The 72089-nt window shown below is 41.4% G+C and overlaps 3 protein-coding genes and 1 long non-coding RNA gene across 4 annotated transcripts; 3 read left to right on the top strand and 1 right to left on the bottom strand.

The window, feature by feature from the left end:
• Window positions 1-12674: 12674 nt before the first annotated feature.
• On the top strand, window positions 12675-29464 carry LOC129494059 (uncharacterized). Its single transcript, XR_008661291.1, has 3 exons — window positions 12675-12719; window positions 21950-22138; window positions 29391-29464. It is a non-coding gene; the product is annotated as an uncharacterized LOC129494059 (long non-coding RNA).
• A 17293-nt stretch (window positions 29465-46757) lies between these two features.
• LOC129494186 (olfactory receptor 9Q1-like) lies at window positions 46758-47690 on the top strand. The gene has a single exon (XM_055300939.1). It carries the CDS (start codon window positions 46758-46760, stop codon window positions 47688-47690), a length of 933 nt encoding a protein of 310 aa, XP_055156914.1.
• A 9628-nt stretch (window positions 47691-57318) lies between these two features.
• LOC129494411 (olfactory receptor 9Q2-like) lies at window positions 57319-58263 on the top strand. Its single transcript, XM_055301306.1, has one exon. It carries the CDS (start codon window positions 57319-57321, stop codon window positions 58261-58263), a length of 945 nt encoding a protein of 314 aa, XP_055157281.1.
• A 9072-nt stretch (window positions 58264-67335) lies between these two features.
• On the bottom strand, window positions 67336-68313 carry LOC129494068 (olfactory receptor 1S1-like). Its single transcript, XM_055300775.1, has one exon. The coding sequence runs from the start codon at window positions 68311-68313 to the stop codon at window positions 67336-67338; it is 978 nt and encodes a 325-aa protein (XP_055156750.1).
• Between the last annotated feature and the right edge of the window lie 3776 nt (window positions 68314-72089).

The following is a 72089-nucleotide window of genomic DNA, read 5'->3' as shown; positions in this document are numbered from 1 at the left end:
TTGTGATGCCCCTTGGCTCTGGTTTTCTTTTGCAATATTCGGGGTCTTTTCTGATTCCACACAAATCTTAAGATGATTTGTTCCAGCTCTCTGAAGAAAGTACATGGTATTTTGATAGAGATTGCATTGAATGTGTAGATTGCCCCGGGTAGCATTAATATTTTCACAATGTTAATTCTTCCAATCCATGAGCATGGAATATTTTTCCATCTCTTTGTGTCTTCCTCAATTTCTTTCAGAAGTGCTCTGTAGTTTTTAGGGTATAGATCCTTTACCTCTCTGGTTAGGTGTATTCCTAGGTATCTTATGCTTTTTGGTACAATTGTAAATGGGATTGATTCCTTAATTTCTCTTTCTTCAGTCTCATTGTTAGTGTAAAGAAATGCCACTGACTTCTGGGCATTGATTTTGTATCCTTAGGCACTTGTTTTTGGAATAAGTTTTCAGCTGTAATACTTTGGTCTTAATCTATGAAAAATGATACAGAATAGATGAAGAAAGTAGACCTTCAGACTTTGAATGGATCTGTTTAACTATAGTGATATAGAGACAAAGTGATATATTCATCTCAACACTTAGTATCTCAAAAAATGGTGTCATTAAGATGCCAGTGTAGGAGACCCCACAAATACCCATAATTATGCAACTATATATGAATAAAACAGCCCTGGGAGAGCTCATCAATCCACTTGAGAAATTTCAACAACACAGTGGAACAAAAAAAAATTGGAGAATAATCCTACAAATAGGGAAGGAAAAACAGTTTCTTTTTGCCTGCATTAATTCCATTCCCCATGCTGGCGCTGCTTAGTGCCAAGAGGGAACTCCCCACCTAGAAACAGTTTCCTTCATCAAGAAATGGGAGATTGCAGTGAATGACCAGGGTTCTCACCTTTCAGGGCAATGTACAGAGGACTCACTTAGTTTTCCCCACCAAGACATGGCTACAAACAAAGAGGAAGAGCAGGAGCTGCCAGTATCAGCTGCACAGTGAAAGTGACCATGGTTCCCAGTGACCTGCTCTGCAAAGGAACACAGAAGTTTTCACCACTGAAGAAACCAACAGCCAGCATAGTTGTGGACCCCATCCAGATTTCACTGGTTTTCACCCCATGGATTTCTGTGTGTGCAGATGCCAGCCACCTGAGTCCCTCCCACTTCTTTACCACTGTCCCTTCTGTACCAGTGGCCAGTCCAGGTCTCTGTGGCTGTGTGAGTGCAAAATTCCAGCTTAGACTCCCACAACTGAACTTCACTGCCTTGTGTGCACTCAGGGCTAGGCTTTCCACCTGTGCACTGACATGCTTAGAACCTGACTCTTGTCAGCAGCATTCACTATTGTGCATATGTCTACGGAAAGCCCTGTAGCCCTGAGGGCGCATGATGACAGCCAGGGCCTTTTGACACCAGCAGCAAAGGCAACAAACAAAAATCAACAAGTGAGCCTACATCAGACTAAAAAGCTTCTGCACAACAAAAGAAACGATCAGTAAAATGAAAAGGCAACCTATGAGTGGGAGAAAATATGGGCGAACTATGTGTCTGATAACGGATTAGTATCTAAAATATATAAAGAACTCATACAACTCAACAGCAATAAAACAAACAAATTAAAAATGCGTAGAGGACCTGAATAGGTATTTTCCCAAAGAAAACATACAAATGGATAACAGGTACATGAAAACGGATACATAGTGATACTCAGCATTGCTAATCATAGGGAAATGCAAATAAAAACCATCATGAGTCACTGCTTCACATTTGTTAGAATGGCTACTCTCAAAAAGGCAAGAACTAACAAACATTGGTAAGGCTGTGGAGAAAAGAGAATTCTTGTGCACTGTTGGTGGGAATATAAATAGGTGTAACCACAATGGAAAACAGTAGGGAGGTTCCCAAAAGATTAGAAATAGGACTATCATGTGAACGAGCAATCCCACTTCTAAGTATTTTATTCAAATAAAATGAAATTGGGATATTTAAGAGATATCTACATTCCTATGTTTCTTGCAAAATTATTCATGATATCCAAAACATGGAAGCAACCTAAGTGTCTATGGATAAAGAAAATGTGGCGCACCCACATGGGAATATTATTCAGTCATAAAAAGGGAAAAATCTCACTTTTTGTAACAAAGTGAGATGGATGGACCTAGAGGGTTTTAGGCTAAGTGAAAGAAGTCATACAAGGAAAGACAAATACTGTATGACCTCACTTTTATGGGGAATCTAAAAAGTCAAACTCATGGAAACAGAGAGTAGATTGATGGTTACCAGAGCCTGAGGATTGGGGAAATAGGGAGATGTTGGTCAAAGTGTACAAACTTCCCAACATAAGATGAATAAGCTTTGGGTTTGATGAACAGCATGGTGACTATAGTTAACAGTACTGTATCATATGCATGAAAATTGCCATGAGAGTAAATCTTAAATGTTTGTACCAAAACAACAACAACAACAACAACAGCAAAGACAAAATGGTGGTTATGTGAAGTGAAGAATGTGTTAACTAACTTCATTGTGGTAAACATTTCACAGCACATATGTGTGTGAAATCATCACATTGCACATCTTAAACTTACCCAACATTATATGCCAATTATTTCTCCATAAAACCTAGGGGAGAGACAATACCAATATTTTAATTGTGATTTCCATTTTTCACATCTATTAATTTGAAATGTAGATCCAAAGCCAAATAAACTAGGTTAGCACATAAGGGTGTGAGTATAGGGTAGAATTGTGGAGTATAACCAATCCAGCACATAATCCTGATCCTTTGGTTTGAGTGTACATTTATATGTTTACTTTTGTGTATGGGTGTGGATGTCGTCACTTCAGATAAGATCACCAACTACCACAAAAAAAAGATTTTTTTTTGGCATGAAGATCAGTAGGACAGATAAAATACTTTTCAGATTTTTTTCTCTGTCCCCATGCTCACATCCTATTGGTTTAACCTTCAAGAAAGGGAAAATACTTTCAACACAGCCATATGCAAGTGACCACAAGAACAGAGTGGCTTGAGCCCCAACATCGCCACTCCCCATGGGTCTCTCATTCTTTTTAGCAACAAGAGGGGTAGAGGGCAAAAAAAGGATGAAGCATTTTGGCTAAAAGGTTTTACTGGTAATAGAGTTCAAAGAAGGTAAAACAGCTCTAGGCTCTGAATCTCATTTTTCCTGATGCTGAATTCAAACCTCAAAGAATATTTTCTCCTGAACCTTACTTAGATACAGGATGAGGAGGATAAATCACCCGAGAAATTGGGGAAAGCTGATAGAAGTTGAAAGGAAAGTAGCCTGCCTGCTTCCCTGTGGTGCATCTGCCAGGTGGTTTGTGGAGACCAAGATGGTTCATGGACACTGTACAATTCATCTGTTTAATCCTGTTGGGAAAGACGGTCTCAGCTGTTTGCACTCATCTCTTCTTCAAAAACCATGAACTACACTGGAAATTGTGGAAAAGAACATTGTGTCTTTTTCTTTTTCTCAACATAACTTTATCCTTATTTAAAGCATAATAGTGCAAAGACAAAAAAAAAAAAAGACATCAACAGAAATAACAAAAGTGCATTTTCCCCCCTCTAATGGGGTGAATATTTGAACTCTTCCTAATTTGAATCTTTTTTTTTCCACTTTTTAAAAAAGATTTTATTTATTTATTCATGAGAGACACACAGAGAGAGGCAGAGGCACAGGCAGAGGGAGAAGCAGGCTCCATGCAGGGAGTCTGATGTGGGATTCGATCCTGGGACTCTAGGATCATGCCCTGGGCCAAAGGCAGGCACTCAACCACTGAGCCATTCAGGCATCCCTGTAATTTGAATCTTTTAGGAAATTTGGTTTTTTGGATTTTAAAACTCCCAAAAAGGGTATTATAAAAATAACCTGTTTAAATCTGTTTTTTTAAAAAGATTTTGTTTTTGTTTGTTTGTTTGTTTATTTATTTGAGAGAGAGAGACAGAGAAGAGGGAAGGGCAGAGGGAGAGGAAAAGAGAACTTTAAGCAGACTCTGCTCAGTATGGTCAATCCCACGACCTTGAGATCATGACCTGAGTTGAAATCAAGAGCCAGTCACTTAACTGACTAAGTTATCCAGGTGCCCCCACTTGTTGCTTTATATTTTTACTATAGGCATAATCTAAAATATTTTTCATTAATTCAATAAATTATTTATTGGGAGACTATTGTATGCCGGGCACTGCTCTAGTGGTTTGGAAGCTCTATCCATGAAGGAGATAGGCAAAATGTTTTCCCTTCTGTGGAGCTTACATACTAATTGAGGAGATAGACAATAAATTTCAAACATGAGAAGTAAGTAAATAATATAGTAAGTAAAATGGTATGTTAAAATGTACTGAGTGCTATGGAAAACACTGGAGACATGGATTTTTATAACATAATTCCCTGTGTCAGAGATACTGGACAGAAAGCTGAGAGGTGATTGTTTCCTTTCTAGTATGAATATAATTTCAAATATATCCACCAAAAATAGCTTCCCATTTCTCCTATTTCCCAGCTCCTCTGGAAATTGCTATTGTAATCTCTGCTGCTATGAGTTTGACAGTGTTAGATACCTCATCATATACATGGAATTATGCAGTATTTGTCCTTCCACAACTGGCTTATTTCACTCAGCATAATATCCTCTAGTTTTACCCATGTTGTTGCAGGTGGCAGGACTTCGTTTTTTTTTTAAGGCTGAATAATATTCTATTGTATGTAGATACCACATTTTTTCTATCCATTTATCTATGGATAGACATTTAAATTGTTTCCATATCTTGGCTCTTGTGAACAATGCTGTTATGAATATTGATGTATGAACATTCGTTTAAGCCCCTGTTTCAACTCTTTTGGGTAAACATCTAGGAGTGGAATTGCTGGATCATATGGCAAATATATGTTTACTTTTTGAGAAATCACTTCTTGCTTTTCACAGTAGCTGCACTGTCTACATCCTCACCAATAATGCAGAAGGGTTTCATTTTTTCCACATCTATGCCAACACTTGTTATTGTCACTTCTGTTTTTATGTTTTTATGTCCATCCTAATGGGTATGAAGTGGTATTTCATCATGGTTTTGATTTGGATGACTCTAATGATTTTTTTAAATATTTATTTATTTATTTATTTATTTATTTATTTATTTATTTATTTGAGACACAGAGCGAGAGAGAGAGAGAGAGAGAGAGAGAGAGAGAGAGAGAGAGAGGCAGAGACACAGGGAGAGGGAGAAGCAGGCCCCATGCAGGGACCCCGATGTGGGACTTGATCCCGGGTCTCCAGGATCACACCCCGGCCTGCAGGCGGCACTAAACTGCTGCGCCACCAGGCTGACTCTTATGATTAATGATGTTGAATATCTTTTAGGCCATTTGTGTATTTTCTTTGGAGAAATGTTCATTCAAGTCCTTTGCTCATTTTAAAATTGCACATGTTCTTTATATATTCTGGACACTAATATCTTATCAGATATATGATTTGCAAATATTTTTGCTCATCCTAAGGATTGCTTCTTCACTCTTGATTGTGTCCTTTCATATCTGAAAATTTTTAATGTGATGAAGTCCCATTTGCCTGTTTTTTTTTCTTTGTCACTTGTCTTCTTGGTGTCACATCTAAGAAATCATTGCCAAATCCAACGTCATGAAGACCCCCTAAGTTTTCTTCTCTTAGTTTGTAGTTTTAGCTCTTATGCTTACATCTGTGATTCATCTTGAGTTAATTTTTTGTATATGGTGTAAGATAAGGGTCTAACTTCATTCTTTTGCATGTGAATATCCAGTTTCCCCAGCACCATTTACTAAAAAGAGGCACTCAACTATCATTTGCTGAAATCCTTAATATAATGAGAGAAGATATGGTATAAAAATTCATAGGATTGACAGAAAAGGGTTTTCAATTCATCTTCAGATCCACCCTTCTGCCTTCTTATATATTGTTGGCTCCTCCTGGCAAATTAAGCCAGGAATGGTTAATTGATCCCTGGTTAAACAGCATCTGTGTTTTAAAGTTGCCACAGAGAGGGTGGTGTTGCATTATTCACTTTCACAGTTTATCTGGGGGAGGAGATGCTCCTCAAGGAAGGAAAGAAGGTCCAAACCTGCAGGAGAGTGAAGGACAATTTGGAAAACTGTTTTCAGCATGAGTATTGCTTTCACAATACAAATGGCATAAGGTATGTCTCTCCTGTTTATGGTTTGTGGGGCTGCACAGACATTAGAGTGCAAGCATTGCATAAGGGGTGTGAATGACACATGCTAGGGGAACAGAGATCTAGGGGTATTATTATCTCATGAAAACCATGCAGACACAACCAGTCTCTGCTGAGAACAGATGCTTCTAGATGATGAGGTCAGTGAATTAAATTTAGTTTTCCTTTATTCCTTTCTTTCTTTTTAAAAGATTTTATTTATTTATTCATGATAGACACACAGAAAGGCAGAGACATAGCCAGAGAAGCAGGCTCCCTGTGGGAAACCTGATAAGGCACTTGATGCCGGGACCCATCACGACCCGAACTAAAGGCAGACACTCAACCACTGAGCCACCCAGGTGCCCCTAGTTTCCATTTCTTTACATTGTGTGGAACTGCCTCTAGCATCACCTCCACTGTCCTGGTTCTGATGTTACTCAGTTTCACCAGGATCTTCAGGTCTTTATGTGTTTCTTCCAGTTCGAATCATCATCTACTATAGGTGAGGGAGTTGGAGTAGGAAGACACTCCTGGACAGTTCAGATTTTCTATTTATCAGGATCCTTGGCAGGGACACTGTGGAGTTAACCAGGCCATTGTCAAATTTCCTAGGAGAGCTAAGACAACGGGGATGGGCTGTGTGAAAACCCTGTAGGCCAGGAGCACAGGGTTCTGAGTCCCCCAAATTACAGACTGAGTAGAATCCACAGGGTTGGTATGAGGGTCCCAGAAGGTGCAGATGTAAGCTAGGTCAGGAAGCCATGATGTGACGGGGGATAGGTTGGATGAAAGAATAAAGAATAAGAACAATTAAAATAACAGAATCAGAACACTTAAAATGAGCTAATGACTGAGTTTCCTATAGAAGGGCCATTTCAATGCGCAGTGAACAAGCACGCCAGCTTCCCTTCACGTTGACAGCTCCAGGGAGTATCACTCCTAAAATATCATGGCCAATATTTACTTAGAAAATATCTCATTATTTTAATTTGTATTTCTTTCATTATTCATGAGGCTCAGAATTGTCTCATTTGTTTGACTCATTGGTATTTCTTTTGTAAATTTTTTATGTGCTTTCTCAATTGATTTGTAAGAGTAATTTGCATATTGGGGAAATCAGTCCTTTGTTTGTCATTGGTGTTGCAATTATTTTCCCAAGTCTGTCTTTTGAGTATGTTTATGGTGCTTTTAGGTTCCAAAAATGTTAAAATTTGATGTAGTTGGATCTATCCATTTTTCCTTTGTAGCCTGGAGGTTTCCTGTTGTGATTAGAAAAGCCTCTTTAAGATAATCACATTATTCACCCATGTTTTTCCCTAGATTTGTTAAAATTTCATTTTATTTTTATGACTCTGTTCTTGGAATCATCTGGAATTTCTTTTGCCTACCTCAAAGTGTAAGTTTATGTGTCTTTGGGAGATTTCAGAGTAATGCTGTCTCCCCACTGGAGTGTGAGCTTCAGGAAGGCAGGCACTGAACTTTCGCTGCTTGCCAATGTGATACCAGCGCCTGGCACAGTGCCTGGCACCTGGTAAGTGTTTTAGTAAACACTTCTTTAATTAGTGCATGGATGGAATTCTCAAAGATAAAGTGTTGAAGCTGAATCTATCAAGAGGGAAAACCTTCATTTTTGGATTTTATACTTTCAAGGGAACAAAAACAGAGTAGATCGTGTCCAGAAAATAAAAATCTAGTTGGCAAACAAGCTAGACCAGGAACTGGGGAGTAGTTCAGGGCTACTCTGGAGAAAACTCAGTGGAGAACTCTTCCTTTGTTTAGTGTTGAGGAGATGGGCTAGGGTCAGAGGTGGGTGCTTTGACTTCCAGAGTTTGAGGAGAGGCTCTGGAGTGACCAGTTCAGGGAAGAAGTGGGTTGTGATTGCAGGTGGTGAGCATCTTTTTCCCTCGGGGTGCTCAACCATACACTTATGGGATTCTTGGGGATTGTTGTAGAAGATTCAGCTGTCAAGAGCTAAGCAACAGAGAGCTATGGGCTGAAGAGAATTAGAGTGGGGACTTGTGAATGGGAGGGGCCCTGTCCTGTCAAAGGAGCAACCTCCTCTCAGCTCTAACCAAGCATTACTTGTGTTGCAACATTTTTTTTTCCAAGAAATTTGCAATTGAATGGTTTAAATGGGAAATTCCTTCATTTTTGAAATCCTTCATGTAGCAAACAAAGCCCATCTGTTGGCTTTCTCTTATGGCCCACCAATTCGCCACTCCTGTCCTAGAGAAAAGGGGGATTATATACAGTTAGTAGCACAGCTTCTGCACTAGAAGGCCCTTTCAAAACTTTTCTAACCTTGGTTGACTTCCTGAGCTATAAAAATGTGAAGGATTATTAATAGTGCCACTATATCGCTAGAATATGACTCAGCATTTGAGAAGAGCAGATAGGATGAAGGAAGGATTAGGATTTGATGGAAAGAAGGGGGTCTCTGGAATTAATCTGTTATGTACAACCTCTCATCATTTCATGGCAATAAATATTAATTGCTGGTAATAATAGAGGATGAGGAAGTTACATAAGCAAGTCTGAAGAGGACCAAAAGAGCCAGAATTATTGGAAGTGACAAGGCAGTGGAGAAAGAGGAAGAGAGACAGACAGAGGCAGAGATAGAGAGACAGAGAGACAGAAAGACAGAGAGCATGGAGGAGGGAAAGCAGCTTGGGACAAAAACTCCCATGTGCACAAAGGGAAAGTAAGATCTGGTCTCCATACTCAGCCCAGGGGCCTGAACACCGAAGGTCTTCTGCAGGCTGTATCAATCACTAATAAGGTAGAGTGTTTTGGCTTTGTGATAAAAATCAATGCTATGGATTTTTTTGTTGTTGTTCTGTGATGACACTGAGAGAGTCTAAAAGGAATGGGAATGGATACTACCTCCCAATCCAATACGATTACAATGCACCTTTTTATCCATTATTGTGATATTCAGAAAATGCACGTCCAGGGAGAACTGGCACCTGTGGCTGGTGAGAGGATTTCCTCACTGGAACTCCTAACCCTCCTTCCTGGAGCCTGTGAAAAAAGCATTCTGGCAGAGAAGGGAGACCTTCCACACACCCTCCGTGTGGTGTGAAGTCTACTACATCCTGATGTGACCCTCGGCTACGTCAGGGACCGTCTCCTACCCTCCCAGCCCTGATGGGCCCAGCCACATGGCCCATGTAAACACTGGCCAGGGGGTTAAGGGCCTAGGAGCTGTCCTCAGGGAAGGAGAGATGGGACTCTTATAGGTAAATTCCCAGACCTCTTGTTCCTGGGGTAGGCCAGCTCTGAGGTGTGCTCCATGCTACCTCCCAGAGGTCCCAGCAGGTCTGAGCCTCAGGGAACTGTGTCAGGAAGCTGCTCATGGACATGGCCTCTCCTCCCCACTTCTCTACCTATACTTCCTAAATCACCTCCCACATAAACCACTGGCCTGAAAACCTCTGTCTCAGGGTCTGGTTTAGGGGAAACACAATCTACCACAGGCAGCGAGGAACTTGTTGTCTGGGTGAATCCAATGGCATTATAATTCTGGTGTAAATTGTTGAATTCTGTCCGCTGCCAAACTCATCTGCTGAAATCCAAACTCCCAGGATCTCAGAGTGTGACTTTATTTGAAGACAGGTCTTTACAGAAGAAATCAAGTTAAAATGAGGTCCTTAGAGGGAGCTCTAGCCCAATATGGCTGATGTCCTTGTGAAAAGGGGAAATCTGGCCCCAAAGACACACATAAAGGAGGGAAGGTGATTAGAAGAGAGATAGAGAGAACATGACTGTCCAGGAGCCTGGGGCAGAGACCTGGGACAGCCCCTTCCTCGCAGGTCTCAGAAGGAACCAACCCACTGACGCCTTGTTTTTGGACTCCTTGCCTCCCGAGCTGTGAGGCAATAACCTCCTGTTGTTTAAGCCATTCAGTTTGGGGTACTTGGTTACAGAAGCCCTAGCAAACGGATGCACATTGACTTCTCTCGAGACCAGTTATTGGCCCAAGGGTCATCCTGAGCATTCTACATGCATCATCCCATGGAATCTCCACAGCAGCCCTTTGAGGTAAAGACTGATATTATTTCTCATTTATGGATGAGGAGGTGGCAGCCCAGGGATGTTAAGAAAGTTGCCCAAAGCCACACAGATAGCCAGTAGTGAGGCTAGAATTGAACATTGACAGTCTGTTTTCTGATCCACATTTTTACCTGTGATGAGGCTCACTTCCCACCACACTGAATTCTTCTATTAGGTGAACTGTTACGTGCCTGTTTTAAATTGCTTAGATGATGGTGATTTTCAGGTCTTGTATTAGTCAGTGTTCCCCAAAGAAACACAAACAATAGAATCTCTATCCATCATGATTTGTCTGTCATATCTATCATCTCTATCGTCTCTATCATCTATCTATCATCTATCTATCTATCATCTATCTATATCTATATCTATATCTATCTATCTATCTATCATCTATCTATCTGCCTTTTTTTTTTTTTTAAGGAATTGGCTCACATGATTGTGGGGAGTGTGTCTGAGTCTCCAAAGCAGGCCTGGAGGCTGGAGACCCAGGGAAGAACTGATGTGTCCTCAGTCTAAAGGAAGTCTGGGGGAGAGCTTCTCTTTTGCGAAAACTATTTTTTCTCTTCAGGCCTTCAACTGATTAGACAAGGTCCTCCCCCCGTTATGGAGGGTCATCTGCTGTACTCAATGTCTACTGATTTAAATGTTAATCACACTTAAAAATAAAACACCTTCACAGCAATTTTTAGGCTGGTGTTTGAGTAAGCTGCTGGTGCCATAGCCGAGCCAGTTAACAATTAAAACTGACCATTATAGGTCCTTTGAAGATGGTGTGACACAGCAACCACTCTCAGGGTCATGCAAGTGCAGGGTCAGTGCCTGAACGTGAGAATGAGCCTTCCTTAAATTTTGTGCTCTGGGCACCTCACTGGCCTCACCTGGGCCCTGGCCCTGCTGTCCATGAAGGAGTAAAGATTGTGTCTTAAAGCTGGGCCTTTTTTTTTTTTTTTTTACAATAGTGTGGTTGGGGAGTCAGACAGACCAGGGTTTGAACCTTGCCTTCATCATTCCAAGCCTGTTTCCTCAGCTGTGGAATGGGGATAATAACAACACTTGCTTTCCAGGGATACAGTGAGAACACTGTATTGACTTGGGCATAAGGAGGGAAAAGAACAGCATTTGTTATGGCAAGATCTTTTTATTATAACAGAGGAATTATTTTTTAAGCATTTGTTATAATTTGAGGACATGAAACAGACAAGTTTTACCTTTATTTTTGCATCATTGGATGCCTAGTCTTGAGGAGCAAGCCCTAGAAATTCTTCTGTATGTCACCTCTCCCCTTTCCTGCTGTCAGCTATGCCCGACATTCGTCTTAGCTACAGGATCAACTTTAGTTTCAACCCAGACTCCTTAGTTTCTCTTCTCTCTGCCCAGAACTTAGGAACTATTTTTCTTATAACTCTCCAACCATACTGACTGTAAAAACAGTTTCTCAAGGTGCTTATAATTATTTTACATTTCTCAGCTATTTATGTGTAGTTAAGTGCCCCAGAACAAACAGAAGGGAGAACTACTGGGTCTCTTAACTACATATAAATAGCAGAGAAATGTAAAATAATTATAAGCCTTGAGAAGCTATTTTTATGATCAGTATGGTTGGAGGACAGCTGTACTATCTCCAAATATTTGTCCCATTTGCTATGTCTTGGTGCCTGGAATTCTCACAGAACCACTTAGTCCTTTGAGCAAAGCCACAAGGACCTTGGCTGACATTCACTTGTTTTCGAGAGAGAATAAAACTCTGAGCCAGTGATGTCTTTACAGGCAAGAGTAATACCTTTACATAGTCCCTAAGGAGAACAGAAAGCCTTTATCAACCCAAACAAGGACAGGGAGGTTTCGATAAAAGGTGGTGGTGACAGCTGGGGAACATCATTACATGGATCTCAAGATATTTCCAGAAGGGAAGACCAGCGATTGTGGAGGCAGGGTGGGGCGGTGCAGTGGGCAACTGCTGGATACTTTGAGAGAGTCACATCTGGGTTTTCAGACTCAGGATGTGGGGAAATGGCAAAAAGGCACAGGGGTCTATCTGCTGGGTCCCAAAGCAACCACACTCTCATACCCTCTGGGGCCTTGTCCAAGCTGGTCTGGGTTTGGGAATGTCATTACTTTGGCTTTCTATTCAGTGCACTCCCCTTATCAATCATGTCTAGCCCAGCTGTCACTTGCTCTAGGGAAGCTTTCCCAGCACTTTCTCTCTCGGCCTGTTATCCACCCCTGCCACTTCTTTTCCTCCAACTCAGGAAATTCCATTCAGTCTTCCCAGTGCATGGGCTCCTTGCCCTTCCCTCCTTGAACCACCGCAGTCTCCACCAAGGCTCAGCAGGACCTCTTCCTTCTTTCTCTGTTCCCAGTGGGTCTCCATTCATTCCACCATTTTGGCCCATAGTATTTTTCAAAACGTGCCTGTCTTCTTGGCTGGACTGATCCTCTTTTAACACAATCTCTGCATGTAGTAAGTACTCGATTAACATATTTATTAATTGGAGTTAACTTTGCTTTCTCCACACTTCTGTAGGAACTTCCACCAGCCTCTGTGCCCTTGTGACATCCTGGTCTCTTTCCTGATGGTGGTATTTGATCAGTAGTTCAAAACTCTTATGATTCAATTGATTAACCCTTTTTTTTTTAAAAAAGATTTATTACTAGGTGTTATACACAACTGTTGAATTATTGAACACTACATCTGAAATGAATGATGTACTATGTGTTGGTTAAATGAATTTAAATTTTAAAAAGATTTATTTATTTATTTAAGAGAGACAGCGTGTGTACGTGCATGTATAATGTGGGGGGAGAGGCAGAGGGAGAGAGAATCTCCATTAGGTTCCCCGCTGAGTGTGGAGCCTGATTCTGGGCTTGATCTCATAACCCTGAGATCATGACCTGAGTAGAAATCAACTGACTGAGCCACTCAGCCCCTGAATTAAACATTTGTTACAGTTCTACTGGGTGTCAGAAGTGGTCAGTTAGGAGTAAAGGCAGAAGCCTTTGACATTCATTTAGTGATGGTTTCTTGAGGGAGAGGCTTTTGTTCTCAGTATACAATATGTTATCAATATATAACACTCATCTGTAATCTCCAGTGGTTCTTCCTTTTAGAAAGGTTTCTTGAACCAAGACTTTGTTAACTTGATTATGTGATGTGTATTATATGTGTATAATATGATGTGTATAACATGATGTGTATTATATGTTATACACAAACACGTGTATGCAGGCATAATTGTGCAATCAAGAACATAAATGAAGGTGGGGATGATGTTTATTCAAGGGTAAAAAAAGTTCTCTAAGAGGTCCCTCTATTTAAGCTTCTTAATTTCAAGCCCTGCTAAGGGTAAGTCTCTCCAAATCCTCGGGATTATTCAAATTTTACTATATTATGATTTCAATTTTTCCATGCAGGTAGGGTCTGCCTATGGGTATCGACTGCTGCAATGCACTGAATTTTTTCCACTCCTTCCCCATTTGTATGTTAAAGCCCTAAATCCCAGTGTGGTAGTATTTGAAGTAAGAAAGTAACTGAAGTAAGAAAGTAAGAAAGATTAATTGAAATCATAAGGATGGGGCCCTAATCTGATAGGCTCAGTGTCCTTGTAACAAGAGACCCCAGAGAGCTTGCTGTCTGTACCATGTGAGGACACAGTAAGAAGGTGGCCATCTGCAAATCAGGAAGAGAGCACTCATCAGAATCTGACCACACAGACGCTCTGATCTTGGGCTTTCAGCTTCTAGAAAAGTGAGAAAATGAATCCATACAGTTTAAGCCATCCAGTCTGTGGTATTTTGTTATGGCAGCCTCAGCAGACTGATCTAGACACAGAGCTTGAGGCAAAGAAAACTTCTGAGTATTCACAAAAATGGTTAACATTTGGCTTCTGTAAATAGAACCGGAATTCTTTACTGGAAAAACAGAACGAGTGATCTTAAATTTCATTTTGATGCCAGTGGCACCGCTGCATAAAGAGGAATTCCCTGCAGGGCGTGCTCAGGTTTGGCAAAGTGAAGTTCTGGAGGAAATACACAGGGATGTCTGTTCATTTAGACTGACTGTTTCAAAACAACATTGCCCCTACTGCCAAGGGAAAAAAAATGATATTGGCATTATAGACGGCTGCAAATTAATAGCCTCATCAAGAAGATAGATTTAAGAAAAGCCTTTGATTAGTTTTTAGCCTGATTAGTGTATTAGCCTGTTTTCTTTATAAGGAATTGTGATTATTGAAAAAGATTCCAATTTATTCTTTTTTAAAAAAGATTTTATTTATTTATTCATGAGACACACAGAGAGAGATGCAGAGACAAAGGCAGAGGGGGAAGCAGGCTCCCTGCAGTGAGCCTGATGTGGGACTCGATTCCAGGACCCTGGAGTAAAGACCTGAGCTGAAAGCAGATGCTCAACCACTGAGCCACCCAGGTGCTCCTGCACTTTATTCTTAAAATAAGCATTTACCATCACCCTATTCTGTATTCACTATTTTGGAAACTTCACAGAATAGTCATGATCATGGCCTTGAGTCCTGCACAGAGGGGAGGAGATGGAGACCCATGAGGTAGGGTCTGGAGATCCGTTGTGATCAGCTGTGACATTGGGCAGAGCAGTCTTAACATTCAATCGTTAAAACATTCTTCAGAATGACTTTGTTAGCAATTAGTTCAAGTATAAAGCTGTAATTTAGTCTTTTCTTTGATTCAAATTGGTCTTCTTGGTGAGTGACATCTTGTGATACTAACAAAAAATACGTCTAGTGTCTCTGCTATATTAAAGGTATGTTACTAATGGCCATGTGGCTTAAATATGTATTTTAGTTTAAATTGTAAATAAAGAACTTAACAAATGTAATAATGTCGTGATAGCAAATATTTTGGAGACAGGGAAAATTCTGAGATTTCCACTGTGTCAATCCATAGTCCCTCTGTCTGCCTCTCTCTTTGTATGTCTGTCTTTCTGTCTTTCCCTTATTCTGTATGTATCTATCTATATTTTTTTGTATATTTTTTTAATTGGAGTTCGATTTGCCAACATATAGCATAACACCCAGGGCTCATCCCGTCAAGTGCCCCCCTCAATGCCCGTCCCGCAGTCACGCCATCCCCCGCCCACCTCCCCTTCCACTACCCCTTGTTCATTTCCCAGAGTTAGGAGTCTCTCATGTTCTGTCACCCTCTCTGATATTTCCCACTCATTGCCTCCCCTTTCCCCTTTATTCCTTTTCACTATTTTTTATATTCCCCGTATGAGTGAAACTATACTTGATGAAGTCCCAATTGTTCATTTTTGCTTTTGTTTCCCTTGCCTTCATGGATGTATCTTGCTAGAAGTTGCTGTGGCCAAATTAAAAAAGGGTGTTGCCTGTGTTCTCCTCTAGGATTTTGATGGATTCTTGTCTCACATTTAGATCTTTCATCCATTTTGAGTTTATCTTTGTGTCTGGTGTAAGAGAATGGTCTAGTTTCATTTTTCTGCATGTGGCTGTCCAATTTTCCCAGCACCATTTATTGAAGAGACTGTCCTTTTTCCAGTGGATAGTCTTTCCTGCTTTGTCGAATATTAGTTGACCATAGAGTTGAGGGCCCATTTCTGTGTTCTCTATTCTGTTCCATTGATCTATGTGTCTGTTTTTGTGCCAGTACCACACTGTCTTGATGACCACAGCTTTGTAGTATAACCTGAAATCTGGCATTGTTATGACCCTGGCTATGGTATTCTTTTTCAATATTCTGCTGGCTCGGGATCCCTGGGTGGTGCAGCGGTTTGGCGCCTGCCTTTGGCCCAGGGCGCGATCCTGGAGATCCGGGATCGAATCCCACGTCGGGCTCCCGGTGCATGGAGCCTGCTTCTCCCTCTGCCTGTGTCTCTGCCTCTCTCTCTCTCTCTCTCTCTGTGACTATCATAAATAAATAAAAAAAAATAAAAAAAAATATTCTGCTGGCTCTTCAGCATCTTTTGTGATTCCACACAAATCTTAAGATGATTTGTTCCAGCTCTCTGAAGAAAGTTCATGGTATTTTGATAGAGATTGCATTGAATGTGTAAATTGCCCTGGGTAGCACTGGCATTTTCACAATATTAATTCTTCCAATCCATGAGCATGGAATATTTTTCCATCTCTTTGTGTTTTTCTCAATTTCTTTCAGAAGTGCTCTGTAGTTTTTAGGGTATAGATCCTTTACCTCTTTGGTTAGGTTTATTCCTAGGTATCTTATGCTTTTGGGTGCAATTGTAAATGGGATTGACTCCTTAATTTCTCTTTCTTCAGTCTCATTGTCAGGGTATAGAAATGCCAGATTTCTGGGCATTGATTTTGTATCCTGCCACACTGCCGAATTGCTGTATGAGTTGTAGCAACCTTGGGGTGGAGGCTTTTGGGTTTTCTAAGTACAGTATCATGTCATCTACAAAGAGGGAGAGTTTGACTTCTTCTTTGCCAATTTGAATGCCTTTTATTTCTTTTTGCTGTCTGATTGCTGAGGCTAGGACTTCTAGTATTATGTTGAGTAGCAGTGGTGAGAGTGGACATCCCTGTCATGTTCCTGATCTTAGGGGAAAGGCACTCAATATTTCCCCATTGAGAATGATATTTGCTGTGGGCTTTTCGTAGATGGCTTTTAAGATGTCGAAGAATGTTCCCTCTATCCCTACACTCTAAAGAGTTTTGATCAGGAACGGATGATGTATTTTGTCAAATGCTTTCTCTGCATCTATCGAGAGGATCATATGGTTCTTATTTTTTCTCTTGTTGATATGATCAATCACGTTGATTGTTTTGAGTGTTGAACTAACCTTGTATACCAGGGATAAATCCCACTTGATCATGGTGAATAATCTTCTTAATGTACTGTTGGATCCTACTGGCTAGTATCTTGTTGAGAATTTTTGCATCCATGTTCATCAGGGATATTGGTTTATAATTCTCCTTTTTGGTGCGGTCTTTGTCTGGTTTTGGAATTAAGGTGATGCTGGCCTCATAAAATGAGTTTGGAAGTATTCCATCCCTTTCTATCTTTTGGAACAGCTTTAGTAGAATAGGTATGGTTTCTTCAATAAATGTTTGATGGAATTCCCCAGGGTAGCCATCTGGCCCTGGACTTTTGTGTCTTGGGAGGTTTTTGATGACTGCTTCAATTTCCTCCCTGGTTATTGGCCTGTTCAGGTTTTATATTTCCTCTTGTTTCAGTTTTGGTAATTTGTGGTTTTTTGGAAATGCATCCATTTCTTCTAGATTGACTAATTTATTGGTGTATAACTGCTCATAATACATTTTTAAGATCATTTGTATTCCCTTGGTATTGGTTGTGATCTCTCCTCTTTCATTCATGATTCTATTAATTTGAGTCCTTTGTCTTTTCTTTTTTATAAGGCTGGCTAATGTTTTATCTATATTATTAATTCTTTCAAAGAACCAACTCCTGTTTTTTTTTTTATCTGTTCTACAGTTCTTTTCGTCTCTATTTCATTGAGTTCTGCTCAAATCTTTATTAACTCTCTTCTGCTGGGTGTAAGTTTTATTTGCTGTTCTTTATCCAGTTCCTTAAGGTTCGAGGTTAGCTTGTGTATTTGAGTTTTTTCCAATTTTTTGAGGGATGCTTATATTGTGATGTATTTCCTCTTAGGACTGCTTTTGCTGTATCCCAAAGATTTTGAATGATTGTATTTCATTTTCATTAGTTTACATGAATCTTTTTAATTCTTCTCTAATTTTCTGGTTGACCCATTCATCTCTTAGCAAGATGCTCTTTAACCTCCACGTGTTTGAATTTCTTCCAAATTTCTTGTGATTGAGTTCAAGTTTCAAAGCATTGTGGTCTGAAAATATGCAGGGGACAATCCCAATGTTTTGGTATCAGTTGAGACCTGATTTGTGACCCAGTATGTGGTCTATTCTGGAGAAAGTTCCATGTGCACTTGAGAAGAATACGTATTCAGCTGCGTTCAGATGCAAAGTTCTGTAAAATCTGTGAAATCTATCTGATCCAGTGTATCATTTAAAGCTCTTGTTTCTTTGGTGATGTTGTGCCTGGAATATCTGTCATTTCCAGAAAGTGCTGTGTTGAAGTTCTCCTACTATTAGTGTATTATCTAAGTATGTATTTACTTTGGTTATTAATCGATTGATATACTTGGCAGCTCCCACATTAGGGGCATAAATATTCATGATTGTTAGGTCCTCTTGTTGGGATAGATCCTTTAAGTATGATATAGTGTCCCTCTTCATTTCTTACTACAGTCTTTGGGATAAATTTTAATTTATCTGGTATGAGGATTGCTACCCCAGCTTTCTTTTGAGGACCATTGGAATGGTACGTGGTTCTCCAACCTTTCTTTTTCAGGCTGGAAGTGTCCTTAGGTCTCAAATGAGTCTCTTGTAAACAACAAATAGATGGGTCTTGCTTATTTATTTATTTATTTATTTATTTATTTATTTATTTATATTTATTTATTTATTATTGGAGTTCAATTTGCCAACATATAGCATAACACCCAGTGCTCATCCCATCAAGTGCCCCCCTCAGTGCCTGTCACCCAGTCACCCCCACCTCCTGCCCACCTCCCTTTCTATCACCCCTTGTTCATTCTTGCTTTTTTATCCAGTCTGAAACCCTGCATCTTTTGATGGGGTCATTTAGCCCATTCACGTTCAGTGTTACTATTGAAAGATATGAATTTAGTGCCATTGTAATACCTATTCAGTCCCTGTTTTTGTGGATTATTTCTTTGGGCTTTGTCTTTCTTTTACAGGATCTCCCTTAATACTTCTTGCAGAGCTGGTTTGGAGGTCACATATTCTTTCAGTTTCTGCCTATCTTGGAAGCTCTTTATCTCTCCTTCTTTTCTGAATGAGAGCCTTGCTGGATAAAGTATTCTTGGCTGCATGTTCTTCTCATTGAGTCCCTGACTATATCCTGTCAGCCCTTTCTGGTCTGTGGGGTCTCTGTGGAGAGGTCTGCTATTAATCTAATATTTCTCCTCATATAAGTTAGGGATCTCTTGTTTCTCACTGTTTTAAGGGTTTTCTCTTTATCTTTGGAATTTGCAGGTTTCACTATTAAATGTCAAGATGTTGAATGGTTTTTATTGATTTTAGTGGGGGGAACCTCTCTATATCCTGGATCTGAGTGCCGCGTTCCTGCCCCCCACCCAGATTAGGGAAGTTATCAGCTATAATTTGTTCAAATATGCTTTCTGGCCCTCTGTTCCTCTCAGCGCTCTCTGGAACCCCAATTATACATAGATTTTTCCTTCTGAGGCTGTCATTAATTTCTCTTAACCTTTCCTCATGCTCTTTTGTTTTTCTCTTTTTTCCTCAGCTTCCTTCCTTGCCATCAACTAGTCTTCTATGTCACTCACTCTTTCTTCCACCTCGTTACCCATCATCATTAGGACCTCCAGTTTGGATTGCATCTCATTTAATTGCTTTTTAATTTTGGCCTGATTAGATCTAAATTCTGCAGTCTTGAAGTCTCTTGAATCCTTTCTGCTTTTTTTCTGGAGCCATCAGGAGCTTTATAATTGTGCTTCTGAATTGTCTTTCTGACAGTGAATTGTAATCCAAATTCTGTAACTCTGTGTCAGAGAATACTGTTTCTGATTCTTACTTTTGTGGTGAGTTCTTCTTTCTAGTCATTTTGCTCAGTGCAGAGTGGCTGTATGAGCGGGCTGAGTCCAGAATATCAACCACGACCTAAGAAAATTTCACCCTAGATGATACTTGTTAGAAGCTAAAATCCTTCTCTCAAATAGCATTCCAGCTATTTTCCTATCTATATGCTTTTATAGACAGATATAAAGATATATAGACATAATCTGTATGTAGTATCTATCAAGTACATATATCTGTATCTGTATATATAAAGTGTATATATATATATTATGTATATATAATGTTCATTTGGTAATTTTTAGTTAATGACCTGCATAGCAGAGCCCTCTGTAGTTGTAAAGTCAATGCCTGATGGTTCCAGGTACAGAATAGCCTATGAGACTATTGTGAGGATTAGGGGAAGGCTGTGGATGAGGGAGAACAGGAAAGGTTGAACTCCCTACGGGATAGAGGCACTGCCTCCAATAACCTGCAAGTCAACCTGATGCTTTGAAACATATGGTTTCAGTTGCTCTGAGGATGAAGACCAAACCCTGAACATGGCTTGCAAGACCCTACATACTTTGGCTTTCCCCAACTCCTTTGCTTATTATGCACCATGCTCCCCTCATCTGAGCCTTGGTCACACTGGCTCCTTCTAGTCTCTCAAATATATGACCTTGGCTAATTCCAGTCCAGGACCTGCCCAGGTCATCCCCTGTGCTTCTTCTACACACTACTTACCTATTCCTATTGACATTCAGATCTCGGCTCACTTTTGCAGGAGGCCTCCCAGGACTCCTCTGATGGGAATAATATGAATTTCTGGTCCTTTCTCACAGCTGCTTATATATCTCCTTTGTAGTTCTTGACACAAGTGTGATTTTACATTTTGGAGTGGTATATTAATATTTAATCACTGTCTATTTTCCCAGCTGGATTATAAACCCCTCCAGGGCGGGGGCTGTGTCTCTTTTCACCCATTACTGCATTCTTTTCCTCTAGTAACAAAGATAATGGTTGAGAGGAAGGAAGGGAGAGAGAGAGGAAGAGAGAGAAGGGGAAGGAGGGACTGAGGGATGGAGGGAAAGAAGGAAGGAGATTATGAAATGGTTGCAGGAGCAACTGCTTCATGCCCTATGTCAGACTTGAAAGTTCTGCTGACCATCACCTGTCAGCCAGGTGAGCATAGCACATCTTGCCCAGGAAAAACTGCATTGGTGTTTCAGTGCCCAGTAACCTCTCACCAGCAAGTCCTGATAAGGTTTGGAAAACAGGTTGGTGGTGTTTAAAGAACTCTGAGAACTTTATTTTATGAAAACAGAAGAGGCAGATGTGAGTAGGTATGGGTATGACCTGATTCTCTTTGGAGTTCTATGGCTAACTGGCCAAGGAGACGATCTCCTACCCTTCAGGGCTCACTCCTCACCCAACCTGGGCTCCTGTGCTCTCATAGGATTGTTGGTTGTGGCAAATGGAACTCTACCCAAGCTAGCTCAGTAGAAGTGGGAGATTTTACTGTAAAGACAAAATAGGCAATTTCATGGACATGAGGCCAAGCTTTGACCAGACCTCATAGGAAATAGACTCCAGAAGCACTGGCAACCAAAACTATGTTCTTGTGTCTCAGGGTTGCGTGGTCTGATTTCTCTCTACTTCACCCTGACCTGTGTCCTTCTTTTTATAAACTTCTGCTGTTTGTAAAGGACTCAACATGGCCACTAGTCCTCAAATATACATGATGAATCGGGTCAAGGTTTTACAATGAAACTGATCACACTATCTGTATTTCTTGGTTGGAATTCTCTAGGGAAAGAATATGGATCAACTGGTCCACACACTATTGGGTAGGTTGTCCCTTGGACATTCACATGAAGTTTGGGTCATATGATAGAAACATGGCTTCCTAGGTCTGCTGTGCTTTAGGTAAGTTTCTTAGTAACCATTTTAAATGAAATGAGCAGATTATGTCTGTAGGTAGCAGTCCAGAGTCATGAGTATTACACAGTTGCATTAAGAATCCAGGTTCTTGCTGTATCACATGCCTTTGGAGACTGCCAAGGCTCATAATAGAGCCATTGAATGCTTTTACTCTCATTCCCAGCGTTGGAGACACCATGGCCAAAAGGACAGAAATGGGTGCTCAATAACCAAGGTAGCCCAACCTTCATGACCACAGTTCACTGGAACAGGAGAGGCCACCTGACTCAAGGTGGGCGATTGGAAGACCCTTCTGCAGGAATTGGAAATTGCAACCATGAAAGACGAATTGTTCTAGGGAGCTGGACCTGCGGTATGTATCACTGGGAGCAGTGCTTGGCCGAATGCTGTCATGAGGACTGAATTACAAAGGAAGCAATTCTTCAGGGGAAGAGAAAGAGGAAGTTGATGTGTAGAGAAACAGAGATGAGAGGTGAAGAAACGCTGCCCATTTAGTTGTTGCAAAAGCCCTACAAAGCAACTGTTATTCTTCTTCCCATTTTACAGTTGGGTAAACTAAGGCTCAAAAAGATTCAGCAATTAGGTAGAGGAAGAAGCCAGACCTCAGAGCAGATGTTGCCCTAGTTCCTGTGGTTGTCTCTGCATGGTGACTCTGAGTGGGGTGGAAAAGGTGATTTTTACCTTTCTCTTTATGCCCAACCAAATCATCAATGCTCTTTTTGTTATTGATTTTCTTGTTTTGTTTTGTTTTTACTACTACAACATGTGCTCCTACTGTAATTTTAAGAAGGTTGTGACTTGTCAAATCACTATGTATACAACTGAACAAATGTATCATTGTGTGTCAACTATACTTCAATAAAACGTAAAAGAATTAAAAAAAAAAAGAGAAAGACACACTGCTTGGTAGCTCCTGGTACCAAGGAGCTACACTGCTTGGTAGCTCCTGTTCCTGGTAGCTTGTCAGGAGATGTGCTCTCTAAGTGGCTTTGTGCTTGCCTGTGTGTTCTGTAAGAATCCCTTCAGTCCTCCCAATAAATCCTTTTTTAAAAATCTTCAGTTCATTTGAGTTGGTTTCTGATACTTGATTCTAAATATCTTAACTAGTACAAAAATCAGGGGATATCAGGAGTAACATGTGTAAAACCAGACTCTGAGAAAACATGTGGTATCACGTGTGACACCGTGGGGACTTCCCTCCCTGTCGTAGGATGAGAAATTGACATTTCCTGGTATATGCTGGCAAAGGAAGGACTATCACCTATCATCACCTGGGACTCAGACTACAGGCCCACAGAAATGGGGATGTCAGGGGCCTTGTTGACCAAATATCAGGATACTAGAATATTTGTTGCTTCTCACAGCCTTTGGTAGAGAGCAACAAAATAGAAGCACATTCTTGTCCAGATGTCCCCCAGGAAAATATACAGAACCCACATAGCTGATATTCCAGTGTCCAGATCAAAAAATTTATTGTTAGATTGATGATAGCTTGGAGGAATTGAGGAATCTTTAACAGATCCCACCATCCTCCACTCAGCCTGCAACAAATCGTATTGTAGGCAGCAGCTGGGGGGCATTCGTGAAAAACCTTGTGGATTTTGGGCTCCTACAGGGAATGCTTTGATTTCAATCCTGGGGAAACAAAAAATGAAGAAGCCCTTCAGGAAAGCTCCTGACAGTTATTCTAACCTCCCTTTGTAACTGTGTAACACACTCACATGCCATTAGTGTCATCTGTTACCAGTAATGAGAAGTCATAATCAGTAAAAATGTCCCAACATCTTGGAGAAAATAATTTTTCATCTTTTAGAAATATTGCATTTTGTTTAAATGGGTTTTTCATAATGATACATAGAAGGAGTATCATTGTAATAATGGGTTGTCAGGGTTGTAGAACTCAGACTCTGTAACCTGCAACTGTACTAATGATATGATTCGTGAACACATGCTATTAAGCAGCAAGGGACAGGCAGGAGCCTTGCATTAGCCAAACTATCTATGCCACCCTCTGGTAGAGGGAAAAATACCTTCCCGGGTCCCAGTGAAACAAGGGTGCTAAAGTGAAGGGTAATTATTTTCTGGCACTGTAAGGAAGCAAGAAAGTCAAAGGAGTCAGAAAAATATTCACAGTGCCAGCTGATAGCATTAAAAAAGTAGTTTAATACTTTTTTTTCTGAAAAATATGGTATAAGAAAAATGAAATAATAATTTCTGTAGTTCAAGTGCCTCCTAAATGCCAGGAAAGATTCTAAGATACCTCTGTACGGTTGGCGGGTGTTAGGTGAATGACCTTGAGCAACCCTCCATCGCCTTCCCCTACCCTCTGCCTATGTTACTGCTTAAATAGAATGGGGAGAGTCAAAGGACCTCAGTTCTTCATAGAGCTCTTCTGAGGATAAAATGAAGGGGACGTTATTCTGAAAGGTCTAAGGTACTTGGCAAATATAAGAGCTCATCAGTTTTTATCTCTTTGCTTTTTTCTCTACTAGAAGGAATACGGTGGGAAAAAAGCGAAGGAGAAGCCGTGGTCAGAGTTTACGTAGCGGTGAGGACAATAGACCAGAAATATAATAACTGAATTAAATGTTATTTTAGATAATTCCTACAGAGAAAAATAAGGCAAGGCAAGGTGAATAGAGAATTTGCAATTGTGTGTCAGGTTTTAGCTCAAATGCCACTTCCTTAGATATTATCTCCCTTGGATTTCTATCCTGGTTTGGAAATGATTGATTACATATATGATCTACCTCTTGTGGTAGCTTATGTAATTCTTGAAGGCAGGAAATGGGTGTATGTATTGTGGGAAGTTATAATAAAAGGAAACCTCATGAAAGTGGACTCAGAATGCTAGAAGGGGAGGCGGAGGCTCCTACTCAGTGTCAGCTGCAGGAGGAATGATCACTCACAGACCCCTTGGCTGAGCAACTGCCGCAGGAAAACACGATCAAGTACAGGCCCCAACAGGGAAATGTGTACATTGCATTTCCTACAGGAATCAGCTACCCCTGCTACTCAGCCAAGGAGAGGAGCATCACCCTGAACTCTTGCCTCTCTCCAATGGGCTTTTGTTTAAAATTATCCCTCCCAGCTCCCTCCTTCTCCTTTTCCCTAAAAGCATATTCCTCTCTCTTGTTGGACTTGCCTGTCCTTTCGCTGCAGCTTGTTTGTCCCGATAGCACATCTCTGCTATTCCCAAATAAGCCCATTGTTTGCTGGTGAAATAACTGGCAGTTCTATTTTTAAGGCTAACAGTGTGTCTGTGTGTGTTTGTGTGAGTTTCAGCCTGGGGAATCTAGAGTACCTTTCACAGTGAAAAACGAGACCCTGACTGAATTTGCAGGTGGTTCTCACCTGACCCTCCCCGGTACCCCCTTTATCACAGGAGTGTTTCCCTGACCTTGTTCCTTTTCTTTTTTCCTTTCCTTTCCTTTCCTTTCTTTTCTTTTCTTTCTTTCTTTCTTTTTTTTTTTTTTTTTTGCCTGGACATTTTGAGACTCATAAAATGCTTGTGCATCAGATGCTAAGAATAATTGCCACCATTTCTCAACCACTGAGAGCTGGCAAAGGTCATGCCAACCTGCAGACTGTGCCAATTGCTTCTCCGGGCACTGTGCTTGTCCTACTTCTTTTCCCTAAGGTTTCTCTTGTGTTGAAGATTAAAGGGAGAAAGTTGATGAAGTAGCCGATCCCAGGGGGACAGACTGGTGGCTACAATGGGCCCTGTCTTTCCCTGGGTGAATAGGTTCCCATTACCTCTGGGCAGAGTGTGGAGTGAGCCCTGTACTTACAAAATGACTTTTTCCCAGGTCACAGCTAGTGAGGGGGGCAGAGCCTATGATCCTCATTATTTAGACAGAGGAAACTGGACTCTGCAAGACCAGTGACTCCTCACAGGACAAGTCAGAACTAGAACTGGGGCTCCCTTAACCATTGTTAGGGATGGCCCAACAGGGCAAATGCTTTTACCAATGCGGATGGGAGAGAAGGTGCAAGGAACCCCAAGATCAGCAATAACCTCTCCTTGGGGACGCGGGTCAGCCATTGATTGGCCACAACGGTGCGGGGGCAGAGCACACTTGCCGAGTGTTGTGGGAGGCCAGAGCCCACTGACCGAGGACGTGTCCCACCCTACCTGTAACCACACGTAAGAACTGGTGGAGTGGGAAAGAGAAAGAAGAGATAATCATGATATTACAGTTTGTCCAGATTCTTGTCCTCAACTAGAGGTGGGGAGGTGGGATAATAAAACAACTGAGGAAGTGGAAGCAGAGAGATGGAGAGGCTTTCCCAGGATCACACAGCCAGTCAGGGAAGGGGCAGGGGACGGGGAGGAAGACCCAGGGGTCCTGCTGCAGCACACGGCAGTGTTTTCTACACCCTCAGACTGAGATTATAATCGTAGAAGAGCAGGTCATGAGCAAAAAAAGAACAATGTACAGAGGTGGAAAAATACTGTTCGGGGAAGGTGAGGTGGGTTTCAGGTGAGAATGATTGGGTTGGCCTTGTCCGCACCCATTCCCATGCTGCCAAATCAGTTTTTTCCCACCTGTCATGTGCAAAGTGGTTCAGTGTACACTGACCTTGCTGCCCAGGTTCTTCTAGCAATAGCCAACATTCTCTCTGCTGCCCAGCACCAGAAGTCTACCATGTTCTCCCTTCATTCATTAGCAAAACGACGTGGCATCATCTGTTGTCATGGTAGTTTTAAAATACTTCCTTCATATATACATATATATATATATATGTATGTGTATAAATATATGTGTATATATATGTATGTATATATATGTATGTATATATATATATGTATATATATTTATTGAAGTTTGATTTGCCAACATATAGCATAGCACCCGGTGCTCATACTGTCAAGTGCCCCCCTCAGTGCCCGTCACCCAGTCACCCCATACCCCCACCCACCTCCCCTTCCACTACCCCTTGTTGGTTTCCCCGAGTTAGGAGACTCTCATGCTTTGTATTCCTCTTTGATATTTCCCACTCAGTTCCCCTCCTTTCCCCTATGATCCCTTTCACTATTTTTTATATTCCTCATATAAGTGAGACCATATAATGTTTGTCCTTTTCCAATTGACTTATTTCACTCAGCATAATACCTTCCAATTCCATCCATGTTGAAGCAAATGGTGGGTATTCATCGTTTCTAATGGCTGAGGAATATTCCATTGTATACATAAACCACATCTTCTTTATCCATTCACCTTTCCATGGACACCGAGGCTCCTTCCACACTGTGGCTATTGTGGACATTGCTGCTATAAACATCGGGGTGCAGGTGTCCCAGCGTTTCATTGCATCTGTATCTTTGGGGTAAATACTCAGCAGTGCAATTGCTGGGTTGTGGGGCAGATCTATTTTTAACTCTATGAGGAACCTCCACAGTTTTCCAGAGTGGCTGCACCAGTTCACATTCCCACCAACAGTGCAGGAGGGTTCCCTTTCTCCACATCCTCTCCAACATTTGTTGTTTCCTGTCTTGTTCATTTTCCCCATTGTCGCTGGTGTGAGGTGGTATCTCATTGTGGTTTTGATTTGTATTTCCCTGATGGCCAGTGATGCGGAGCATTTTCTCATCTACTTGTTGGCCATGTAATACTTACTGTTTCTTCTGATAGACTTTGAACCTCTGAACTCCTTGTGAACCCTTGAACACACCAGCAGTGATCTCACCTCAGGATCTTTGCATTTGCTATTCCCCCTGCTGTAATGTTTTCTCCAGATACTGTTATAATTTGCTCCCTTGATTCCTTTGAATCTTTGCTCAGATATCACCTCATGCAGCCTCCAAGCACCCTATTTGAAATTGCAAACAATCTCCCTAGCATCCTTCTCTTTCTCTTTTATTTTTTAATTATAAAATTTTTAGAACAGATTTTACTTATTTATTTATGAGAGACACACAGAGAAAGGCAGAGATATAGGCAAAGAGAGAAGCAGGCTCCCTCTGGGGAGCCTGATGTGCAACTCCATCCCAGAACCCCAGGATCACGATCTGAGCAGAAGGCAGACACTCAACCACTGAGCCATCCAGGTGTTCTGTTTTTTTTTTTTTTTTTTTGAGAGAAGAGAACATGTGAGCAGGGGAGGTGGGATGGGGTGGGGGTGGGGGAGGGGCAGAAAGAGGGGAGAATTTATTTATTTATTTATTTATTTATTTATTTATTTATTTATTTATTTATTTATTTATTTTAGGGAGAGAGAATCTTAAGCAGGCTCCATGCTCAACAGCACAGAGCCACCCAGGCACCCCAATGACATGCTTTTCTGCTGTATTTTTCTGCATAGCACTTACCCCATCTGACATACTGTTAGGAATTCATTGGACACTTAGGTAGTCAGGGCCAGGGTCCCCAACAAAAAAGCAAAAAAGCCTAGACAGCTAAGACAAAATTGCACTAGCATCCTGTTTTACAGCTTAGACAAGACCACAATAGCATCCTGTCTAGCAGTCTCTGCAAAAGTGACTTTTGCAAAACATCCTGAAACAAAACAAGTAACCGTAAAACATTGGTCGCTATCACAAGTGGGAGCAGCTAGTCTCTAGATGTCAGCCCAAAAGACTAACAACACTTGAACAATAACCTGGTAGGTAAACAGGTGTATGATCAAAGCCATTATTGGCACACCTTAGCAGCCAATCCCAAGGGGCCCACACTCAGGATGCTTAAGATTGTTCCCCTAAAGAGCTTATAAAAGCCCCTAGAGGGACACCTGAGTGGCTTAGATGTTGAGCATCTGCCTTTGGCTCAGGTCGTGATCCTGGGGTCCTGGGATCGAGTCCTGTATCGGGCTTCCAGCAGGGAGCCTGCTTCTCCCTCTGCCTGTGTCTGCCTCCCTCTGTGTGTCTCTCATAAACAGACAAACAAATAAATAAAATCTTAAAAAAAAAAAGCCCCTAGATTTGAATGCCAAAACAGCAACCGTCTCAGGTCCCCTCCCTCTCCCGGAACTTTACACTCTTGCTCAATAAACTTTGCTTTGCTGGTCTTGGTCTGGTCTCCTTCTTCATTCTTTGGAGTGGCATGAGCAGGAACTGTGGGTCCTAGGGGGACAGCAATCCTCTAACAATACTACGGGTTTTCCTTTTGTATTTTATTTTGTCCCCTCACAACTATGTAAGTTCATAAGGGCAGGGTTCTCTGCTGTGTCCTCAGTGGCTAAAGCAGCTCCTGGCATTTGGTAACACACAGTAAATATTTGTGGAACAAATGATGGCTAAGAGAATGCATTCCTCCAGGCTGGACCCGTTTATCATAGCTCCTAGCACGTAACACAGGCTGTGTATGGAATGAGAGAAGACCACCTTTGTTTCTTCCAAGGGTTTCATTTAAAACTCTCCTGATCATTTGCTCTTACCACCCGTGGCTTCATGACTTCATGGTTGCTTTTGTGAAGGGACTGTTTTACCAACGGTATCTCCCATGTTCTGGGCTCTCAAATTAAGTTTTGCCACATTATGGAGCTTTCCCTGATCCCCCAGAGAGACTGTTTGCTGGTGGCTTGCTCCTGTGGCACCCTTGGGCTTGCTTTTGAAATACACAAACCACTTAATAATGTCTGTTTTTTTTTTTTTTTCCCAACAGGCTTTCTGGTGGGGCGGCACATGTGAGCCTCCCTGCTGAGTTCCCAGCACTTCCAGGACCCTGCCTGGCACCTGGTAGACAGTGGATGAGTATTTGTTGACTGAGGGGGCCAGGTATTGTCAACAGTGGCAGAGAGAGAGAGTAAATATGTTCCTTGACCTCACGCACCCCAGTGAGTAATGCTTTAGGGAAACCCCTCCCCTCAGGTACCTCAGTGCACACATCTTTAGGGAAATTCCATCGGAAGATCCAACCTGTACAAGATTATGCACCTCCTGGGGCTCCAGGGTTGAACATGGGAATTCTGCTGTTTATTCAGTGCAAGAAAATTACAACATACTCCCCAGACTTCTTATTTAAAAATTGCTTCTCTTAAGCCTTTCAACTTGCAAGAAAGAGGCAGAAATGGTGTGTCACCAAAAAGCCTCCTTGAGCTAACCAAATAATAATAGTAATAGTAATAATAATAATAATAGCAACAATAATAATAGTTACTAACTTCCTTTATCCTAATATATGATATCTGGTTAAATGCATTGAGTGCAGAGCCTGGGATTCTCAAATATTTTTGTTAGTGTTTTATTGATTCCCATGATTTATGATTTTAGGTATTTGGTCTCTTTCTTTCTGGTTCACCTAGTTGCTGTGGCACCCTGCCCAGACTGTTGCCATATCAGCTCCTGCCAGGTGCCCCCCAAAGCTTCTCCAACACTGGGCAAGGTGCAATGTTTAAGTTTCATGATAAAGGATGCCAGCTTCCCTGCTGTCCTTCTCTACCTAAAGTTTATAAAAGTAGTCTCTTGTATTTTTGTGGATAATTTTCATTCATAAATTGTTTTTTGATGTGATAAGCTAATTGGATACTATTTATTAGTTTATTTATCCATTAATCTGACACTTCATTTTCATATCTTATTCCACATGTTCTTGAGTTTGTTTTCAGTACTTATTCCCCCCACTCCCAGATATATTTTAACCCTATAGTAGTGTTTAATGTAGTGTTTTTAATTTTTGAAGGTTTGGAATGTATTTTGCTGTCTGTTAGGGCAAGATATTTCAGTCTTTGGTGATGCATCCAAAGTTCTAGATAAACTTTAAGATCAACTTGTCAATGCTTTATCAATGTGTCAGTTACCCATTGTCATAATAACTCATTGGCTTAAGACAAAAGCTTTTGTTATTGCTCATGAGTCTATGGGTTAGCTAGATAGTGTTTCTGATTTTAGCTGGGGAGGCTCATATATCTGTGGTCAACTTTGGATTGGGTCATAGCTTGGCTAGTTCTCCCACATATTTGGGGTTTTAGCTGGCTGGAGGCAGTCCTTGGCTGGGACCACTGGGCTCTCCTCCCAGCGGTGCCTCATCCTCCAACAGGCTAGCTCAAGCTTGTGCACACAGCAGTGGCAGGGACTCAGAATCAGAGCAGACGTGTGCAAGGTCTGTGAAGGCTGAGCCTCAGAACTTAGAATGCCGTCTCTTCGGCTGCATTCTGCTGAATACAGTCATAAAACAGGCAGGCAAATATTCAAAGGGTGGGGAAATTGACTCACTCTCTATGACCCCAGTCAAGGGCCACACTCTTTCTCAAAGCTTCAATCACACTGCAAAAGACATGCGAAAGAGTGGCCCTTTGTAGGAGTCATCGATACAATCCTCACGAGCAATCAAACAGCATAAACAAAAAGCTCATTGGATTGGACTTGCATTGAAATAATAGATCTAATTCTATGAGAACTGACATTCTTACATTATTAATGAGCCTTCCCTTCTAACAAAATTGCAATCTCTTCCCACTTATACATGTCTTCTGTTTTTTTTTTTCTTTTAAAGATCCACCTACTTATTTTTTTTAAAGATTTTATTTATTTATTCACAAAGAGAGAGGCAGAGACATGGCCAGAGGGAGAAGCAGGCTGCCTGTGGGGAGCCCAATGCAGGACTCAATCCCAGGATCCTGGGATCACCACCTGAGCCAAAGGCAGACGCTCAACCACTTAGCCACAAAGGTGCCCCTCATGTATTTATTTGAAAGAGAGAGAGAGAGAATGAGAGAGAGAGAGAGAGAGAGAGAGGGAGAGAGCAGGAGCTGGAAGGGCAGAAGCGTAGGGAGAAAAAATCCCATGTGGACTCTGCTGAACACAGATCTGACATGGGACTCATCTCACGACCCTGAGATCACTACCTGAGCTGAAACCAAGAGTTGGGCACTAAACCAAATGCACCACCCAGGCACGCTGTGTCTTCCATTTCTGTAATTTTATAAAATTATGTCCTTTATGGATTTTATAATTATGGATTTTATAATTTTCTTTATATAGAATGATACTTATTAAGTTGCTTCTTAAATAGTGATTGTACTTTGTGTTATGGTATGAATTAAAATCTCTCTTTTGTTTCATTGTCTAATCCAACACTGTTCAATAGAAATATAGTATGAATTACAAATACAGTTAAGATTTTCTTACAGTCACATTAAATATTAATAGGTGAAATTAATTTTTCATAGCATATTTTATTTGACACAATGTATCTAAAATACTATCATTTCAATGTATAACTTATAAACATTATTAATAAGATATTTTACTTTATTTTTCCATATTAAATCCTTAAAATCCAGTGTTTATGTGAGAATACATCTTAATTCTGACTAGCTTCATATCCAGAGCTTAATAGTCACATATGGCTGCTGCTACCAGCATGGCAATTATAGCTATTAATTTTTAAAAATGTTTTTCGTGCATGTAGATGTCACACAGAAATCTCTTATGAACTTATGATGATTTTTCAGTTTGTTTTCTAGTTTTCTCCATAGCAATATATATAATACATAAATTATAACAATTTTCCACTTCCACTTGAATTTTTAACAGTTTATTTTATATAAAAAATCTGTTGCATTGGTTATAACTTCTAAAGACTTGTTAAATAAATACTGTGAAGGGCAGCTGTTTTGCTCCAGACATGATGTCAGTGGAAATGCTTTTATTTAATTAATTAATTTATTTAAAAGATTTTATTTATTTATTCATGAGAGACACAGAGAGAAAGGCAGAGACATAGGCAGAGGGAGAAGCAGGCTCCCTTCAGGGAGCCTGCTGTGGGACTTGATCCTGTAATCAGGCCCTGAGCCTAAGGCAGACATTCAACCGCTGAGCCACCCAGGCATCCCAATGGAAATGCTTTTAGTGTGTCACCATTAAGTATGGTGTCCACTGCTGATTTCTGGAATACAACCTCCCTTATCAACATAAATAAGTCTATTCCTGATTTTCAAACTTGTTTTTTTTGTTGTCTATATTTTGAAGTATAGAATAAGTGTTAAATTTTATCAAGCACTTTTTGGGGGGGCATATATCACTATGGCCATTTGAAATTTTCTTTTAGCATATGCTAAAAATAAATCGCATTAAGAGACTTTTTTTTTTTAACATTAAGAGACTTTCTAATGTTGGACTATCCTTGCTTCTTCAGAAGAAGGATCCTTAAAGGTTTATTTTTTTACACCAATAGACTGACTCACTTTGCTAACTTTTTATTCCAAAATTTTGTAATTGAGTTAAGTGAGATTAATGTTCACTTTTATTTGTGTGTGTGTGTGTGTGTGTCTGTGTGTGTGTATATTCTTTTTTGGTATATTTATATTTATTTTATTTTTATATTTATTTTATTATATATATTCTTTTTTTGGTATTTTTAAAATTGGAGTTCGATTTGCTAACACACAGCATAACACCCTGTGCTCATCCCGTCAAGTGCCCCCCTCAGTGCTTCTGGTTTTACTACTAGTGTTGTTATATCTGTTATATACTTGGTGTTTAAATATGTCAGGAACTATTTTTTGCAGGTTCCAAAGAATATCACCATAAAAGCTATCTTATTCAGATGCCTTTGATGCAAGTGGGGTTAATTGCTTTTCGACTTTGATGATGTACTTAGCTCTCTATTTCTTCTGTACTAATTTAATAATTTATCTTTTCCAGAGAAATTTTATTTCCAGAGAAATAAAGGATGACATTTAGATTTCCAAATGTAATGTTAAAAAAATTATATAGGGTATCCTACTTTAATTTTTATTATGTAATATCTTAATTATCCCAAAAAATATAAAGAATATAAATAAAAAGAATTTTTTTAAAAAAACTTATTTATTCAAGAGAGAGACACACACACAGAGGCAAAGATACAGGCAGAGGGAGAAGCAGGCTCCATGCAGGAAACCCAACATGGGACTCGATCCCGGGACTCCAGGATTGCATCCTGGGCTACAGGCGGCACTAAACCTCTCAGCCACCCGGGCTGCCCCACTTTTATCTTTTAAAATATTAGATAAACATAGTAAAATGTTAATAGTTGGCAAACCTCGCATCGGGTTCCCTGCATGGAGCCTGCTTCTCTCTCTCTGCTTGTATCTCTGCCTTTCTCTCTCTCTGTGTGTATTCAAATAAATAAATAAATAAATAAATAAATAAATAAATAAATAATCTTAAAAAAGATAGAAGTATAATGATATTTTTGAAACCTTATGATTCCATCTCTGATTTCATTTTTATCCCTATTGACACACATGGCTCCGGGTCATATTTAATTTTTTATGGATCTGGTATATATGATCTATTCTTTCTCATAATTTAAAATGACCTCTATGGACTGTATTTTTTTTTCATTTTTCAGTCCTAATGGCGTTCACTTGTTTTGTTGTCTGTCTCTTTTGAGTGGACTGACAATATGTTTTCTATTGTACTGATCATTTCAAAGAGCCAGCTCCTGGTTTTATTTATCAAGTGCACTAAACGATTTGTCTTATATATTGTAGCTTTTACTTTTTCTCCTCTCTTTCCCTGTTTTACTTCCTTCTGGCTTCTTTTGTTCATGAGTGTGTGTGTATCTGTATGTGTGTTAGTATTTACTTGCAACACACCTAGTTTATTTCATTTTCTGTATCTTCTAATGAATGCATTTACAAGTCTAGTCTTTCTCCTTTTTGATTGTTCATAGATTTTAATATATACTAATCAGTTATTTCTAAATAACTTGAAATTTCAGTATGAGTTCCATTTTGTCTCCAGTGTAACTGAACAGGCTCTTCTGATATGTCAAAATAGTTGGTGTTCTTTTTGGCTAGACCTTTGGTAATTTCTTTGTGCCCTACATTGTGATGAGAGAATAGTTGGGAATTAAATTCTAGATCAAAATCAGTTTCCGTAATCTTTATAGACATTTTCTTTCCTTTGACTTCTGGCATTTGATATAGTAGATAAAAATTTGATGGTAGTCTATTTCTTGTTCCTTTATAGATCACTTTGTTTTGTTTTATTTTTTCTTTTACATAAATGTATGGTATATTCATTGTATTCTTTAAAATATTCTTTTTTTTTATTAAGTAAACACTACTTGCAATGTGGGGCTTGAACTCATAGCCTCAAGGTTAAGAGTTAAATGCTCTACCAACTGACCCAACCAGGCCCCTCTACTTGTTCTATTCTTGAGTCTAGAAGTATGCTTATTTTCAATATTGGTATCAGGATCTTGGTGAGCTCTTTGGGTCTAAAGGCTTACGTTTTTTGTTTTGTTTTATTTTGTTTTGTTTTTAGCTCAAGGGAACTTCCTTCAATTATTTCTTAAGTTTTATCATTCTCTTTGTATATTCTCCTTGAGCTTTTATTAAACAGATAAGTATTTTTTTTTGTGCCTTGTAATTTTTTTCATGATTCTTGTTTCTCTTGCTGACATTTTGCTCTATATTCCAATAGGTATAATAGTTATAAAATTTATAGTCGCAGTATAGGCGGGCAACAAAAATAACGTCTTAAAATTTTATTTTAACTGAACTCAATCTTTTTCCCACTGAAGGCGAAAGAAAGAAAGAAAGGAAAAGAATCTTTCCCAACCCAGAGTAATTCTGTTTTACTTTAAAAATTTTTTTAGACTTCTTTAAAAAATTTGTTATAGTTTACTGTCCTTTTTAAAAGTTTTTTATCCCTATTTATTTATTTATAGATTTTCTTTATTTACCTGAGAGAGAGAGAGAGAGAGAGAGAGAGAAAGAGAGAGAGAGAGAACAAGCAAGGGGGAGGGGCAGAGGGAGAGGGAGAAGCAGACTCCCCACAGAGCAGGGAGCCCAATGTGGGGCTTGATCTCAGGGCCCTGAGATCATGACTTGAGGCAAAGGCAGATGCTCAATTGACTGAATCACCCAGGCACCCCTTCTATTCCTTTTTAAAAAAGTAATCTCTACATCCAATTTGGGGCTTTGAACTCATGACCCCAAGATCAAGAATCAGATGCTCTATAGACTGAACTGGCCAGGCACCCCAAGGAAACTCAGTTTTAAACATGGCTTATTTAGGGTTCAAAATCAGTTCAAAATTCTCCCTCCTCCTTTTTCCCTTCTTTCTCTTGGGAGTAATCTAAATTCCCAGAAGATTAATGTATCATCTTGGCATTGGGAGTAGGACTTTTAGTACAATTAATTCCTCTGTTCTCACTATCCTCCTCAGAGGGAGCCAATTGTTTCTGGTTCCTCTTGTCATATGATCATATGGGCTGCTGTCCTCATCATGGCTTCTCTCTTAAAACTTATACTCTGCATTCTTTTTGTACGACTGTAATGCTCCTTTGGTGTTCCAATCCTTTTCATCAGTTTTTTATAGTGAGGTATCAGTATTCTGTGAAAATGTTCTTAGTCCCTCTGTCTAAACACATTCATCAACCATTGTTGGTATGTGGCTCTGCTGCCATGTTGGATACAGAGTCTCCCTAGTAGGCTTACCACCACCTGAGAAAGTAAAGCACAGGTATCCTCTCTTCCAGACTTCTACAAAATGAAATGGGGGTTTACATCACCTACTGACCTCCTTTGGGAATCATGTTGGGTTGGAGGGTGTTGGGGCATTAACCCCTTCTTAACATCTATAATCTATCTATACATAATCTAGCTATATGTCTGTAATCTAACCAGGATACTCTGATTTTCTCCTCTCCCACCTGCTGATAACATCTTTTCTTTCCTTTTTTAAGTAAGAAATGAGTCTACTCTATCATAGTGTGAATTTTAGGCTCAAGATATAAACTCTCTGCTTCCTGTCTTCCAGGATTGCTAATTAAATTAAAAGATCCTTTTTAGGGAATATCAAGGAAAATCTTATTTTTCAAAACCATTTCTTTTGCAATTAAAAGCTTTAGTGTCAAGACTATTTAAAAAACATTTAAAAATCTATTTAGATATTTAATTGTTTCCTTTAGTCCAGGAAATATCAGGTCTGCTCTTGAAGGAAAAGTGAATGACAAGTAATGGGTGCTTCCTGAATCATAGAGGTAAAACAAGGCTATAAGGAGCTGAGGGCATTGGGTAGTGGGAATTGATGGCAGGGGTGGAAAGCCAGTGCTTAAAATCTCAAATATTACTTGACTGAAATTAGGGTCTCATCTTTGGAAATACTGGTTGGATTTTCAGATGTGTCTATGACTATTTTGTAGCCATTGTCACCCCTGCTTTATGCCACCGGCATGACTCCCAAGATGTCTGGCAGAAGCTGCCAAAGTCTGGCTGCATATTTTAGAGCATTTGACAAATGTAATCTTATCTATGCATATCACATATCCCTCTCCTTCTGTCGCCCTCATCAATTGGTTTCATTTTCTGTGACCTCCCACTGTTGCTGGCACTGACCTGGGGGCAGGGAGCTGCTATATTTGATTTCTCCTTATGTGATTTCTGCTACTATATGTGATTTACTCTCTACAGTTCTGACCAGACTAGCTTGATCCTGTTCATTTACCTTTTCATCTATCAGGATATCTAAACATTTGCAAATTAGGTTGTCATCCAAACCCTGCTCTACCTTTGCCTTATATATAACCACAGTTGGGGCGACCTTTGTGACTCAAGCTTTTCTTGATGTATGCAATGATTTAGACAAGTTCCTGGAAGGGGAAAAGGCTGTGATCACATTCTACAGAGTAGTGAGCTCCAGGCTGAACTTTTGATTTTATAGCTTGAGGAATGAGGAAGTGAGGGAAGCCCTGAGGAAAGTTCTTTTTTTAAAAAATAATTTTTATTTATTTATTCATGAGAGACACCGAGAGAGAAGCAGAGACACAGGCAGAGAGAGAAGCAGGATCCCCACGGGGAGCCCGATGTGGGATTCGATTCCCGGATCGGGATCACACCCTGAGCCAAAGGCAGATGCTCAACTGCTGAGCTACCCAGGAATCCCAGGAAAGTTATTAATAAAGCCAAGTTGGGTACTCATTATCATCAGAGCTCTGCAAAATGCTCATGAAAAGCGTCTTCTGTTTAAGTAACCATCTGGGCTTTCATTATTGTTTGTAAGCGTTCACAGCATACAAAGCATGGAACCAGGCCTTCAGAGGTAGAGAATCTTCCAGTAAGGAGTTTCCCATGAAGCTTGCCTCCAGGGGAAGTGATGGAAAACGGGGGCAGAATATCAACATAGAAATCCCATATTTAATGGGCAGAAATGTTGCTAAGTATTTTAAATTAAATTATGTAATAACAACAACAGGGAGGGTTGATATCAGCAGTAACATTAATATTGACGTAGAGAAGACCAAAATGAGTCAGGGAGATGATGGGATGGAATTGCATAATGGATTTGTGAGAACTATCATCCAAAGAAAGAGGGCCTTATCACTTGTGAGAATATTTCCTTGTGGGAGTGAGAATGCTATGTTTTGTTTAAGTGATTTAAAATTTTATTTTGGGGGGATGAAGAAGTACACTTGTTGGGAGGAGCACTAGCTGTTGTATGGAAGTGTTGAATCACTATACTGTATGTCTGAAACTAATAGTACACTGTGTTAACTAACTGGAATTTAAATAAAAACTTAAAAAATACATTTAAAAATTTTTAAGTGATAAGTTACATGTAAAGTGCTTAGTATGATGCCCAGCACATAGTGGACACCCAGTAGCTATTTTTGTGGTTATCACAAGTATTCAAGTATAGTTAATTGGTTCTATATTCATTAAAATGCATAGAAAGGTTTACTGCTCTCTTAATGAGTTGGTGTGAACTCTACAACATCAGTGAATGTATAGAGATTTAGATAGGAAATCGTAAGAAAGGTGGAATTTGGGAAGTGGTCTGGGAATGAGCCTGCTGATGGTGAAGTACAAGGTATCTTACTGAAGAGTAGCTTTATATTCTCTCATCCATTGCTTTTTTTGTTGATTTTTTCTCCAGAACTTTATGATGTTGGTACTAAAATTCTCAATATACAGGAAATACAGAGAGATTATGAATATTTTCCAAGACTAAACAGCTAGAAAATAATGGAACCAGGATTCCAGTCCAGGCCATTGGATACTAGGATCCATACTCCTGACCAAAATTTATGTCTTTTTTCTTGTAAACTCTAAGGGGTTAGAGAATCCTAACTGAAAGAGGAAAGGTGAGCTCCTGGGTATTTCAGTCAGTGAGGTGGCTACCTTTGGCTCAGGTTGTGATCTCAGGGTCCTGGGATTGAGTCCCACGATGTCCTGGGATTGAGCCCCTGCTCATCATGGATTCCACTTCTCCCTTTCTCTTTGCCCCTCCCCACCATTCATGCTCTCTCCCTCTTGCTCTCACTTTTACTTTTATAAATAAATAAAAAATCTTTTTTAAAAAAGGAGGAAAGGCTATCTGCATTTAGGATTAAGGCACTTTGGGATATGAAAAAGCTCTAACGTCCATGAGAAATACCCACTCCCCCACCCACCACCAGGCAGGAGATTCACATTCTCATGAGGCATATTTCTTACCTCAGGGTGAGGGGAACATGGTGATCTCTGCCTAGTAGGATTTCAGAATTGCTATGGACCAGTAACTGCCACGTGCTTCCCATTCTTTCCTTTTCTAATGAGTGTATTTACTGTGGTGATCCTGTCTGGCTCACCAATGTAGGTTGAGTGTTTGTGGAGCAGGTAGAAAACTTGTTTTTTTAGTTCATAGTTTTCTGGACCAAGACAAGCTGCATCTGGACCTGGTAGAGATCACACAATCTAAACTTTGATCCAAATCATGTAGTTTTTTTTAAGCTTGCAGGGAGGTGGTAAGTGTATGTGGCATTTGATTGATGGGCAGAACATGAATGTTTATGGACAATAGGGAAGACTGGATTATTGTTGAGAAAATATTTGCTTTATTCATCTTCCACTGTGAGTAGAATTTACTCCCCTGCTCTAGGATGCTTAACTCGAAGGAGTGACTTTCCTTGGTTGATGGACATTAGCATCCCTGATGCAAGCAAAGACTTGAAATGTGCTCTGGTAATATGGCTTTTCCCACTTGCACTTCTGCTGTTGTTGGAAGAAGAACATGTACTGGGTAGCTTGCTGTCCCATAGATGATGAGAAACATGTGAAACAAATTGAGAGCCAAGCTCTAGCTTGGCCAAGCTAGGAAAGCCAAGTTGAGAAAGCCAAATCCTGGCTGATCCATAGACTAAAGAGTTTGAGAATAAATGCTTGTTGTCATGTACGGCGGAATTTGTGGTTGTTTGTCACACCACAGTAGCCAAATAAATATTCCATGGTCAAATACTTTTGAGAAGTGCTGCATAATATATACTTCATTTCAGAGATTTGTGAAGTGTATTATTATACTGAGGTCTCTGAGAAATCTTTTAGTAAAGACAATTGTTTAGCTTCATATAACCTAGTTTTCCAGACATCTTTGAGCCCTGAATCCTTTTTTTGGTGTGCTAAAAGTAAGAAAAAAATTTAAATGTTAGCTGGGGTTTGATCTAATTTTCTTTTCCTAAAAAGCGAAATTCTCTCTGTTGAGAAAAACACCTAAAGAGCATTTTGATTAAGAAATTTAAGAATCTCTAATGTATGATTGAAATTGAAGGTATTAACAAATCAAAACTTCAATAAAATTCCACCTTATACCTGTTATAATAGCTAAAATTAACAACTCAGGAAACAGCAGATGTTGGTGAGGATGCAGAGAGAGGGAAACCCTCTTGCGCTGCTGGTGGGAATGCAAACTGGTGCAGCCACTCTGGAAAACAGGGTGGAAGTTCCTCAGAAAGTTAAAAATAGAGCTCTCCTACAATCCAGCAATTGCCCTACTAGGTATTTACCCAAAAGATACAAAAATACTGATTCAAAGGGACACATGCACCTTGAATGTTTATAGTGGCTTTATCAACAATAGCTAAACTATGGAAAGAGCCCAAATGTCCATTGTCTGATAAATGGATAAAGAAGACATGGGATATATATATATATATATATATATATATATATATATATATATGTATATATCCATCGGAATATTACTCAGCCATCAAAATAATGAAATCTTGTCATTTGCAATGATGTAGATGAAGCTAGAGAGTATTATGTAAAGTGAAAAAAGTCAGAAAAAGACAACTACCATATAATTTCACTCTTGTGGAATTTAAAAAACAAAACAAAAACATATGAACATGGGGGAAAGGAAAGGCAAACCACAAAAAAGACACTTAACTATAGAGAACACACTGAGGATTATTGGAGAGGTGGTGGGTGGGGGATGGGTTAAGTGGGTGATGGGCATTAAGGAGGGGACTTGTTATAAGAACTGGGTGTTGTATGTAAGTGATGAATCACTACACTGTACACCTAAAACTGATATCACACTATATGTTAACTAACTGGAATTTTAAAAAAAGATTTCATTTATTTATTTGAGAGAGTGAGAGAGTGACAGAGAGCTCAAGTGGGAGAGGGAGAAGCAGGCTTCCCATTGCACAGGGACCCCGATGTGGGGCTCAACAATTTTGAGTCTTCTTCCAGTGGACTGGGTTGGGTAGGAATTTGGAAGACTGAGGAACAGGAGAAGAGAAATATAAATAATAGATTATCTGAGCAGAGAAATCTTTGGGTCTTTTTGGGAACAGGTAGCCTTAAGGCAACGGTGAGGAGCAGCCAGTGATAAATTCCCTGTGATGGGAATGTCTGAGGAATCCCCCTCCCCCTTCTGTCTAGTACCAGGAACCTCTTACATTTTCTACAACATCTTTATTAAAAGTCAGCCAGTTGCCCAAATAAACATCATGTTAATTTTGCTTTAGAGAATGAAGGAATAAGGAAAAAGGCCAAGCTCTATGCTTGGTGTGATGTGGCCCTGGGAAGGGTGAACAATCATTGAAGTGGGCATGCATGTCAACAATGCTTTAGTGGATGCAGGAAAACAGAGGGCAATAGTGAGCCCTTGAGTGTCCTTGGAAACATGGTGGGGGGGGATAGTTCTAGAGTTTGTTCTGCACAAAAAAAACGTAGGACATGGCAGAGATTTTAACCCATACATTTGTTTGCACAAATATCTATGTGTTTCTGCGCATATCTAGCATCCCCTGCAGAAGCCATGTGACTGGATGACTGGATTCTGGTCCCTGGGGATGTGGAGGGGAGTGAGGCAGACCACTTCCAGGGGCCTGGTTTTTAGTGATATCCTGTATGATGACATTTCTCTGCTCATCCCCTGCATTAACATTCTTTTTTTTTTTTTTTTTTTCAGATTGGGAGAGACAGCACAAGTGGGGATGGGGCAGAGGGAGAGGATCTCAAGCAGACTCCACACTGAGCAGAGAGCCCAACTGAGTGCTTGATGTCATGACCCTGGGATCATGAGCTGAGCTGAAATCAAGAGTCCTAGATGCTTAACTGACTGAGCCCCCCCCCCCCCAGGTGCCTACCTCTTTCAAACATCATAGCTATCAGATGGAGGACAACTTACCTAACCTGGATTTTCTATGGGAAAACATAAACAGATGGTGTGCAAAGCCACTGTGATTTTAAGGTAATTTGTTAATACAGCGTAGCCCAGAGGATTCACCTTTTCACCTAATGAACTTTGGTGTATATGTGCATGTGTGTGTGTTGGGCGGGGAAGTGTCATAAAACAATGTCCTCTTGGGCAGTTCAGGCTGTGGTCTGGGCAGAGACCATTAACAACCAGTATGCATGGGCCAGACCAAATTTCTAGTCCGCTCGCCACTTAACTAATGACCTTGGACTCCTCTTGTCCTTTTTTCCTCATTGATACAAATGAGGAATTATCTCTCAATCCATGGGCTCTAGTGAGGAGAGATAAAGAGAAGGCTTTGAAATGAGGATTGTCTCTGCAAGGATTAGATCTTAATTAAATTGACCTCCCTTCATGTTCTTTTCCTAAGTGGAGGGCAGAGAGAAAAGAAGTGGAATACATCCAGATGATTAAAAAGCACTTGTTAAACCTGTTCCTGGAAGCTCTTGGTCTTGCCCTTCTTTTTCAAGCTCACCTCCTAGTCCCATTGCTGGGCTAAGCCGTTAGAGATGGAGGCAGAAGGACAATCAATGATACTGCTGTCTTTATTTGAAAGCTTGATATTTTGCTCCCCCTAGATTTTTTTTTGCGTTAATTTTGACTTTTTAATTATCTTACATTATTGTATACCTTGTTTACTGTTTTCAGTACCACCTTAACTTTTGCATACAAGATGAGTGCCTTACTCACCTCACCTGAGTCCTGGACCTGCCTTGTACCACCCCATTATCCCAGGCTGTCCTGACCCTGGAAATTTCCTCACATTGGCTCCCTTTCCTGAAGAGTTTTGCCAATCATCCCTGCCCCCCTACCTCTGTCCAAACTATTGCCTCCTCTGGGAAGTCCTCCCTGATCTGTTCCCCCTATAAGTAATCTTGATTTATACTGAATCCCCATGACACCTTGTGTACATCCCCTTGATTAAGAGTTTAGTGCTTGTAACCTTGTCAGATGGATGATTATCTGTTAGATTGCACATTCCTTGTGGAGAAGCATGTGTTTTCTCTTTTAGGTCTGTTTCACTTTGTATCTCATGCTCTTTTAAAGAATTCTTAGCACAGTAATGGGTTAATGAACTATGTGGTGTGATTTTCTTTCTCTTCTCCTAACTGTCAAAGAGAACAATTATTTTGCTCCCTCCCGCTACTCTTATTTCTTTTTCTGAACTAAAATGTGTTGAAATTCAGTGACTTGGCAAAATGCTTATGAATTTGGGGTTTAAACAATATTACAGTGTCAAAGATGCAGATTGCTGGCCATGCCAACAGAAAGAACTTGCCAGTTTCTCCTCTGGGCAATATACTAGGCTGTTGTTTTTCCCCATAGTTTTATTTGCTTTTAAGAGAGAGAGTGAGTAAGAGGGAGAGTGAGAGCCTGACACTTAATGAAACATTCCACCCCTAGGGAGGGCAAATTTAGAAGACACAACATGTCTTCTGAGGTCTTCCTGGGCTTGTGCTTCTGGATTATGCAGATGAAAACCTTCTGTTTAAAAACACCCTTCTTGTAGGATATGGCCACTATGACAAGGGTAGCAATGGGCATGATTTCTGACATGGTTCTGACTGGAGAAGTTAGACTAGAGGCGTCTCACTCCTCAGGGCACTGTGCAGAACCAGGATTCAGGACTTTTATCCCTCATGCAGTGGGCATGTCACAAGGCTTTGGGGGCTGGAACTGGGACCAGGAGCCTCATTAAAAATCCACGTGAGCAATAATTGCCTTTCCTTAGACACCACTTTAGCCACCGACTGGGGACTTTAGAGCTTTTATACCAACTATTAGTGTCTTCCCCTAAAGGGGATTGTGTTAGAGCCAAGAGCCCATAGAAAGAGGCTGGTCTCCAGCTTCTTCTATCCCAGCCTGCAACTGAACAAAAACCAGGGTGAGATATTCCTTGTAACCAGATTTCCCAGATCAAGAAAACAGGTTGAGGGCAGAGAGAAGAGAGTTCTTGACAGATCAGAACTTGCAAGGCGGTTGAAGATGAGGCACTGGCATTCAAATAGCTACGACATGATTGTTCCTAGGTTGATTCACTATGTTTTGTGTGTGAGTGGAGTGTGGGGGGAGGGGAAAGGACACTGAGGCCCTAAGAGATTAAGTCACCTGTTCATCATCATAGATGAGCAGGTATGGGAGGGCAGGAACCACTCAGGCCTCCTGCTGCCCAGAGTGGTAGTCTTTCCCCTATACCTGTAGGATGCTATGAGCCGTGGAAGACTAATGACGTCTTAGGATGCAGAGAGAAGAAGGCTGGCCAGGTAAAGGTGGAGTGAGATTCAAGGGAGAGAACGGATCCAGTTTTCTTGGTTCATGCTCAGTTCAGATCCCCAGATCCAATTTCTTTTATTTATAATTCCCCCCACACTCCCCTCCCCCCGCCCCAGTACATCAGTTCAACTAGCTGCCAAGATCTAATGCTTTAAAGATGATCAAATATCTTCTTTATCTTGCTGCATTGCAACTCTGCCAAGGACTTTCTGTCCGTTAGCACAAAAAGTCCCCATCAGCTTTCAGAAAGGAGTTGACTGCTGCGCAGCTATCATGGCATGTCCAGTTGGGCCAGAGGAGCAGACATGTAATGTGTGCAAAGCCCAGTAATGATACACATAGTGTTTCTGTGTTCAGCGTTCTTCTTAATGACAGTTTTATTTACTGGCTGTGCAGTGTTGGGCATGTGACATCATCTCCTTCGGTCTGTTTCCAGATTCATCTGTAAGATGAGGATAATAAAAGTTCCTACTTTGGAAAGTGGTCATGGGGATTAGATGAGTTAATACTGAAATAATTTAGAATAATTCTTTCATTTTTAAAAAAATATGTATTTTTTTATTTGAGAGAGAGAGAGAGAGAGGAGAGGCAGAAGGAGAGGGAGAGAGAATCTCAAGCAGAATCCTTGCTGAGTGGGGCATCCCATGTGGGGTTCGATCCCATGACCCTGACCGAAATCATGACCCTAGCCAAAATCATGAGTCAGACACTTAACAACTGAGCCATCCAGGTGCCCCCATTTAGAATAGTTTCTATCTCTGTGTTTCTATTATTAAGGACAATATCAGTTCTTATAAAATAAATTTTTGGCAAACTAAGAGGCTCTAATTAAGTCAGTGGCTTTCTGTTAAGGAAGCTCCTTGTTAGATTGAGAATGGAAGATGAAGCCTAAGCATGGCTTAAGATCTCTGTGAATGTTGATTGGTTTTCACGACATTTTTTTTTTTTTGCTTTTAAACATTTTCAGAAAATGAAAATAATCACTTGAACATTTGTATAGAGCCTTTCCCTTTGCAAGGTACTTTGTATCTTATTTGACAACTTCATTTATTCTACAAAGGCATATTAGACCCAATGAAGACAGACTCAAGAGAGACTTTTTTTTGTGAGACGTATGATCCGACCCTGGGGATGGGAAATATAAGGTGTTTTGCCAGAAGGGGTGGCCTGTAGAAGGCACAAGGATGAGAGAGAACATGGGGATTAGAGAAGCTGTAAATGATCCAGTGTGGCAGAAGAGTCGTGTGAGAGAATGGGGTGTGGCCCCAGGTGTGAGCTGTAAGAGGTAAGCAAGGGGCCCAGGGAAGTAGGGAGGGAGGACCCTGTGGAGGGTTTTCCCTGACATGCTGAGGGGTCTGCAGAACATCCTGTACTACCTGCGATGGGCTACCAGAGCTGGATTTTAACAGGGGAATAAGGTGTGATCTAATTAAAATCTTAAAAGATTACTCTGGCTGCAATGAAGAGCAAGATTTGGCAAGGAGTGTGTCTGAAGGCAGAGAGAGCTGTTAGTTGCACTGCTGTGGTTTTGATCCAGGCAAGAGATGACGAGGGTTTGAACTAAGAGAAGAACTGTGGTCTTAGAGAAAAAGCAACAAAGCCCTGAGATAGATATTCTCCTGGTAGACAGGATGTATCAGCCCCTATTGGAGTGACCAGGAAATTTTGGTTAAGGACAGTATTATGCTGAGTGAAATAAGTCAATCGGAGAAGGACAATCATCATATGGTTTCACTCATATGTGGAATATAAGAAATAGTGAAAGGGACCATAAGGGAAACGAGGGAAACTGAATGGGGAAAAATTAGAGAGGGAGACAAACCATGAGAGACTCCTAACTCTGGGAAACAAATAAAGGGTTGCAGAAGGGGAGGTGGATGGGGGAGCGGGTCACTGGGTGATACTAAGGCGGACACTTGATGAGATGAGCACTGGGTATTATACTATATGTTGGCAAATTGAATTTAAATAAAATATTTTAAAAGATTTTTAAAATGGTCATTTGACTCACAGGAGCTCACAGCTAACTAGCAATAAAGGTGGGAGAATGTGCAATCCTCTTCTGAAATGTTCACATGCATGGCTTTCTTGACATATATGATGACTCTGTCTCTCAGAATCCCCTTGAAGGCAGGAGCCAAGACCAGTCATCTCTGAAGTCCCACACAGCAGGTGGCACATTTCGCCCATAGCACTGGCTAAATGAACATAAGCTAGAAATCAGGTCAGTCCTATTTACAGCTTCTGACCTGGCTTCTTGTCCTTAGCCGCATCAGGTACCTCCAGCTCCATGGCAGAGAAGAATGTCACCTTGGTGAGTGAATTCCTCCTTATTGCATTTACCGACTGTCCTGAGTGGGGACTTCCTCTCTTCCTCCTGTTTCTATCCATTTATGTCATCAGCCTGCTGGGGAACGCGGGGATGGTCCTTCTGATCCGAGTGGATGGCCGGCTGCACACCCCGATGTACTTCCTCCTCGGCCACCTGTCCTTCGTGGACATCTGCTACTCGTCCACCATCGTGCCGCAGATGCTGGCGGTGCTGCTGCAGCGGGGGGCAGCGCTGTCCTACACCTGTTGCGCTGCTCAGTTCTTCCTCTTCACCTTCTTTGGCTCCATCGACTGCTACCTGCTGGCCCTCATGGCCTATGACCGCTACGTGGCCGTGTGCAGGCCCCTGCTGTATGTCACCATCATGACCGAGAAGGCGCGCTGGGGCTTCGTGGCTGGGGCTTATGGGGCTGGTTTCTTCAGTGCCTTTGTTCGAACAGTCACAGCCTTCTCCCTCTCCTTCTGTGGGAACAAGATTGACTTTATTTTCTGTGACCTTCCCCCTCTGTTAAAGCTGACCTGTGGGGACAGCTACACCCAGGAGGTGGTCATTGTTGTGTTTGCCATCTTTGTCATCCCTGCCTGCATGGTGGCGATCTTGGTGTCCTACCTGTTTATTGTTGTAGCCATCATGAGGATCCCCTCTGCGGGGGGCCGGGCCAAGACCTTCTCTACCTGTGCCTCTCACCTCATGACTGTGTCCCTCTTCTTCGGCACCCTCATCTTCATGTACCTCAGAGATAACTCTGGCCACTCTTCACAGGAGGATCGGGTGGTGTCTGTGTTCTACACAACAGTGATCCCCATGTTGAACCCCCTCATTTATAGCATGAGGAATAAGGAAGTGAAGGAGTCCCTGAGGAAAGTTCTCGAAAGAGCTGAGTTGTACTGATCATTTCCAACTTGGAAAATCCTGAGAATCATGTCTTCTACAGTGCCAGTGTTCTGGACGTTCATTATTCATGGCACGCTCAATGTTTAAATAGATGTGTCATGGTACAAGGTATAAAAAGGAACCAGAACTTTTAGTTCCAGAGAGAAAAGAGAAGAAAAGGATGAGGCTACCCGCAAGAAGATTGGGAGAAGAGCTCTAACTTCCAGGCCAAATGACAAATGGATGTGCAGTTAAATCTTGGGTAATCCAGATGTGGCACATGACAGGTCTGTGACTATAAAACAAGATGGCAGTTGTTGCAGACTTTCCTATGAAAGATCTCCATCATATAGAAATGTTGAAAATAATGCATAGTGAACTCTTTATACACAATACTTAGATTCTGCTGTTGCCAGTATATTGTTATATTTGCTTTATCACAGATATTCATTTACCCATCCACTAATTCGTCTTCCAATTCATCTTATTTTAAAAGTGCATTTCACAGTGAGTTGCTGATATCAGTATCAGTACTCTTCACTCCGATACACTTCAGAATTATGTCATCAATTAGGATTCAACATTTAGATTGCATTCATGTTTAATGATTAAAGTAGTAGTTCGATGGTCCAGTTAATAAAGCTGACCCTGCTCAAAGTATTCTTCAGACTCTTGCAGTAGTTTATAGGAGTGCCTGACAGGAATCACCAAAAAATTTCCTAGGATGACATGCCTGTCAATTCTGATCACCACTGGAAGTATATCCTGTTCTTCCTTCTTCCCCACCTGTTCCAGCCCCCACATGTCATATTATTTGCTGAGAATCCACTTTGTGAATTGATACCATTCCCACTGCCCACAAGAGTATCTGCAGTGTGTGTATCATCAATATAGACTATACGTCCTTACAGTTTTTGATCTCAGAGAGGCAGAGCACTGCTGCATTCCACTCACAGGTGGGCTGGAAGGGGTTATCCTGCATCGGATGCCTGTGTCTGTAATAGCTCAACCCGTGTCTGAAGGCTTTCAGAGTCTGTTGGTCTTGATCTTCACTTCTCTAACTCACAGGTGCTCAATCAAGGCACTAAGAGGAACAGGCCACTCACATCTCATTTTCTGTTATTATATTGATTCTTATTCCTGGAAGTCAAACTCCTTTTCTCCCTGTCCCTTGGATATCAAAAGACAAGATCCCAGGCATATGAATGATGCAAACCATCATGGAAGAGAAAAGGGAGGTGACGGTATCTTGCAAACGAGGGATGATTCCAAACTCAACCAGCCAAAAATGCAGTGTCATACCTGGGATTCCAGTATAGCTCTGCTGTGGTATCTGAAAGTAGGGCCTCCTATGAAACCTTTCTTTCTTTTTTTTTTTTGTTATGAAACCTTTCTTAAGCCAAAATTGGCATAAAGCAAAGAAGCAATTACCACTAGTTTATATGAAAAATTTTTTGAGCATTTCCAGATCACCAAAATAACCTCTCCTAGGCTTTTCTGATACCTTAGGACATATCTTGCTAATAGATATGCAGAATAAGTTGAGATAAAGCACAGATGCTCACAGACACAGTTCAGAGTTATGGTGGCTTGATGCTGAGCAGCTGAGTGTAGTTCCTGGGGAGGAAGCTTAGTGGGGCTGCTCTGGCTCTTCGGGGTGTCTGCTGAACATTATTTTAGCCTTTTGTCATTTTTTGTAAGAGGGAAAATGCTCTTTGGATTTCTTTCAGTTAGCCAAAAACAGGTCTTTTGTAAAAGCAAAGGGGGGCAACGTGAACTTTTGAAAAGCAGAGAATACCAGTAGCAGGATTTTAAATTGGAAGAAGCAGCTAAATGAAAAGTTGAAGATCCAGGGTGAACTTGTACAAAGGATACTCAATTTAAGATCACCTGCAGTAAAATAAAACACATTAAAATCTTCAAAGATGTTATGTGTATTTCTAGAGGACAGGATGATTTAAAATATATATTATAATTGTCACAAGAAATACTCGATCCATTTAATGGTGGTTTGTCTGGTTATGAAAGCCCAGGTTGAAAATCCACAGCTCTACAAGAGGGATGGTTGATAGATTGCTTCCATGTCAACTGTGTTATACGTGGTGGCAAAAGTTAAGGAAGGGCTTAGAAAGCTCAGATCAGTTATGCGAAGTTTCCTCCTGATTGAAAAGACAACATGGGATCTGTATGAATAAGAGCAGTATGCCAAATAGCTATCTGCTCTCTTGGAATCTTCTGGAAGGCATGGAGCACACCATGAATTGAAAGTAAATGCTAAGAGAATGAGCTTCCAGGCCTAAGGAGACAACTCCTTCTAAGCAGGGGGAATTCTAAGCAGGTAGTTGAAGGCTGCTGTCTAAGAGGAAGGGGCCAACTGAACTGTCTGTAGGAACTAGTGGCCATAAAGCCCCAGTGTTCTATAGGGGATGTCATACACTTTTACTCTATATAGAGAGCTCAGGGATGGTCAAGACAAATGTAACTGGGTGATGGGCATTAAGGATGACACGTGATGTGATGAGCACTGGGTGTTATATGCAACTAATGAATCACTGACCTCTACCTCTAAAACTAATGTACTATATGTTGGCTAATTGAATTTAAATTAAAAAAAGAAAAATATCCTGAGGTATCCACATATGTATAGAAGTACAGACAGAGTTAAACTAGGTATTTTTATTTTGTTTATTTATTTTTTAAAAGTAGACTCCCTTCCCAGTGTGGAGCCCAATGAGGGGCTTGAACCCCTGATCCTGAGCTCAAGACCTGAGCTGAGATCAAGAGTCAGATGGTTCACTAACTGAGCCACCTGGGCACCCCTACATTAGATATTTTAAAAGAGTAGTTGGGGATCCCTGGGTGGCACAGCAGTTTAGCGCCTGCCTTTGGCCCAGGGCGTGATCCTAGAGACCCGGGATCGAATCCCACGTTGGGCTCCCAGTGCATGGAGCCTGCTTCTCCCTCTGCCTATGTCTCTGCCTCTCTCTCTCTCTGTGTGACTATCATAAATAAATAAAAATGAAAAAAAAGAGTAGTTGATAACCTGAAGGTTACCTGGTTGTAAATAGGTGTTGGTATTTTCTTACATCTTGCTACATCTTGTGTTGAAGTCATTCAAATAAAACAAACTGTGATTCTTTTTGTTGAGATATTTTAACTTTAAAAATCCTGTTTTAATAGAAAATATATAGTTGATTAAATCATTCAAAAATCTGCATAAAGCATACTATGCTATTCAGACCAGAAAATACCATCTGTGGGAAGGTTCTGAATGTGGCTATAATACCTAAAAGGGTAATAAAAAAGGTCTTCTGGAGAGATGTTGGATATCCAGCTCAATAAGGGGATGGTGAGTATAATACTCTACCCACACTCTCCTGGTCTCCTGCCTGGAACTCAGCTGGCTGCCTCCCCTACCCCTCCTCAAGTGCCTGCCAGAAGGAAGGAAGCCAGGTCCTCCAGGAGCTCTCAAAGAAGGGACTTATTGGTATCATGGGCTCTCTGGTGGCTTCAGGAGAGTTTCCCAGCCTTTTTTGCTTCAGACCTGAAAGAGAGGTCCTGGGGACCACACTGCTTGGTCCAAGAGGTGGAGAAAGAAAAACCATAGCTCTTCTAGGGGCAGCCCCAGTTAGTAGATATTACCATACATTGATTGCAGTAGACATGAGCAATAAGGCATAATTTGCAAGAAATCAAGAAGGGGCATGATTCCCTCTTGATCCCCTTTCTTTGCTTTCCATTCCTTTGCTTAAAATCAGCTTGTGTGGCTTTCTTTTCTGGAGACCAGAGGCTGATAGAAAGAATGCTGGGTGGTGACTGTCACTAACTAGCTCTGTGTCCTTCCATAAGGGAATTCCCAATTCTGTACCTCAATTTCTCCACCTGAAAAATTGGGGAGAGGCTGGAATATGAGAATTCTAAGAGCCCCTCTGTGGTCTGACATTCTATATATCCGGCCTCTAACCCTATTAAAGTATAAAGTATTTGAGGAGAGGACCCACATAATGCATCACCACCCACTTTGTTTGATAGGGAGCCCTCCCTGAGCAAAGGTTAGGATGAGTGAGCACCTGAACCTATGTAATGGAGAAGTGTGGGACTGGGCCTCAAACCAAGGAAGGTGGAGTGGCCAGAGATGAACTCTGCACACTTTGCATGGGCCTTAGGTGGTCAGGCATAAAGCTTAAAGACATCATCAAACAGCAATTGTCTTTCCAATGCTCTGTTGATGGTAGTTAGATCTGTCGGGAGGATATAAACATGAACTGTTTAAACAACAGCGACACATCTACTTCCAGCTCTAATGCCTCTTGCTTCCCCAAGTTGGTGCTTAGAAGCAGACTAGCATCCCCTCTTATCTGGGAATCTGAGTTCACATGAGCACTTCTGCTTCTCTGTAGAGCCCATCTTTCTGGATTCCACTGACTGGCCCTGAGGTAGGCACCTGACCAACATTAGGCCAATCCTGGTACCTTGTCCCTTGGCCATATGACGTCTGAGGCCTTCCTTAGAATTTTTTTTTTTAACTTGGCACCAGAAAAAGTGATTTTCATCTTTTCTGTGGTGGAAAAGCTGGGGCATGTGAGGGGTGGACATAACCATTGGCCATTTTTTTTTTTCTACTTTGTGGAAGAAGTTGGGTTGGGAAAAACTAAAGCTGATAGAGACCATTATGGACACTAGAGAAATTTTTTTTTTCATGAGAGTTACCAGTCCCAGTTGTTCCTAATGTTTAACTGCACCCTCCTCTGCACTTCCCAAGGTTTTAAGAGTCTTGAAGTGAATTCATTTGTGTGTTTCAGGCATGTTAGGTGCTGGGCTTCTGTGGCTTACAACTGAGAAGAAAGACTTCATCGAGAAGCCCAGAATGACTTTTAGGATCTCATTCTCCACATTTATGAGGAGCTCGACTAGATCCCTAAAGTTCTAACTCCACCATTTTGGGAAGTTCAGATATAGAAGCTCCAAGAAAACTTTGAGACAACTATCAAGGAAGCAGTGGCAGAGACTTGTACCAGGGTTTAGGAAGGGCAGATAATGCATTTTTAAGAATTAGAACTGAATCATGAAAAACTCACTTGATTATCTGGTCATCTTTATTTGGGGCCTTTTCTGTATTTGGGAGAAGTAAGGAGGCACTGGGTAAGGTGCCAGTTATCCAGTTCGGCCTTGAAAAGTTATGGTTGGAAATCAAATGAACTGATCCAACCACTGACTATCTTCCCATTTGGGGACTGCAGCCTGTTTGCCTATGAATTGGAAAGCTCAGGCCATTTAACTTCTAATGTCCCCTGTAGTTCTAGATCTTATGGGATCCTCTAAAAATCCAGCAGTTCCACAATACGTAAAGCGAGGGTGGGGAAAACAATGATGAACTGTCACATCAGGATAAGTGCTTCCAAAGTAAATTTATGGGCCCACAGCAGTCCTCAACCTTGAATTACTGGCATGAGATCCACCATGGGTGGTGGAAGATAACAGAGATGGATCCCAGGGTAAATACTGAAGACATGTCCTCCTTACACCCAAACTTATCTTCTTAACTCCTCCTGCAGATTGTGAGATGTGACTCCTTAGCCACAAGAAACAGATACCCACTTAAAGTAGTTCAAGAAAAGAGCCTTTTGGAGGAAGAAAGGATTATTCCTGCGATCAGCTCAGGTCAGGTTTTCTCCTCATCCAATCATCTGCCCTTAGAAGGGTGAGGTCATATGGGGTTGAGGGCAATGCTGAGTCCATCCTTTCTCTGGGGCTGTTATACTGCCTGGCCAAGTACTCTCAGAATTTTCTATGATAATCTGCATACTCTGCAATATAGGTCCCATTCTAGGGCCAGTCCTTCTTTTCTAAAAGGCTAGAAAGAATATAAAGACCCCAAATATGGGGTTCAGAGACATCCTCATGAGGGTTTGCAATAACGTATAGAGGTTAAGAGTAGGCATTCTGGAGCCAGACTGCTTGGATTCAAACTCTGGCTCTGCCCCTCACTTTGGCAGTATTGATGATCTGCTTCAACTGTCTGCCTACATGTTCTTATCCCCTTAAAATGAGGATTGTAACAGTACCTAACTCATGGAGTTGTTGCATGGATTCAATCAGCTAATCCATCTATCTTTCTTTTTACCTAATTATCTATCATCTATCTATCTATCTATCTATCTATCTATCTATCTTCATCATCATCATCATCATCATCATCATCATCATTTATCATCTTAGAAGAGTCAGCTGGCTTATAGTAAGCCACTTACATGGTCTTTTATTGGGCTATTATTATTCTACTGGATTTCCCTTTCACATTTTGGTTCAGCTACCACCAAGCCCTGAATTTCTAAATCAGGAGACAAGTTGGTCATATCTGTAGTTCTCAGCAACATACCTCTAAACTTCCCTTACTGTATTATATAGACCCCAATATTCACAAGTGTGACATTTGGGTCTACAATCTTTGAGGTCCATTCTGCTTTGAGGCTGGCCTCATGGTGACTAAAGTCTTACTAATTATCTGATGGTAGTTTAAAATTGTACCATAGCTTCCTGAAAGTAGGGTTCTGATGGTCTCAGCAGCCTATTTCTCCTGGGGAAGAAGTGGCTGCAGGAGATCAGCCATGGGACCCTCTTCAGAACTGAAAGATAAGTCTTTTTTAAAAAGCTCCTGAGGAATTTGTCTGGAAGGATGCTACTGCCTGCCTGACCCCCTCCCAAAGTCTTTCACAGTAGGAGCCATTGCTTTTGGGGCAGCCAGTCTGCAGAGACTTAATGGAGCCAGATTTCAAGATGATGAGTCATCAGGAGATGCCTTTTCTTGGAATGATTATGGCTTTGCTGTTTGGCATTTGGTCAACTGCTGAACTTTTTCAGAGCTGTAATGCATAAGGAACTCAAATTCTGCAAAGTTGCTAACCTGCTCTCAGTGAAAACAAGGCTCTGTGGTCAAATATTTTTGGGAAACAGTGGGTTAAGAATGTTGGCAAGGTTTCTTCTCCTTTTTAAAATAAATATTTATTTATTCATTCCAGAGAGAGAGGGCACATGTGTGCATGCGGGGAGCAGAGGGAGAGAACCCCCAAGCAGACTTCCTGCTGAGCACTGAGCACAGAACACAAGGTGGGGCCAATCTCGCAACCCACAAGAACAAGACCTGAGCCGAAACCAAGAGTCAGATGCTTAACTGACTAGCCCCCCAGGTGCCCTGCGTTGGCAAAGTTTCTTAATTATAGGACCTCATGGATCATTTAATATGCTGCTATGCTATATGAATTTCCACATGGGCGATACAGTCTGCAGGGATTTTCAAACCTGTGAGAACAGTAAACGTATTTTCCTCCCTGGAACCACCTGGGATGCCTGTTAACAATGTAGAAGTCTGCGCCCCGTGGCAGCAGAGGCACTCTATCAGAATTTCTGGAGGTGGGATGATAGTATTCATGTTTTAAATAAATTCCCTGGGCAATTCTTATGCACCAGGAGAACCAGTTTGAGAACCAGTACTATGGAGGAGAGCTCAATCACCATAAAGAATTTGCTGTTTGCCTGGTAGAAGTTTGTTTACCACTCACACATCTGCCTCCCCAACAATTTTTCTCGTGACTCCACATTTGCATGATTCTGTTTCTGCCAAACGGTGAACTTTCAGAGTCACCAATTCTTGGTGATGGAAAGTAAAAGCTTACACTTAAAAAACAGTCTCCTTTTGGGATCAAGTCAGAGCTGGCTAGAGTGGCAGTGGGCAAATCCCTTGACAAAATTCCCAACTGAGATATAGGAAAACTTCAAAAGAGCACATTCCTTTTGGCACAAAGCAGAAATGTGGCAAGACCAGGAACCAGCCCCATTGGATGCTGCTGAGTGACAGCAGGACGTGGGATGAGGCTTTTGGAGTTGGAAATTAGAGAGACATCCTCAAAGATCTTAGACACCTTGCTAGAAGTCACATGAGGATAAATTGCCTTTCCCTGGAGACTCCCCTCAGGGACCAATTCAGGCATGATGCTGGGGCAGTGAATATAGGAAGCACCGCCAGCAAGGTCTACTCCTGGATCAGAAGCTCAGCAAGAAAGGCTAGCCCCTCTAGACCTGTTATGTTGTCTGAGTCTGACAAAGTCCCAGGAAGCTCTAGTGTCAGGGATTTACTATTTTGCCAAAGGTGAGAGGAAAGAGAGAGACTCCATGAAGTGAGGACAGATAGAGAGGTCTGGAAGCCACCTCACCTCACCTTGGTTGCTATGATTATTGACTCATGCTGTATCATTGTTTATTGAGAGGGGACACAGACAAGGTAAATGAAGTTCAGAAAGGAAAAGTGACTTGCCTAGGGTCACACATCTTGTGTGGGTGATCTAGAACACAGGTTTCCTCTGGATCGGTGGGTTACCGGCAGAGGAAATGCTACATGAAGGAGGAAGGCATTAACAAAGAGAGATTCAGGTGATGATGGTCCATGCCCAGCCAGCAGCTTCCAGATCTAACTTCTTTCCTTTGCTATTTTTGCTAATGGCTCTGCTCCATATTGGCCTGGCCGCTGGTGCATCAGGTAATCAAATAGAATCAAAGTCCTCCTTTACATCCCTGTTCTAGAACCCTATAAGGACTTCACATCCATTAGCCGAGAATCCTCTAACAAGCCTAAGACACCAGAGTGCAGAAATATTTCTGCTTTCAAATTTGGATGCTGTTATCACACTACTGCTGTTTTCCAGGATGGTGAGAACAACCAAATAGTGCTTACTATGTTTTGTTAGGTGCTGAAAGGAGCTTATGGTGGTTGTTTTGCTTCCAAGGTTATTGCTAGTACTTACAAAAACAACAAATGAAAAACCCTTAATAAGCCAGCCACCCCTAATTAGGATAATAGCTATTTGTTAAACATGCCTGCTTTTAGACTGAGAATAGAAATATTCCTACAAGTGGAGCCCATTGCTGATTGCTAATGGGCTTTTTAAACTTTTTTTTTTTTGGTTCATGCTCCTTTGTTCGTAGAATATAAATTTTCCTTCCTTAAAACATTCATTTAAAATTTTAAATAGCTACCATATATACATGCAGTGCTTTTAGCTTTCCAATGCATTTTTGCATTAACCTCATCTGGTAAGTAGGGCAGATATTATGATCCCCCTCTGGCAGAAGAGGAAATTGAGGTTCAGAGAGGTTAAGTGCCTTGTTTAAGATCAAACAGCTAATTGGGGACAGGGTTGCAAATATAAGAGCTGACTTGTAAGTCAGGGAATCACTTGCTGTCCATTCTTAGTGTAATTGAAGCATTCATCACTTTTATTTTATTGTTTTTTAGAGAGGAAGAGAAGTGGGGGAGGAGCAGAGGGAGAGAGAGAATCTTAAGCAGACTCCACTCCCCCCCACCTACCAGAACCAAGCCCAGAGGACGTGGGGCCTGAGCTCTTGCCGCTGAGATCGTGACCTGAGCCAAAACCAAGAGTTGGATGCCTCACATACTGAGCCACCCAGGTGCCCAACTTTTTATCTTACCTTATAGTGAGCTCTGTGTTTGTCCATTTCCAGTTAGACCCCAAACTTGGTTCGAGTCCAGTGCCTCCCCTCAGATACCCTGGTTAAAGCTTTCTTACTTGCGATGACTTGCACTTGCCTCCAGCCCCCTCACCTGGCTCTCCTGTCAGTCCTCCGCAGGCACATGGCCAGGAGGAACCACACCATCGTGACCGAGTTCTTCCTCACTGCATTCAGCGAGCGTCCTGAGTGGGGGCTTCCTCTCTTCCTGCTGTTTTTGGGGTTTTATGTCATCACCTTGTTGGGGAATGCGGGGATGGTCCTTCTGATCCGAGTGGATGGCCGGCTGCACACCCCGATGTACTTCCTCCTCGGCCACCTGTCCTTCGTGGACATCTGCTACTCATCCACCATCGTGCCGCAGATGCTGGCGGTGCTGCTGCAGCGGGGGGCAGCGCTGTCCTACACCTGCTGCGCTGCTCAGTTCTTCCTCTTCACCTTCTTTGCTTCCATCGACTGCTACCTGCTGGCCCTCATGGCCTATGACCGCTACGTGGCCGTGTGCAGGCCCCTGCTGTATGTCACCATCATGACCGAGAAGGCGCGCTGGGGCTTCGTGGCTGGGGCTTATGGGGCTGGTTTCTCCAGCGCCTTTGTTCGAACAGTCACAGCCTTCTCCCTCTCCTTCTGCGGGGACAACGAGATTGACTTTATTTTCTGTGACCTTCCCCCTCTGTTAAAGCTGACCTGTGGGGACAGCTACACCCAGGAGGTGGTCATTGTTGTGTTTGCCATCTTTGTCATGCCTATTTGTGTGGTGGCGATCTTGGTGTCCTACCTGTTTATTGTTGTGGCCATTATGAGGATCCCCTCTGCGGGGGGCCGGGCCAAGACCTTCTCCACCTGCGCCTCTCACCTCACGGCTGTGTCCCTCTTCTTCGGCACCCTCATCTTCATGTACCTGCGAGGTAACGAGGACCAGCCCTCCAAGGGAGACCGAGTGGTGTCAGTGCTCTACACAGTGGTGACCCCTCTGCTGAACCCCTTCATCTATAGTCTGAGGAATAAGGAAGTGAAGGAGGCCCTTAGGAAAGCTCTGAACAGGCCAAAGGCTTCTGGAAGGCCCTAGATGGACTCTTGCCAAATATGTTCTTCCTTCGTTTCTCCATCCTATCCTCAAGTAGCACCTACTTGGGGAAACTTTCCCAGGCAACCCTACTTAAAATTGCACCCGAACTTCCCCTCTCCACTTCCTGACTTATTATTCTATGAAATACTTGCCACCATCTGATATACTATATGCTGCATATTCGACGTTGTCTCAATCTCAACAATTAAAAAGTAGACTACATGGGGCGAAGCATTTTTATCTGTGAGATTCATTTCTGTGGTGTGCAGTGCCTAGCCAAGCACCTAGCACTGCACCTAGCACAGCACCTAATAAGCACATAAAAGGCACCCAGTAAATATGTGTTGAATAAATACATGACTCTCAGGTTCCAGAATCAACATTTGTGTCCAACTTCCTTAGTTCTCAGTTTGTTTGTTTGTTTTTATCTGCCAAGTGTGTTTACCTACTTTATAGGACTAGATTCTTGAGGATCCAATGCATGGACCATGTCTGTCTTATTTGCTAATATCTGTTGAATGCTGTACACAGCATTTACTTAATGAGTGAAGTAAAAATATTTGGCAAATCCAAAAGCTGTCTACAAAGGCAACTTCTGTTTTGATCCAAAGGGATTTTTCCAAATCCCATCATTTATTCTTTCATTGTTTCCTTCTTAATGTTTCTGTGGATTTTGGCTAATAATAAAAAATTATAGATAGTAACAACATTTTTCAGACAGTTACCACCTTCTAGGAATTGTGATGTGTGCTGCAGGAATTATCTGACCTCTCACCACGACATGGGGAGGCTTAGCTCTGCTTTGTAGGGAGAGGAGGCACCAGAGATTCAGAGAGGCTGAGCAATTTTCCCCAGGACAGGAAGCAAGCGGTTGAATGGGGCTTCCAGCCCAGTGGAGCCTGAGCTCTTACTTGCCATACACGGTCTGCTTCTACAATCTTCAGTCATTCAATCTGGAATTTATTGTTATTGCATATTTATTTTTTCTTTTATCATGAAAAGAAAAGATGCAAGTCCAATATGTAAAGGTATCAGGCAGTCAACACATTTATTTTGCAGCCCTGATGTGCTAGTATTGCATAATGTGAGAGCAGGTGTCTGTATGTGTGTGTGTGCGTGCGCCTGTTGTCATATATGAGCAAATGACGTGTGTACGTTAAATAAATGGCAGCTTCTGAGCTTTAGGAATTTTCATTTTAAGGACCTACAGGACAAAACTTTTAGAAAAGAGTTGGCTGGGCATGTTTAGGACAAGATATAGAGGAAAAATTGCCCTGGGAGCCAAGAGATTTGAGTTTACACGCCAGTCTTTGTATGTGTTTTTGCACAAATCACTTAGAAGCTGCAGAATGGGTAAAACAACCCCACAGAGTGCATCTTGGGGGCTGTTTTTCCAACATTAACTGCCATGCAAATGTTCCTCTGACACCTCAGATTCTGTGGCAAGGGATAGAGGCGTTTGTGTTGTAGGAGATCTCAGGGTTTGGCACCAAAGTGTCCAGGCTGTCACTTCACAGCTGTATGACTTCAGATTAGTGAGGGCCTGTCAGTCTGTTTTCTCAACTGTGAAATAAAACTTATTGAGCATTTACTCTGAGCCAGGTTTTATGTGTATCACATTTATTCTCATGGCAACTCGGTGCATGTGGGCAACAGGAAGGTGCTGGGTGAAGTTCTGTAAACATTAATTAGTGTGATTATGGTGATTGTCCCAGGGTTTACAGCCCAGTGGGCATCTGCGGGCCTCTTCATTTCAGAGCTCTCTGGAACCTCTCTTCTGGGCTGAGATCAGCCTTGCGTCCAGACACCTCCAGAAGTGGAGTTCACTAAATTTTTTTTTTAACTTGGCTCTTAAAGGAACATACACTTAAATACATAAATTAATGCTGGGCACTATGCTAAAAGCTTTATGTGAATGATTTACTTTAGTCCTAACAACTTGAATGGAAAGTCATTCTGATTGATCTCATTTAGCAAAAAGGAGGATACAGAAGCCAAACAGGTGATACAACCTGCCCAAGTTCTGCAGCAAGGAGCAGCTGACCAGAGAGTACATTATCTCAAGTCTCACTCCAAAGGGTGTGCTCCCAGATGATATTCTTTGGGAATTTCCCCTTCTGTCCCTCCCAGGCTCCAATTCTCAGGTTGGAGAAAATCATTTCAGAAGCATCTGGATTTCTGTTGCTTCCAATACGTAGTTCGTAGTTCCTCAGTATGGTGCCTCCAAGCAGTCACCGACTTTGCCTTCATGTCTTCCTTGTCAATCTTCAGTAATGGCTTAAGAATTCAATATTTCTTTTCAAACACTGACCAATTATTATTTCTTACCATTTAATATGCATTTAATTATTTTGATCTATCTATCTATCTCTCTATCTAATCTATCTATCATCTATCATCTATCTGTCATCTATCAAATCCAATCTCTGCTTCTGTGTTTGGTTTTCTTAGATTCCACATACAAGTGAGATCATACAGTGTTTGTCTTTCTCTGCCTGACTTATTTCCTTTCCAATACAGTGTTGAATAGAAATTATGAGATGGCACGTTCCTCTCCTGTTGTTGATCATAGGGGAAACTTTCACCAATCACTATGTAGGGTTTTCATAGATACTTTTGTCAGCTTAAGGGAGTTCCCTTGGATTCCTAGTTTGTGAGAGTTTGTTTCTTTTTTTAATTATTAATGGATTTTGAATTTTGTCAGAAGATTTTTTTCATTCACTAGGATGGTCATATAGTTTGATTCTGTGCTTTTTTTAAAAAAGATTTTTAATTACTTATTAATGAGAGACACAGAGAGATAGGCAGAGACACAGGCAGAGGGAGAAGCAGGCTCCCTGCGAGGACCCTGGGATTATGACCCGAGCCAAAGACAGACGCTCAACCACTAAGCCACCCAGGAGCCCCTATTTTGTGCTTATTAATAGGTAGATTACATTGATTGCTTTTGGAATGTTAGGCGATTCTTCTATTTTTAGGATAAACTGTACTTGGTTACAATATAGTATTGCTTTTATTATAAAAAAAAAAGTAGAAGATGTTCCTGAGCATTCTTGGTTGGTTAAAAAGATCACAGATGGTATTGCCTAAAGCCATATGCCAGTTTTAAAAGGAGATTGTACTTCTGAGTCATCTAAATTCCTCTATTAAAAGGAGAATAAAGAGAGAAAGGCATAAGCAGTGGAAGGAAAATGGGAACAAAGAAGAAATTTGAGATGTTTTCATCTTCTGGGAAAGTGTTGTGCGGACGGTGGTTTCCATGTGGATTGTTCTTCTTTTTTTTTTTATTGGAGTTTGATTTGCCAACATATAGTATAACACCAGTGCTCATCCCGTCAAGTGCCCTCCTCAGTGCCCGTCACCCAGTCAATCCATCCCCCTGCCCACCTCCCCTTCCACTACCCCTTGTTCGTTTCCCAGAGTTAGGAGTCCATGTGGATTGGATTCTGAGGTTGTGGGACTGGTAGACAGGTTGCTGGGGATGACTGCTGCCCCGGGGTGATGAGCAGATCACAAAGGAAGATCAAATGGGTGATGGTTTGGCTTCTGTGATATTTGAAACAGCTGATCCCTCTTTTTTCTTGGAAGAATTTTCACTTTCTTCCTCAGTCTTCCTGACTTGACTTTATTCTAGTTTCCTGCCTCCCCAGCCCCTGCTTCTCTGACTTCTGTGTTGGATCCATATTTCTAAATGTTAGAGTCATGCAGGGCTTGGTCATAGGTCTTTCTCTGTCTCTCTGTAGTCGCCCCTAGGTAATTTCACCCAGTTCCATGGATCAAATACAGAGAATATTTAAATAAAATTCAAAGTCTTCTCAGCCAACAGAAAGGATGAATACTTATCATTTACATCCACGTGGATGGAACTGGAGGGTATTATGCTGAGTGAAATAACTCAAGCAGAGAAAGACAATCATCATATGGTCCCACTCATATATGGAATATAAGAAATAGTGCAAGAGGCCATAAGGAAAGGAGGGGAAACTGAGTTGGGAAAAATCAGAGAGGAAGACAAACCATTAGGAGTTAGACTCCTAACTCCTAACTCTGGGAAGCAAAACAAATGGTTGCAGAAGGGGAGTTGGGTGGGGGATGGCGTGACTGGGTGACAGGCACTAAGGAGGGCACTTGATGGGATGAGCACTGAGTGTTATACTATATGTTGGCAAATTGAATTTAAATTAAAAAACAAAAACAAAAAAACCCAAAATCTTCTCCATGACCTGAAACGGTTCAGCCAAGTTGGGTCCCGAGCTACCATCATGACTGTTTACCTCCCCCTCCTCCCTAGTCCACCTGGCTCACTGTTCTGTGAGGGTGCCACCCTGTTCCTGCAGCAGGATCTTTCTCGCCTACTCTTCCCTTTTCCTGGACTGTGTTTACCCAGATCTTCTCATGGCTCACTCTCTTATTTTCTTCAGTTCTCTGCTCAGATTCCTAAGAAAGGCCTTCCCCAACTCCTCTCCTCTCTATCTCAAATAGCTAGCTAGTCCATGCAGGGTCACCGTCTACCCTCTGACCCTCCTTCGCTTTTTATCACAGGCCTTCTTACTACATCATAGTATGGCCATCATTTATTTATTCATACATTCCCTGTCTGTCGCCTCCTCTGTGAAGGAAAAGCCAGGAAAGCAATGACACTGTCCTGTTTTGCTTTTGACTCTCACTAGGTACTCAGAACTTATTTGTTTAGTAAATAAATTAATGCATATTTGCTGACACTTTATGCATTAGGTTTTTTGTATGTGCTTATGTTTATTAGAGCAATTAATTTTTCTATTTTGTATTGTAGATAGTTATCTACATTTCCATCTTTATGAATTATGGTAAAGGTCTCTTAAAAGCCTAGGCATCTTTATTTTATTTTTTATTTTAAAAATGTTTTATTTAAATTCAATTTGCCAACATATAGTATAACACTCAGTGCTCATCCCATCAATGCCTTCCTTAGTGTCTGTCACCCAATTACCCCATCCCACCAGCTTCCTCCCTGAATCAGGTTTTACAAGTCATTCCTACCACCATGTATGGATTTTTTTTTTTTCAGTTTATTTTTCTAAACATTTCTCTTGCATTTGTGTTACCTCCATTTAGGTGGCAGGGGTTTCTGTTAATTTATTCATAAGGCCACAAATTGGCTTTTTTCAGGTACGGCTAACACAAAAGCACAAGAATAGTATAAAGTTCAGTTGACTGTGCTTTGTGCAAAATCTTTATGTATTCTAAAATCTAATGACATTAATTTTTGGCTAAATATTGTCTTTGTTTATCCAGTCTTACAAATCACTTAAAATTATTTTTGTGTCAGTTTCTCTCTCTGGTTTGTGAATGCACTGAGGGCACAGACTGTGAATTACCCATCCTTTTAGTCCCAGGGCCAGAACCAGAGCCTGGTAAATAGAAGGCTTATCATAGATGTTTGTTGAGATGACAAATGCAAGAATCTTTTACGGGAATTCGGGCATCTAGGTCCAGATGTATGCCTCTTTTCTGTGAAAACTTGTCAAGGTTTTCATAAAACTTTGCAGTTCTTTATTTTCTTAATCATTTGTCTTTTGTGTTTTAAACTTAATCCTAATTCACTTCCTCAAGCAAAATCCCAACTTGCATCCAAATCCATCCCTACCAAATTAGCTTCCCTGTTACTCACTGAGAATGGAGCTGTGTCTTAGATTGGATAAGGTTTGGAGCCTAGGAGCTGGAGGAAATGGAGGGCTGGCCCACAAGGATGATGACCAATTCAAACCATATTACCTGGTTCTAACCCTGCTGGTTGTTATTCTATCACATAGTGGGCTGGATGAAACCAGAAGAGAGAAAATTACAGATCTGCCCAATTGATGTTTCTGCAACTGAGAAGATTCTGGAACCATGTTAAGCATGACGGTGTAAGAGGCAAGATAGTTTATCTTTCTTAAAATAAAAAAAAATATTTTTCTTCCTAGAGTGACAGTGTAAAATGTTAAAGCAATAAGTGTTATGTAACTCCCTGCATTTTTTGAGACAAAACCCACTATTTTTGTTACGTACTGTTGTATAACAAACCACCCCAAAATGTAGGGACTTAAAACAAGGACAGTCATTTTACTGTTACCTCTCACAGTTCTAGGAGTTGACAGGACTCAGCCAGGCAGTTTTCACTTGGGGTCTCTGGTGCTGACAGCCCATGTGGACACTGGATCAGCTAAATGTTCTCTCCTCCCATGATGGAGACTGATGGGAGTCACCCAGAGACTCAAAGGCTGAAACAGCTGGAGCTCCTTGGGCATCTCTCTCTGACTCTCTGAGACCTTTCCACATGGTCTCTCCAGCATGGTGGCTTCAGAGTAGTGGGACTTTTTACAGGGAAACTCAGAACTCCAGAGGTGCTGTCCTGAGAAGCTGGAAGATGGAGGCTGTACTGGCTTTTCTAAGAGTTTTAGAAATCATGCAGGACAACTTATAGGGTGCTCTATTAGTCAAAACAGCCCCAAAGTTCTCCAGGTTCAAGGAGAGAGACACAGACTCCCATTTTTTGATGAGGATGTGGCAAAGTTCTTCAAGGATGGAAATATGCTTGTGACCATTATCGGAAAACATGATCTGAAACAACCACTGTCAATATTCTGTTGACTCTTTTCCTAGGCATCTCTTTCTGCATATGCTATTCTACATAAATGGGTTTTCATGATAATGCTGTTGTAGTATCTTCTTTGTTCATATTAGACCACTTGTTATATTACAGAGAAAGAAACTGAAGTTGGTAACATGGCTTGTCACACAGTAAGTTAGCTACAGACTCCAAGTTTCCTGATTACAAATCTAGGACTCTCTACTGCTTTCTGTGTAGTAGTGAAGCCAGGGTTCATGTGGGAGCTGTAGGTGGAACTGGGTGGATTCTGAGGTATTTGAGGAAGGACTAAGAGGCTAGTTTGGTAACTCATATAAAAGCAAGTGGATTTTAAATTTATAATGAAGACTCAAATTAAGCATAAAAGTTTGAGATGCCAGAGAGAAAGGTGGGTGGCTGATTATATATTTCCTCTTAAAGAGGTTAGATTTTTATAAGTTTAGAGAAGAAGAGAAGTCTTATTAGATTGGGGATAAATAAACATAGTTTGATAGGGCAAGTGGATTGAGATTGGGAGCCAGGGGACAGTTACAAAAGAGGAATACTTTTTTTTTTCCCCGAGTGTTCATGATATACTAAGAACTATGGTAGTTGCCTGACATACATGTCCATTTAGCCACAAACAGCTTAAGTAAATTAAATGATTTTCCTTGGATCACGCAGTTGAATCACAACTTCCTGAAAAACCAGGATTTAGAACCAAATCTTCTCATACTACAATGCAATTGTTAGAGGAATTAGATTAAATAACTAGTAATAGTTTGCTCCAAAGCTGAAAATATTTTTTAAAAGAATCGGACAGAGAAAAAGACCACGCTCTTCTGGGAAGCTCTAGAGTATATTTGAGGTAGAGATATCTCCAGCAGACATCTCCATCAACCAGTTGGCATCCAGATTCACAGAAATCCCAGAGCAGGAGTGGAACTCAGAATTCATGTGGTTCAATAATGTTTTAGGTCACCTGAGAGACGTTTCCAGAAAATAAGAGCCTGATTCCTTCGCTGAGGTCTGGGTTAGTAGGTGCAGGGTGAACTTTGGAAAGCAAACAGTAAAACTTTGTAGCCTTTCTCAGCCTCAAAGAAGTCTGAGGTTTGACTGTTGGTCTAATCCCTCTTGCAATAAGTTCCAAAACTGTCTACATGTATGCTGGATCCAAGAGGCAGGTCAGCTCTGCTGTAATGGTTTTGAAGCGTTTGACCACTTTTATCTGTTTTTTTAAAATGGTTGTGGAAGAGTCCGTATTTGATGAGAAACTTACATTTGCTGAGATGCAGCTGCACCAGAACAGGGATAGTCATATACCCTTAAGGGGACTGTCAAGAAAGAAGGCATAATGCCTAAGGAACCCCAGAGCTGAAGTTTTCCTGAACCTAGGTGGTCCACACCCACTGAGTACTCTCTCTCTCATGACCATGAACATTCCAAGTTTGGAAAGACCAAGATATTTAGAAGCTGTGCCTGGGAATCATGAGACCTCTACTGTCATGTCATCGTGTATGTTGTGTGGCTGTCCTGTACCCTTACAGTTTTCTCAAAGCTTGACAATTGGTATATATTGTGAGTTTAATTGCCAAACTGAACCCAGGACCACTGCAGCTGGTTGAGCAGAGAAGGCACCTGCAAGGTCTGAGAATGTGAATTCTTTTAGGAAATTTCCTCTAGATAATTCTAACATATACCCTCAGTGGGAAACAACTGGAACCAATGGCCTTATTTTATAGATGAGAAAATAGGCTGAAGAAAGTGAGTTGACATGCCTTACATCTCATAACTACTCAGGGAAGAGTCAGGACTAGACCTGATGCCTTCTATATGTATGCTCTCTGATTTTTCATTGAATGCATTTTCCCAAATGTGCTTTGCATACTGGTCCTATCAACTACTTTGTGATGAATCAGGTTATATATGCTTAAGTTTAGTTTTGAGAATTGCTGCATGCCATACTATCCTCCTGGTACTGTATACTATACCAAAGGCTCTGAGAAGTACCAAATGTCTCCGAGAAGACATTTTGCTTCATTGAGCTTAGGGTTGCCCCCAAATTATTTGGATGTGGGACCTTTCTATGAACATATTACTGGATAGTGGTTTTGACAAAACAAACTTTGAGAAAAGTTGACCTAGAAAAATCTATATTGAATAAAGGAATTAGTAGCAACTGTTTTCAAAGCTGTAAAACAGAGACTGTATGTATTACCTTCAGTTGATATTGTCTGAGATATAAGCAATTTGCACCCATTTGTAGTAACATAGATTCGAATCAAGGTATGCATTATGCTTGTGACTTACCAAGGGGGTTAGGGCTTCGTTTCCAAGACCAGAGCTATGTGGAAAAGTCCCAACCCCTCAAGGGTTGGAATAGGAGGCAGGTCTAAAACTGAACTGTCACATCAATGCCACAAACTCTGGGCAGAATCATCCAAATGGTTATGAGGATAAAAAGAATTCAGATGTCCAGGGCATCAAAGGCAGGAATGTTTTCTATTAATGAGCTTTCTTAGGGCACCTTTCATGTCCTTGTTCCTCAGGCTATAGATGAAGGGGTTTATCATGGGTGTCACCACAGTGAAGAGCACTGCACCAATCTTATCTCTGTCATCGGGTTGAGTGGATGAGGGGAAGAAGTAAACCCCTATAATGGTCCCATAGAAGAGTAATACAACAGTCAGATGAGAGCCACAGGTGGTGAAGGCTTTCTGCTTTCCCTCCATGGATGAGATTCTCAGGATAGCCTTGACAATGCAGATGTAGGAGAAGAGAATTAAGGCAAAGGGGAAGGTGACAACTGATGAGCCCACGACAAACAACATGAGTTCATTGATCCTTGTGTCTGAGCAGGACAGTTTGAGCAGAGGAGCCAAGTCACAGAAGAAGTGTGGAAGAATGTTGCTGTCACAGAAGAGCAATGGAATGAGCAGAAGGGTGTGTGTTAGGGCAACCACGTTACTGAGGACCCACGGAATGACTGTGAGCAAAACGCAGATTCTGGGTTGCATGAGGGTCACATAGTTCAGAGGGTGGCAGATAGCCACAAAGCGGTCATAGGCCATGACTCCCAAGAGGAAATTGTCAATAACAACAAACACAATAGAAAAGTACATCTGTGTGATGCAGCTTTCATAGGAGATAGATTGAGTTTTGGTCTGAATATTCATCAGCATCTTGGGGACTGAAGTGGATATGGAGGAAATATCAGCAAAGGACAGATTGGCAAGGAAGAGATACATGGGAGTGTGAAGGTAAGAATCCAAGCCAATGGCCAGAATGATGAGCCCATTCCCGACCACAGTGACCAGGTACATACCTAGGAAAAGCACAAAGAGAAGCTTCTGGTGCTCAGGCTGCCTGGAGAGTCCCAGAAGGAGGAACCCAGAGATGGTGGTTCGATTTCCTTGATGCATATATCTGCTGATCTGGAGAAAGAAACACAAGGTCTTCATGCCCCCAAAGAAAAACCAGTATGGTACCATTTGGCTATGGCCATTGCAAGGAGGTGGAGTTTGTTTTTGGCAAAACAAACTTTCAAGAGACTACTTAATAAGGAACTATGTCAGCAGTGCAGACACTCAGGAAATGCCCTAGAAAGGAAAGACAGTCATCACCATAGACACTTCTCCATGAACACATTTTAAATTTGAGCATGTCTCTGAGAGTGATGGTTATGTTAAATGTAGTTAAATGTAGTTAAATGTCTTAAACCAAGGATAACAGACGAGATGTACTCCATATTCTAAAGATGCTAGATATCCCTGAAAGGAATTACTTAAAAATGAACAGAATGGCCCTATACCCTTCCTCAGCATTCACTTTCATCTTGAAATCTAAGAAGACACAAATGGGAAGAGTCATTGAGTGAAGCTTTTGGGAAGGAGACATGAGGTGGGAGTTAGGAGTGCTTACTGAAATACACCGCCATGTGGGTGCTCCTGCACACTCCCGTTAAGGGGAGGCCGCCAGAAGAGCTGCTCTTGGACAATGTGTGCAGGAAGGGAAGCCAGACATTTGCTTCACTGGTGGCTAGATGTTAGGTGAAGAACGGAGAAAGTTTAAGGGGCTTCTTAAGAACCTGAAGACTTGTGTTCGTGTCCCACATCTAAAGGTGAGAGGCTCACTGGATTAGGCCCTTGTGGCAGGGGTGGGGGCAATTCTGCACCCTCACCACGACATGGCATGAATGGGTGAGTTTCCCACAGGTCAAGTAAGTGCTGTCGGTTGCTGTTGGGACTCCAGCCAAAAAAGTACCTGACAGAGGAGAGGAAGCTGTAGCAGTGAGGTCATGGAATGGCTCTTTTGTGAAAGGGGGATCATAAAAAAATCAGGGAGAAAATTCATTGCCCTGAAGCAGTTGTCTGGGAAAGGAGGCCTCTGGCGAACCCCAAATAGTGTCATGACAGAGCATGCCTGCCACATTAAACTCACCCACTGCCAGTCTTCCATGGTAGCAGACTTGAAGACTTTAATCCTAGTACCCACTCCCATTCTTCCTTCCCACTACGCATACTCAGGCTACCTGAGCTCCGGGGGTAGGACCCATGATTTGAAGCATGTGAAATTGAAGTTTGAAATTGGGCTAGGCTTTTGAATAGCTGGAAGTGGGTCTTTAGTACCAAAGTAGAAGTTATCTTTAAAACTAAAATTGACCAGGAAGCTAGAACGACCACCCAAGGTGTATCCCGGAGCCAGGGAAGGGAGACTGGACCCAGTCTGGTTTCTCTGTGGCCAACTGAAAAGAACAGTGGCCCCAGAGTCAGAGCGTTGGGTTCCTTCCCATCTTTCTGCTCTCCTTGTATTGCCACCTCTCCTCTGAAGAAACAGCCTCTTCCTGTTTCTTCACTAATCTCTGAAAAGTTAGGGATAGCCACAACCCCAAATGACTTTTCCTTCCACGAGGAAGCCAAAACCCAGGAATCCTCCTCCTCTGGGATTCTGGAAAACCAAAGGGCAGTGGATACTGAGAGTAGATCTGAGCAGGTCTCCTTGTCCCTGAGAAGCTTGGCTTACAAATCTGAGAGAGGAAACTTACCTACAGAGGGGAGACTCCCACCCAAAGCTACAATGAGATGAACTGGCATACGTCTATATCTAAATCTCAGGACAAGACACAGATCTGCCTTAGAGGATCCTGTGTTCACTGAGCCCTGGGTTTGGGCTCGACTAAAATGGCAAAAGGCAACATGTATAGTTTTGAGTGACAATCTCTAATTTCACCTTCCTCCACTGTCTCTCCCACTGTCCCCCAGTCCCACACTAATTGTTTTGAGTCCCTGAGGCACTTGTCTATCTGGTGAAGAGCAGCACTAATGTCTAAAAAGGCCCACCTCTGAAGGATGGTAAGATCTCAGGAAGTTACTGTAATCTAGACCCAATAGCTTAACTGATTGTTGACAGGGTAGCCGGGGAGAGCCTGAGAGCTGCTCTTATGTATTTTTCAGAACCAAACTCTTTTCCCAAGTACAAGTCCTGGTGCTGGGCTCTCGGGGGACATTTAGCTCTTTTGATGTCTCTGGGGATCATATCCCTGAAGTATTTTCCTCAAACAGACCTTTGTTTTCAAATCCCAGCCTCAGTGATGTAAATGGGGAATAGCTGGGCAGCTCTGCTTTTTTGTTTTTTTGTTTTCAGGTGTCTTTTTCCACTTGTGCTTTCCTTGTTGCTGCTCTTTGGAGCAAGTGAATTGTTTGCTGTGTATCTTGTGTTCTCAGAGATGGTAAATATTTTGAGCTTCTGTTTCCTATGTAATGCCTAGTAGAGGAGGAGCACTTAGTAAATACCTCAAGAGTTGAGTGAAATTCCTGCAGTAGGGGTTATGACTCCAAACAGATGCCATCTGTAGTGGAAGGGGAGATGCCTTTGTACCCCTTAAATGGATGGTAGTGTTGGAAGGGAATCCCGGGATTCAGGAATTCAACAGTCAGGGCTCTTAGCTGTGACTAATCAATGAAATAAACTCTGGGTTTTAATATTGAAAAGAAACATACTGGAGGCACCTGGGTGACTCAGTGGTTGGGTGTCTGCCTTTGGCTCAGTTTGTGATCCTCTGGTCCTGGGATTGAGTCCCACATCAGGCTCCCTGCGTGGAGCCTGCTTCTCCCTCCAACTGTGTCTCTGCCTCTCTCTGTGTGTTTCTCATGAATAAATAAATAAAATCTTAAAAAAAATACTGACATGATTTGGGGTGGTTCACAGATATACTGAAATGGGTAAACCCTGATATGGGCAGGAGCAAGGAATGCTATATAGCCAGAGATAGGGCCTAAATCAATACATCCCTTTTAATGCTTACATGTGCCTCCTAACATAGTGCAGGTATTTCTTGCCCAAACCAGGAACACTCCCTCCCTCCTCAACAGGAAATGATTTGTCCTATAGACTAACTGTATAGTTATTCACTGGTAATACTTAAAATAACTGGGTAATGGAGAAGAAAGAGAGGGCGAGCTATTCTATTGTCTATCCATCTGGTCAGAGCTAAGTAGGAAATGTGGGTGGAACCATAGCATTTATTTCTGCACCTTGCCCATGAGACATAATTATGAGTTCCTTCTTCTACTACTGCTATGGTCTGAATGTTTGTGTCCCCCTTAGATTCATATGTTGAGACCTAACCCCTGGAATGGTGGTAGTAGGAGGTTGGGGAGGTGTCTTTTGGAGGTGATTAGGTCATGAGGGGTCTCTCTTGAATGAGATTAGTGCCCTTAGAACAGAGACCCCAGAGAGTCCCCTCTCCCTTTCTGCCATGGAGAAGACAACCATCTATGAGCTAAGAAGTGAGCTCCCACCAGACAATGAATCTGCCCATACCTTCATCTCAGACTTCCGACGTTCAGAAGTGTGAGAAATAAAGCTCTGTTGTCATAAGCCACCTCATTTATGATAATTTGTTATAGTAGCCTGAAATGACTAAGACAACTACTATCTCAGCATGGGTCCTCTAGAAAGCAGACCCGGGAGCAAGAATTTAGATCTTGACATTCTGTTTGGAAGATAGGGAGGTGAGGACATCAGAGGGAGGAGGCAAGGCTAGATGCAAACAACATGGCAAAATGCTTTACTGCAGGGAGATTGCACATAAGCACGAAGGGACCAAAATCAGTTAGCAGACGTGTTCACTCAGCATGTGGGACTCCACTCCAAGGAGATACCACAGCCAGGAGTTCAGGGAGGAGAAAAGGAAGAGATTCTCCTGAACCTTGTTCCTTGTCATCTCTTGCTTCTT

This window comes from Nyctereutes procyonoides, unplaced genomic scaffold (genome assembly GCF_905146905.1).
Source record: "Nyctereutes procyonoides isolate TBG_1078 unplaced genomic scaffold, NYPRO_anot_genome, whole genome shotgun sequence".
Classification (NCBI taxonomy): Eukaryota; Metazoa; Chordata; class Mammalia; order Carnivora; family Canidae; genus Nyctereutes; species Nyctereutes procyonoides.
This window is presented reverse-complemented; position numbering and strand designations above follow the sequence as displayed.

Coding starts and splice junctions, on each gene's coding strand:
- LOC129494068 (XM_055300775.1), bottom strand. CDS start 68,313: ATGAAGACCTTGTGTTTCTTTCTCCAGATCAGCAGATATATGCATCAA.
- LOC129494186 (XM_055300939.1), top strand. CDS start 46,758: ATGGCAGAGAAGAATGTCACCTTGGTGAGTGAATTCCTCCTTATTGCA.
- LOC129494411 (XM_055301306.1), top strand. CDS start 57,319: ATGGCCAGGAGGAACCACACCATCGTGACCGAGTTCTTCCTCACTGCA.